The 60,948-nt window shown below is 41.4% G+C and overlaps 2 protein-coding genes and 1 long non-coding RNA gene across 4 annotated transcripts; 1 reads left to right on the top strand and 2 right to left on the bottom strand.

Annotated features, from left to right (window-relative positions):
• Nucleotides 1-1,169: 1,169 nt before the first annotated feature.
• On the bottom strand, nucleotides 1,170-4,360 carry LOC107280082 (uncharacterized). The gene is made up of 5 exons (XR_003240973.2): nucleotides 3,934-4,360; nucleotides 3,729-3,850; nucleotides 3,499-3,570; nucleotides 2,466-2,546; nucleotides 1,170-1,333 (listed from the first exon to the last, which is right to left on the bottom strand). It is a non-coding gene; the product is annotated as an uncharacterized lncRNA (long non-coding RNA).
• Nucleotides 4,361-23,089: 18,729 nt separating this feature from the next.
• On the bottom strand, nucleotides 23,090-25,093 carry LOC4329260 (uncharacterized protein At4g22758). 2 transcript variants are annotated; one of them, XM_015768100.3, is made up of 3 exons: nucleotides 24,587-25,093; nucleotides 24,316-24,511; nucleotides 23,090-23,652 (listed from the first exon to the last, which is right to left on the bottom strand). In XM_015768100.3, the coding sequence occupies exons 1-3, from the start codon at nucleotides 24,962-24,964 to the stop codon at nucleotides 23,390-23,392; spliced, it is 837 nt and encodes a 278-aa protein (XP_015623586.1). In that variant the 5' UTR covers nucleotides 24,965-25,093; the 3' UTR covers nucleotides 23,090-23,389. The 2 variants fall into 2 exon arrangements, with proteins under 2 accessions (XP_015623586.1, XP_015623584.1); XM_015768098.3 differs by having other exon boundaries at nucleotides 24,316-25,093.
• Nucleotides 25,094-44,740: 19,647 nt separating this feature from the next.
• LOC4329259 (synaptotagmin-2) lies at nucleotides 44,741-52,593 on the top strand. The gene is made up of 12 exons (XM_015772093.3): nucleotides 44,741-45,066; nucleotides 46,137-46,235; nucleotides 46,350-46,400; nucleotides 46,480-46,603; nucleotides 48,944-49,062; nucleotides 49,206-49,307; nucleotides 49,380-49,454; nucleotides 49,797-49,873; nucleotides 49,965-50,211; nucleotides 50,292-50,645; nucleotides 50,781-50,909; nucleotides 52,224-52,593. Exons 1-12 carry the CDS (start codon nucleotides 44,956-44,958, stop codon nucleotides 52,350-52,352), a joined length of 1,617 nt encoding a protein of 538 aa, XP_015627579.1. The 5' UTR covers nucleotides 44,741-44,955; the 3' UTR covers nucleotides 52,353-52,593.
• Nucleotides 52,594-60,948: the final 8,355 nt, after the last annotated feature.

Genomic DNA, 60,948 nt, shown 5'->3' with positions numbered 1-60,948 from the left:
TATTTATACCCGAGAATTACAAAATATGTCCATATCGGATACGATTCTTATCTCTAACAAACTCTAAGATACCATAAGTCTTTGCGGCATACTTTTGCCCAAACATATCTCTAAGAGAATTACATAAAATTAATAGATACAACTACCTTCTTAGGACTCTATCCATGCGTGGCAATCATCATGAAGCATATCAACCTAACCCGACAACATATGCAATGTTATATTATCGGATCCGGCTTGATCGGCTAACCCCGTCCGACTCGAATTCTGCCAATCTTAGTCGTAGCCGATTTGGACTCCAGCCGATCTTCACTCTGTTTCCGGGACGATCTCCATCTCGAACTCCATCTCGATTCCTTCTTCATCTCCGATTCTTGGATTACCAAATTTGGTCGTTAACACATGCCCCCCAAGTCCGGAATATTGGATAATGTTTCGAATTTGCCATACATCAATTCCGAGAGAATCTTGCGCTTGTCGTTTTCCAACCATTATTCAGCGCTTTAAATACTAACCGTTGTCCCCGAGAAATCTCACACCGTTTCCTCTGTTTTCACCGCCGAAGCAAACTCCGTCCTATCTCTCTCCGGTGATCCCCTCGGTGCACAAAGCGATTTCTAGGTGATCTCTTCTCCGGCCAAATTTCCGCCCGCGGCGATGTCGACCTCCACCAGCCCGTCTACCGCGCCATCAGCCGAATACGCTGAGGTATGTGCCCATCAGCAGATCCCTCTTTTCTGCACAGTAGATTGGTTTTCCTCATCTCATCTTGTTTTCTTCTCTATTCCTTCTGGATTCGTAGCACATTTCCAATCTAGTTGCAATTCCAAGTCTATCGCATGAGAGACATTATTTCCTTGGTCTGATCGGCAATCTCGACCCTACTGATTTCATCATTGGCGAAACCAATAGAATCCCTTTCAAATTGGCCAACCCTAATCTAGGTCATTGGAAGAGCACCTTCAAGTCTTGGCCATCTCTTGAAAAAACTTGTCTGTGAAAATCCTCCGAGCAGGGGCCGAGCTATCCACATTGGCACCCCCAGTCACTCCCCACCCCCAACCTAGAAACTTAGGGGTGATATTTGTCAAGCCCAGAAATTCACTAGTAATTCCCGAACTTATTTGTGCATAAAAGCCTCGTCCAGGAATCAGCCGAGGTACACAAACTGACAATTTAATATACAGATTCATCATAAAAATAACGTTACATACTTACAAAAGAAAAGAAAACTGCAGCGGAATTACGGTCTAGCGAAGCTCCGGCTCCACTCCCACAGGCAGCTCAACTGGGGTATAAGCCAAACGTCTTCTCCTTCGCAACTTGTCTTCAACTGAGGTTTGATTGATTATTGCAAGGTGAGCATATGACATACTCAGCAAACCACACAACAAATATGCAAGTGCACAAGGATACCAAAGAATGGCATAATATAGGGCTCATTTGCAAAAGCAGCATTTAGCAAACAGTTAAGAATTGTAAAACAGTAGAGTAATTAATCATCAATATTAATCAACACTGAACAACGCTGCACAGGCCCAACCATCCTGAACAACCATACCCGGCTGTACAGATCTATCTCCAAACCAGGAATGTACCATTCCAAACCAGGAGCTAATCAAATTATTACTAGTTATAGCATCATTCATTATGGTGAGAAGTGTGAGACTAATCACAAAAGACATTGTTAGACCCGCCCATAACCGCGGGCACAATTATTCGAATAGTTTTACTCTGGCCAGAGGTGTACCACTGTATCCACAAGACACGATTCCACACATGTTACCATGCCCTGAAGTACCACCACGGCACTGCAAAGGGGGAAATCGTGACTGTACCCTTCGCACAACACAACTCAAAGCAGTGCATCGTTCCTGGATCATAATCACCCCCTTATAAACAAGGCATAGACTCCCAGCGACCCCCATGGGCTTATCTCCGTCACTTCTCAGTCTGGTGCTCCGCAATGAACCATGCTATACAAAAAGTAAAGTCGTTGCCCACGCTGGCTTGTGGATGGCACGGTTAATGTTTCACAACCGATACTCGTGAACCGGTCCTTAATTGTCATTAGCACGACCATTAAAACCATGTGCTCACAACCCACCATTATCAGGTTTTAATTGGCAAATAATTAATTAACCAATCACGATTGACCATCGTGAGCTTCCATTAAATATCCATAAGTGATAGTGAAGCATGATTTATCCCATTAGTGAGTTATTGTTTCTAAGCATGGCTAAGCATCTATTATAAGCATCTAGCTGAACCAAACCAATATATAAGGTTCTAGCTAATCAAATTATAACCCATAGGAAAATAAAGTCATCTTTGGCCCTAATTAAATGGGAAAGGCTCACCACCCGGTGACATTCGAAAATAAATACACAGTTGAAATAAATAGAGAATTTAAATATAGGATCAACATGCTCAAAGGAATTGTGTTTGGGATCTGTGTGACTTGCCTTGCAATAATCGGTCTTCAATTAATCTTCTGGAATACTTCCGATGTACTCGCGAACCTTCGCAACGACGGAAACGACAAGCTAACACGCAAAACGAAGAAAAAGACTAATAAAAACCAAATAAACAGTACATATAAAGTAAACAAACATGTAGATCATGATTTTAGATGAATTTAGAGACTTGAACGGCCTCATTCAATATCATATAAATTAATTATGAATTTTACAAGATTTAATTCCAATTAATCCTATTAAAGAAAAGACTATTCAAAATTAATTAAACCGTTTACAAATGATTTATAACTGAGATAAAGATTAAAACAACCTCCAGAAAAGATTAGATTATATTTGGTAGATGACATATGATAAAAAGAACTAATATGCCATTGAAGAGAGGGAACGGATTTATATGGCTGAGATTAATCTTGACCGAGTCGACCAAGATCGGATTAGATTAATCTGGCAAGCAAGCCTCAAGAGATACCGACTCAACGAGTCAATTCTACGTGACACGGGATCACCCAAATGATCAACCGAAACCGGCGAACGGAACCGGCGGCTCTGAACGGCTCTAAACTAAAGGACGACTCAACATGGACGAACGAACGAAGCACGGGGAACACCTCTTTCGAACGAACGAGCGAACGACTTAACAACGACTGCGACTAAACCGGTGAGCTAGACACGATTCACGGTAAAGCCCGGGTACGGCAAACGATAGGCCGGTAGGAATTTAGGGATGCACCTACGGCTAGACAACTTGACTACCGAGCAACGGTTAAAGCGGCAGCTAGGTTAAAGCGGCACACAGCTGCGACACGGCGGCACTAGGGCGACTTGGCTTGGCTAGGCGGCGGCGACTCGGCGGAGGCACGCGGCTAGGGTTAGGGCAACGGCACAGCGACGACGACACACAACGACGACAGAGCACGAAAGCAAGGCGCAGCAGCTAAGCGTGGCACGGCGGCGGCTACTCGACGACACAAACGAGAGATTAAAAACTAAACCGAGGGAACACAGATAGACGTCTCACCGAACCAAAGCGATCGGAGAGGAAGGGTCGACGATGACGGTCCGGCGACAACACACGGAGACGATGACGACACTAGGGCCAAACAAGATTAGATTAGATTAGATGGGATTAAGACCCTAGGGATAAACTACACCAGTGAACGACATAGGAGCGGCGGTTGCCGGCGAACCATGGCCCAATAATGCAAACGGAGGGCACCGGGAGGTAGAGAAGGCGACGGCGATTCTTACCAACACTTACGCGACGATGGACAGCGACGGAAGATGGCCGGCGATGAGCTTCGAAGGGCGGCGAGGTACTGTCCACGGCGGCGATGATTTTCCGGCGACAACACATGAAGATGATGACGACACTAGGGCCAAATTAGATTAGATTGGATTAAGACCCTATGGATAAACTACACCGATGAACGACAAAGGAGAGAGGAAAGCTCACTGAGGGGCAGCGTGACGATGGATGATGACGGCAGACGGCCGGCAGCGAGGTAGAGGCGGCGACGGGGACGGGTCAGCGACGGCAGCGACGTTTCTGCAATCTTTGGCAAAGAAAAACCGGTGGCCGGGCTTCACCTTGCTCCTGCGAACCCAATGGAGTCGACGGCGACCGAAAGAGGCGGCTAAGGCGGCTGCTAGCTGCGGCTGGAGGCGCAGCAAAGGCCGAAACCTTCTGGTTCGCGTCGGCAAGCGGCTTCCGGCGGGATTTGGCACAAAGGAACCAATGGCCGGGGTGGAGCTCGACTTTGCGGAGCCGAGGGAGGTGGTCGCGCTGACCGGCGACGGTCGGGGCGATGGCGCACGGCGGCTGGAGCGGCGGCCGGAGGTGGAGAGAGAGGGAGCTCGCGGGGAGAGTGTTTCCGGCGACGGTGGAGATAGGGAGAGGTGGCGGCCGAAAGAGGAGAAGGAGCGGGCTCTATATATAGCCATGGGAGCCCAGGGATCGAGCCCACGTCGACGGGAAAAACTCGGGAAAGTTTAGGATCTTCGCCGGAAAAAGGAAAGATTGATCCGCGAAATTGGAAAGGATTTCCATAGAAACTTGTGGGATTTCTTGGGGAAAAGGAAGAGGAGATTGAGAGGATTCCATTCCCACAACTAATTTGGAAAAAGGGGCAACGAGGTGGCCGGATTAGTGGGAGGAGGCGGCACGGCTGCACAGGCTCGGGACGGCTCGGGCTCTGTCTGGAGGTTGAAGATAGAGTACTGTAGCGTCAGGGAGGTCAAACAGACTTCTCTGCGGGCTGAGAGGAGAGGAGGGAATGGGCTGAATTCGGCCCAAGACTAGGAAGGAAGATTTTATTGCTTTTCCAAATAAATTAACCAATAAGATGATCTTTCAATTGTTAAAAATACTTCCAATGCTCAAATAATTCCAAGAAAAATCTTGAACATACTTGGACACTCTAAGTATTTAACAAAATTGAAACCAGCTCATTTAATGATTAATTTAATATGTGAATAATTACTGAAATGTTCTTTGCATTATTAACATTAGGAATTGAGCTCTGAAAAAATTCGAGAAAATTCCAGAGAGTATAATTAATCATGGAGAATTTAATAAAAATTAAATCCAACCATTCTTTATATTTAGAAAATTTTATTTCCCACATTTAACTTCACTTGTAAATTAATGTACTTTTAATATAAATTCTAATAATAATTTATTAATTAATTTATAAATCCTGAAACGGAAATTCAGGCCGTGACAAAACTCCACCCGAGAAAAGCTAGATTACATGGTACAAGCGTGTATTGGCTAGCAAGCAAACTCATTGGGACGAGATTGGAATCGGCGAAGCACTTGCCCTCACCACAGCGAATTCAGCCAAAGATGAACACTTAATGGCCGCTGCCACATACTTCTGTCTAATACCATCAATGCCTTTTTGTTCAATCAAGGGCCGATGACACCAACCCTAATAGATATCACCATGATTACTGGTCTGGACGTGTCCTCGTCAGCTAATCCCATGAATCTGAACACCAAGAATCAGTACGACTTCAGGACCAAGAGTATAGGTGGTTGGTCTAGTTATGTGGCGGCATATATGGGCCAGGGATCCATTACTCCTCGAGAACATGTGGCCTTCTTGCTCATGTGACTAGAAAAGTTCCTTTTCTGTGGATCCAGTTGTGGTCCTGCAACCAACTGGCAGTTTGCAGCCGAGGCTCTGGAATCAAAAAGAGAATTTCCTTTAGGCAAGATCCTCCTCGGCTACTTATACCAAATGCTGAACAATGCATCGGCCAAGATAGATGTCGGCTCAGCGGTTGGAGCAGGTGGACCATGGTAGCTGCTAAAATCTTGGCTCAACCTGATGGTCATGAAAGTCGTCAATCGGCTATCTATGACAGAAGCTGTATTCCCTAGGCTAGAGCCGATTGTAGAAGATGATGAAGAAGAGCGCACCCATCGTAGATGCATGTCATATGGAGAATATGCATCCACACCAGCCGATGCTGGAGCAAAATTATTGGCTGAATTGCTCAAAGATTGGTTCTGTAGTTTTTATGAGGACTTTCAAAACGATGCTCGAGTTTGGTTTCCTTATGAAGATTCAATGCATCTTGACCTCCCATCAGACTTCAGATTTGAAGATATCAACCATGAAAAATTTCAAAAATCTAGAGAAGTCTTCTCAGCTGCAATTAGCCCATGCATTCTTCCTATCGGCATACATCAAGGGAGGAATATTCAGGTTTCTTATGAATTTTATCACCCGATGAGCTCTGCCAGACAACTTGGGATGGGTCAACTACCAATCGGCTTGTTCTTTGCTGATAAAATCCAATGCCGAGAGGAAATTTCATCAACCTTGATGATGGATCAGCTGCTCAATCTCCAAGGACCTCCTCTGGGCAGCATTGAAAATATAGAGCTGGCAAGATTTAGGAGCAGAAACTTTGACAGATGATGGGGTGAATGGAAGCTGCATCTGTTCCACCAACCGGCCTCAATGTATATGACAGATCTCTTTCTTGATGTTATACCTGAGGTAAACCTTAACCTCATTAATTTCATTTGAATAATTGTCAACCGATTCATAACTTGACTAATCTTTTCTTCTATTTTGCAGACAACAGAATCTTCCCCTCCACACCAAAGCAATAGCGGCAAAGATATCAAATATGCCCCAAGTCTAATTCCAAATGGAGGTGGACCATCTCCCCCTGTCATCGGCTATCATGCCCCCAAGACTTCAACTCTTCTCCAAGGGCTCATTAGAGAACTAGCCGATGCTGGCAAAAAGAGAAAAACCAGAGCATCATTTGTAGACACATCGACTCTGGCTCCAAAGAAGAAAACCAAGTCAAAGAAGACCAAGTCAACTGATGATCTGTCTGCCCTAGATCCATCCATTGAGCAAGCTTTGGATGAACGAGAGATCAAAGAGGATGTTGATGAAGCTGCAGCTGAGGTAAGTGATACAGAAAGAACTCCATCGGCTTCACCTAAACAAATTCCTCTGACTCCCTCTGCTCCAGCTCACTTCTCTAGGGTAAATATCTTTCCTTGATTCCCTTTTATAACTATTTTATCCTCAACCGATTATTTACTAATCTTGTCTTTGCAGAAAAAAAGAATTGCCGTGAAGAAGAAATCGGCAACAACAACTCTCAAACCGGCTCCACCAGTAAGATGTTCTTAATTTCTCATTAGCCGATCATAGCCAATCTTATCTTAACATTTATCTCTTTTTGCAGCCTCCTGCTCCTCCTTCTTCCCCTGTACAACAATCACCAAGTAACCAAACTCCATCGGCTACAGGGAGCCATTATGTTGAAGAAGAAGAACAACCAGCTGCCCCTGCTATCCAAGTAAGTTTCCCTTTGATACAAGAACTTAGATTGGCTATGTCTATTTAGCTCCTAACTCTCTTGAAATTGTTCTTGTAGGTTTTAGCCGATCTATTCTCTTTTGACATCAAGGACTACTTTGATGAGGTAGAAGAAGAAACCACAAGCAAGGCTCTAGCCCCCTTGGATGACATATCAAGAAAACACTTGAAGATATATCCCTTCGGCTAGAGTCTTCATTAGACAATCTGGTAGCCGACTGTGGTTCAATTCGGGCACGATTTGCAGAAATCCAAGCCCTGATCCCAGACGATTTGGCAAACACCATTACTCTAGCAGTATTCCTTGAGCAACACCAATTTGAGCTGGAAAAGGCTAAGCAACATATAGACGATCGGCGAGAGCGGATGAATATCGAAGTCACTATTCAATCCAATCGGCAGCTCATGCATGAAGAGAAAGCCAAGTTAGATCAACTCTCTGTTGGGCCGATTCAGTTGAATATAGATTGGCTTGAAGCTCGCAAAATTAATCTAATAGCTCAACTTGAGGAATGCAACGCTGAACTGGATCATGAAAAACAAAAGCTAGCCAATCTTCCAAGTGCCGTTGAAGAACAGAAGTCCAGACTGAGATCGGCTATCAAGAATGTGGCTGACACGACTAAATCTCTCAAGATCATCCCTGGAACCAACGCCCAAGACATCCAAGCCATCGAAGAAATAGATCAAATCAGGCAACGGGCTTTGTCGGCTATCCAGCGCTATCTGTCTCAATGACATTTTGTGTAATAGACTCTAGGAATTTTTGTAATCGGCTAAGAAACTCTGGCTCTTCATCTAACTCATCTTGATAATCTTTATGCCGATTCAATATAACTCCATAATTTTGCTCAAAAATTTGCAATTTTGCATATATGTGACCCCCTAATTTTACAATGTCAAAAGCATTGATAAAATTATAATTTGAACTAAGGGCGATATAACAATATCGGCCGTACATCGGCAAACCAAAACCGATTACAATAAAAAAAACGGAGGGCGATATAACAATATCGGCCATCTCAAGGCGATGTGAATACATTGGCTATCATGTTTTGGCAACACCAGCCGATCATGCATTAACCCAAACACTTGGGTAATATTTCTTCAAGTATTTGTCATTTAGCGCTCGTCCATAGACTTCTCCATCGAGTCCTTGCAACATGTAAGCTCCCTTTGACACAACCTTATAGATTTGAAATGGTCCTTCCCAATTCGGTGACCACTTGCCGAATTTGTTATCCCGAGTCCCAATCGGCAAAATCAATTTTCATACAAGTTCTCCTTCCGAAAAAGACTTGAGTACCACTTTCTTGTTATAATGTCGAGCAACTCGCTCCTTATCCTTGGTAACCTTGGCAAGGGTTCTTAATCTTGGCTGAACCAAGTCTTCTCTTTCATCGGCCATGAGATTATAATATTCATCAGCTGTCAAATCATTTTGCAACTCCGTTCTTCTTGAGCCGATTCTAACTTCCCATGGTAAAACGGCCTCATCTCCGTAGACAAGCTTATAAGGAGGGACTTGGATCGATCCATGACAAGCCATCCGATAAGACCACAACGCTTCGGCCAATCGAGTATGCCACTGCCGAGGATAATCAGAAATCTTTCTCTTAATCAATTTGATCAAACTCTTGTTAGATGCGTCGGCTTGCCCATTAGCTTGTGCATAATATGGTGAAGAATTCAACAATTTGATACCCATGCTATCGGCAAACTGAACAAACTCATCGGACATGAAGATTGAACCTTGATCGGTTGTAATAGTTTGAGGAATACCAAATCGATAGATTATATGCTCTTGAACAAATTGTATAGCATCCCCAGAATCAACCTTCTTCAAAGCAATCGACTCTACCCACTTGGTAAAATAATCGATTGCCACCAATATAAACTTATGCCCTTTACTCGATGGTGGATTAATCATACCGATCATATCAATTCCCCAACCTCTAAATGGCCATGGTTTAATGATAGGATTCATAGCTGATGCCGGTGCCCTCTGAATTGCTCCAAATTTTTGACAATCTTGACATCCCTTATAATATTTAAAACAATCCTCCAGCATTGTCAGCCAAAAATACCCTGCACGTCGAAGCAATCACTTCATCTTATGAGCCGATTGATGAGTGCCACAAATGCCTTCATGAAGCTCACCGACTGCAACCTTAGCTTGATCGGCACTCAAACACTTAAGTAACACCCCATCAATCGTCCGATAATAGAGTTCATCATCCAATAAAGTATACTTCAACGCTCTATATCGCGATTTCCGAGAAGCCGATTGAGATGGATTCTGTAAATATTAATGTACATCATATCTCCAATCATCGGCTGTTAATGCAGCAACCTCAATTTTGACATCTTTGATCATCGGCTTATATCCCGAAGTCCCTTGGGCCAAATCATTAACATCAATATTCTGCTCTCGAGATACATGCTTCAAAGTCACCAGCCGAAACTCTTTCATCAATTCTCGGCACTTCTCATTATAAACCATCAATGTATCATTTTTGCAGTTATACTCCCCTGCCAATTGACTGATCACTAGCAAAGAATCTCCCATAATCTCAATAGCATCGGCTTCAACTTCCTTGAGTAACTGCAACCCTTTGAGAACTACCTCATACTCAGTCTGATTGTTAGTTGCATAAGGTTTAATAGTATAAGCAAACTCAAAACTTGCCCCCCGAGCAGAAATTATAACCAAGCCGACACCACAACCATGAGTACATACTGATCCATCAAAGAACAAAGTCCATGGCACAACCTCAACTGAGCCGATTGAATCATCACGATGATCAACGATAAAATCGGCTATAGCTTGCCCCTTGACTGCCTTTAGTGACTCATACCGAAGATCAAACTCTGTTAAGGAAAATATCCACTTTCCAACCCTTCCTTTCAAAATTGGAGCCGATAACATGCACTTAACGACATCGGCTTTGCATATAACAGTGCATTCATTGGACAATAAATAATGCCTTAACCTTGTACAGGAAAAAATAAGCACAAACACAACTTCTCCATAGGGGAATATCTCGTTTCTGCATCCAAGAGCCGACGACTTAGATAGAGTACAACTCTTTCTTTTCCTTCCAGTTCTTGAATCAAGACTGAGCCGATTAACTTCTCACCGGCCGATAGGTATAACCTAAAGGGTATTCCCTTCTGTGCAGGAATTAAAACTAGAGGAGAGCTAAGATATTCCTTAATATTATCCAAAGCCTTCTGCTGCTCTGCCCCCCAAGTAAACTTTTGATCAGCTTTCAATCTTAATAATGGTGTAAAAGACTCTAATCTTCCAGAATATTTAGAGATAAATCTTCTAACAAAATTTATTTTACTGATCATCTCTTGCAATTCTATCTTGTTCTCTGGAGGCTGGATTTTCTTGATTGCATTAACACTCCTTTGAGTCACCTCAATCCCTCTCTCATGAACATGAAATCCCAAAAACTGGCCAGCAAATACACCGAAAGCACACTTTGTCGGGTTCATCTTCAAACCATATTTCCTAGTTCTCTCAAAAACCTTCCTCAAATCGGCTATGTGGTCCTCTATCTCTTTAGACTTATAACCACATCATCAATGTAGACTTCAACCAACCAGCCGATTAGATCATGATATATATAATTCATGGTTCTTTGATACGTAGCTCCAGCACTTTTCAAGCCAAAAGTCATTAAAACCCACTCAAACAAGCCGATTGCACCAGGACACCAAAAAGCCGTTTTATGGATATCCTCTTCGGCCATAAAAATCTGATTGTATCCTGCATTTCCATCCATAAAACTCAATATCTTGTGCCCTGAAGCAGCATCAACCAACTGATCGGCTACTGGCATTGGATACTTATCTTTTAGAGTAGCTTTGTTTAAATCCCTGACGTCAATGCACACCCTAACCTTGCCGTTTTTCTTGATAACAGGAACTATACTAGAAACTCACTCGGCATATCAGCAAGGACGAATAAAACCAACATCATATAAACGTTTAATCTCAGCCTTGACAGGTTCGAGCATATCGGCTTTGCATCTTCTCGGAGGCTGTTGATGTGGTCTAACTCCTGGTTTGATAGGTAGCCGATGTTCAACAATCGATCGGCTGAGTCCTGGCATCTCATAATACTCCCGAAAAAACCAATCTCTGAATTTCTTTAAGAGCTCTATCAACTTGGTTCTAAATTCTGGAGAAAAGTTCTTACTGATAAATGTCGGCCTTGGTCGATCGCCTGGACCTATATCAATTCCTTCCAAATCATCGGCCGACATGAAACCCTGTCTTTGCTTGTCATCGAGATCATCTACTGTGTCCTTAGTGCAGACGTTTGAACCCTCCACGACGCCCTCAAAATAATAGCTTGGGCTCTCCATCTTCAATTGGCTGTATATCACAATCGGACACTTTTAGAAAATCTCCATCCCAAACTTTTCTAGATAAGAAATCGAGACCATCCATCTCCCAAAGAGCTAAATTGGCATTGGCAACGTTGACTGACCTGTCGGCTGGCACGATTTCAATCTTGTCGCCTTGCCACTGAATCAAGCATTGATGCATGGTTGAAGGAATACAACAATTGGCATGAATCCAATCCCTTCCGAGCAACAAGCTGTAGGAACCCTTCCCATCAATGACAAAAAATGTTGTAGGGATAGTCTTGCTGCCGACTGTCAGCTCTACATTCAAAACTCCTTTGGTTTCTGATGGATTGCCACCAAAATCTTTGAGCACCATGTTTGTCTTGATGAGATCCTCAGCATTTTTGCCTAGCTTCCTAAATGTAGCATAAGGCATCAAATTTACTGCAGCCCCACCATCGACCATCATCTTAGACATCGGCTTCCCATTGACATAACCATTTACATACAATGGCTTAAGATGCCGATTCTCCGTCCCTTCTGGTTTCTCAAAGACTGCTTGTTCTGGTGATAAAATCAATTTAGCCGATTCTTCCTCAACTTCATCAACATCGACTTGCTTGATCCCAAATTCCGCAGGGAGTGTGAAAACCATGTTAACCGATGCAGTCACAACACTTTTTCCTTTAGCCAACCTCTTTGCTTCATCGACTGTGGCTTCATCAGCTGTAGGCACTTGATTCTTAACGCGCCACTCCTGCTTTGGCTTCGTCTTCTTCAGCCGATGGTTGATTTCTTGCTCAACCTCCTAAAAGCGTTCCCTGTTCCTCAACCTTTGAACCCTTCTCTTCTGATTCTTTGTAAAAATACCGGAAGGACACCATTGAGTCTTCCTGTCTTCATCACCCTCCTGGCCACGATCTTGGTTCACTGGGCCCAATCTTTGATGAACAGGAACTCTTGTTTGCCTTAGCCAATTGCCTCTATTATACGATCGGCTTGGACTTTCTGCAACATTACTGCACCCAGGACAGTCTTCAATAGATGGCAACCTCATACCTTCATTCCAGCAAAATCTAAAGAACTCACAACCCCAATGAGGATCAAAGCCGCCATCATCTTCTTCATAATGCCTCTCCTGCTGCTTGTCATATTTCTTCTGATATTTATTGATAATTTTAGCCGAATTCACCTGAAAACCTCTACCACATTGACAGGAAAAGGATTGCCATCAACCTTCATCGGCCTCTTGGAATCATCAAATTTGATCTTGCCTCCTTCAATAGCCGCCTGGATCTGCTGTCTGAAGACTTTGCAATCATTGGTAGAATGAGACCCAGAATTATGCCACTTGCAATACCTCCTCTTGCCTAACTCCTCAGCCGATGGGATTGTATGACCAGTAGGAAGTTGAATCTGTTTTTCCGAAAGTAGCAAATCAAAGATCTTATCGGCCTTGGTGATATCAAAGTCATACCTCTCTTCCTTTCCAGAACTCTTCACCCATTGGCATGGTATAACCTTCTTGCTTCTAACCCATTCGGCTGCTGCTATTTCGGAGTCATCATCATCATCATCCGATCCATATATGTAAGGACAGACATGATTAACCTTTTCAAAGTTCTTCCTGGCTTCTGCAAACCTCTGTTCATGCAAGGTTACCTTCTGTGCAAGATGTGACAAACTATCAAAGTATTGGGACGAGAACTTCTCCCTGATCGGAGCTATCATACCCTGAAAAGCCAAATCGGCTAACTGGGCATCAGTTAAACTCAAGCTGTAGCATTTATTCCTCATCTCCCTAAACCTTTGGATGTAATCTTGCACAGGTTCATCATGTCTTTGCTTAATCGCCGTTAAATCAGACAATTTCATCTCATGAACCCCACTATAGAAATAGCTATAAAAATGCTTCTCCAAATCGGCCCAACTGTTGATTGATCCACATGGCAAAGAAGAAAACCAAGTGAAAGCCGATCCAGACAAAGACAATGGAAATAACCTAACCCTCAAGGCATCCACAGCCGATGCTTCACCACACCGAGCTAAGAATCGGCTAACGTGTTCATATGTTGAAGCACTATCCCGCCCCGAGAATTTTGAAAAATCTGGAACCTTGAATCGGTTTGGCAATGGAACTCTCTCAAACCACTCAGGGTATGGATGCCGATACAGATTTCCAGCATCCTGAGGCTTAAGCCCAAACTGTTCTCTCATCACATCTGCAATCATATCGGCCCATGGTCGTTGCTGAGGCACCCCTGTGCTTGTTGTGGCACGGGCTCGAATTGATTGTATTGAGGAGTGAACTGAGACTGAGCCGATCCTCCTTGCTGATATTGAATTTGCGGCGATGGAGGCTAATACTGATAATTCAAATTGCCCCCCTGATAATTCTGAAAGTTTGGTTGTATATTGCGCACCAAATGTTCGGGAATAACTTGAGGTATCACCGTTTAATCTGGTTGCACATTATGAACCAAATGCTCTGGGACAACACTATTCACAGCGTGCTGCCTTAGCTGATTGTCAGGTGTTCCGAACCCAGCCGATGCATTCATCAAACCTTACTGCTGAATCGGCTGAACAACCTGTTGTCTCGGTGGCGTTTGCTGAATCGGCTACACAACCTACTGTCTTGGTGGTGTTTGTTGAATTGGCTGCACAACCTGCTGCCTTGGTGGCGTCTGTTGAATCGGCTGTTGTTGGATTGGGTCAACAATAGGCTGAGCTGGTAAGAACATAGCTGTGACTTGGTCTTGAGTTAGCCGATTCACATTTTGTCCACTATGTTGTGGCTGCTCTCTCACCAGCAACCGAGGATTAATTAGCTGACCTGGTGCCGATGATGGTGCAGTTGGTGCAGGAGCCGATACTGGTGCTGTCGGCTGAGCCGATGGTGCATTGGGAGGAATTGGCTGAACAGCTCGCTGATTATTAGTGATCAAGGGCCGATAGTTTGGGAAAACACCTCCTGGCAAATAAACCGGTCCTGTAGCCTGATATTCATCTATTGAGCCATCAACCATCGACTTCACCATGTTTGACAAAGTGTTGACTAACACCCCAGATTGATTAATCAAAGCATGTTGCACGGCATAGTCAATCCGATCTTGGAAGTAGTTAAACTATAGCTGTGCCGTGTTGCCATCTTGGTTAAGATTCTCACCTTGAAATCCCTGAGAACCATCACCTTAAACTCCTTGAGAACCATCACCCTGAACCCCTTGAGAACCATCTGCAGCACCTTTATCACCTGATTGAGTAGTACCATCTGGAACTTGCTGTACTTCTCCATCCTTGGAAGAGCTTGTCCCAGGAACATCAGCAACTAACTTCATCTTATACCTCAGAACAATTGTTCCTTGGCGAGTCTCCATGAATGAGTTCAAGAATTGGCTCTATGTTTGCTGCATCATTGCCTCAAGATCCTTCTTCTGTTCGGGCGTCAATTTGTCCAAAGTGATGGGCACTATGTTGCTCTCATTAACTTCAGATGCACCAAGCTTCGGGATCCTAGATTTGGAAGAACCATCTCTACCAGCCGAAGATGGTGATGCTGGTGGTTTCTCAACCATGAGAAAACGCTGTTGTGATTCTGACTTCTAATCGGTCCCACTGGGCGTGCCAAAAGCGTGTTGATGTAAAAACTTGAGGCCTAGGAGATCTGCTTAACTCCAGTGCAGGTCCAAAACTTGCCTTTGGGTATGCGAGCGTGCCAGTTGATTTGATCCTGCAATCAACAAGAAACAAAGACAAAGAAACCACGGTTAAATCCATAAACGATAGCCGATCGGCTAGATGCCGATGACATATCCTTTATCTTTGAGCCGATGTCATATATGCATCGATCGGCAGTCGTTAATAAGTAAGAAAGAACTACATCTACTTGATCGGCTGTAGATATTAACAGTATATAGTCCCTATATCGATATATACTTAAATCAAGCGATTGGGATAGATCGGTCACCATGCCGAGACAGTATAAATCACTTAGATCGAAATATATATTAATAATGAGACTATATATGTTCATAGCATAGCCGATCAGATAGATCTAGCATGTATCGGCTAATACTCCGATACTACCCTATATTAAGATATTAAAGCAAGTAGAATATATCAAACAAAGGCCTAATATACTTAAATCCAATAAGATCTTAACATAAAGGGCAGATTTAACATGTCAACAAAGCATATAAGGTAAATATAGTTAAATCAGGTAAGATTGGCTGAAAGTCCGATACTACCCTAGTTGGCAACCAAAGACAGGCTAGAGATTGAGATTCTAATCACGACTCATATGATCAAACTCAACTGATGTAGCTACAAGTATGAAAAGAAAGACAATATCTAGACAATCAAGCCGTTGGATGTGTCATAAAGTGGTGGATATCATATATAATCTAAGTCAACATCAGTATCTATCCTAATCGGCTGCCTTCTACTAACAGATGTTAGCCGATTGTAGGTTAGGTAACGATATTGCCGGAGATTATGTATGATATGTGATAACTCGACAATTACATAAACAAGATTTGAGTATCATAAAGATGGAAGCACTAATCCCGAGAACGCAAGCCGCCATAATAAGTTTTACCTCTTGTTGAAGATCAAAACCGATGCAGCTCAACCCAAAAGCAAGAACTCATCGAAACAAAACGAAAGTAAAAAGGGTGGCGATGCGCCGAGATTGTATTGACCGTGTGTTAGTTTGATTACATGGGGCTCGGGGTCTATTTATACCCGAGAATTACAAAATATGTCCATATCGGACACGACTCTTATCTCTAACACACTCTAAGATACCATAAGTCTTTGTGGCAGACTTTTGCCCAAACATATCTCTAAGAGAATTACATAAAATATCCTAATTAATAGATACAACTGCCTTCTCAGGACTCTATCCATGCGTGGCAATCATCATGAAGCATATCAACCTAACCCGACAACATATGCAATGTTATATTATCGGATCCGGCTTGATCGGCTAACCCTGTCCGACTCGAATTCTGCCGATCTTAGTCGTAGCCGATTCGGACTCCAGCCGATCTTCACTCTGTTTCCGGGACGATCTCCATCTCGAACTCCATCTCGATTCCTTCTTCATCTCCGATTCTTAGATTACCAAATTTGGTCGTTAACAACTATGGGTTGAATTTTAGTCCCAGTTGGTATTACCAACCAGGATTAAGGATCTAAATAATCTTTACTCCCGGTTGGTACAACCAACCGGTGTACCAACCGGGACTGAAGTGGTGATCTTTAGTCCCGGTTGGTACTAAGATCCTTGGCCCCCTGACAGGCCTCTAACAGTTGGTAATACCAACCGGGACTAAAGATCAAATTTTTTTTAATTGGGACTAAAAACAATTTTTGGTCCCGGTTCTTATTAGAACCGAGACTATTGTCGAAATCAGCCGACCTAGCAAAGATCACTTCTCCAGCAGTGGATGGAGCAATCTATGGGCCTCAACCTGGGGTGTGCTGGATGTTTTTCCTTTTTTTTCATGCTTAATCTCATTGATTCTACGGCGGAAAGGTGACATGATCTCTTTGATCCAATGGCTCAAAATTTGTGATGATGTGGCACACTAAGGTTTCAGCTTTAGAGTCTTAATTGCAGCTTGTGGACACTAAAGAAGGGATAAAGGCAGACCTAAATTGAAAAGGAAAAGATAATTTCTTATTTGCCATACGAAGTTAGTTGGATTCCCCCAAAAGGTCACTAATTGAAAATTTTGCTAAACATGGTCCCTATACAGCACCTGAGGGTTATGGGAAAAAAACGAGTTCCAGTAGAGCCCAAGCATCTTTAGCAATAGTACCCATTTTAAAGTCCCCATTAGTGAATTGGAGGTTTCCCCCATTTCTTCACAACCAGAAAATGTCTTCAACTTTAGCAACAACCCTTATTTCTTTTTCTTACATTTCAACTTATACTCTATATTTATGTCTAGTTTAACACCACAATAATATAAATATAAATATTTCGAACACAACTTAAAATTAAATTCAAAATTTCCAACATTGCAAAATTCATAACAAAATTCAATTTCCAAAAACACATGCATATAAGTTCACAAGCATTATATAATAAAAAAAAGCATATCGTACAAGCATGAATGGTTCAACAATGGGAATAACAAATTTAAAAACAATATATTTACTAGCAAATGACATATAGATCATTGTGGAACTTAACAAATAGAAACCCCAAAGACCAATTATGGAAGCGACATATCCTATTACCAAACGACACATGGATCATCCAATAAGATCAAACATATTCCATCGAGGAGCTCAAACTTCTTCATTACCACTACCAAATTCACCTCCAAAGACACTACTACCACTACCAAATTGGCCATTGAGGGCAGCCACCTTTGAAGCAACAATTTGTGTCCTCATGGCCAACACATATGTTCTCACATCTGTTCCAAGGTGGAGACATCACAGAACATGATTTTCTGTTCTTGCTCCCACACTATCTTATGCTTAGCGAATGAGAGCTTGCGCTCTTGAATCTCCTTAGGTTGTGTTCGGTTTTAGGGGATGGGAACTAATCCCTCCCGCACGGAAAATGGAGCGATCCATTAGCACGTGATTAATTAAGTATTAGCTTTTTTTTCAAAACTGGATTAATTTGATTTTTTTTAAGCAACTTTCATATAGAAACTTTTTTGCAAAAAAACGCATCGTTTAGCAGTTTGAAAAGCGTGCGTGCGGAAAACGAGGGAGAAGAGTTGGGAAAAGAGGGTGCCGAACACACCCTTGGTCTCCTTCCATCTCTCTTCTCTCAAATCCTTATTTCTCTTTGACATCAAGCAAATCTTTCATCGCCTCCTTGTATGGTCCAGCTTCTCCTCCATTCTTCAAATTCTCCTTTACTTGCTTTCTACATGTTGGTCTCTTTTTTATCATTCGGTTGTAATGAATTAGGAGTTGTACTCTTGCTACCATCATCTTCTTCATCAGCTCTCTAAGTTGGGGTCAAAGACTTCTGGGAACTTGGCCTCCTGAGGGACTCCAATGCTTGAAACTTTGGACAATTATTCAATTCCTCACCTTGAGCCAAGAATGATTAAACTGAAATGCCTTAATCTTTTTTTTTCCTTTGATGAGTACAACGCCTCTGCTTCAAGAACCTGCAGCAAAACTCAAGTGTTAGTTCACATACATAAAAAAATTAAGGTTGTGTTCGGTAAATGGGTTTGGGAACTAATCTTCCATGCATGGAAAACAGAACGATATATTAGAGCACTATTAATTAAGTATTAGCTAAAAAAACTTAAAAATAGATTAATATGATTTTTAAAACAACTTTTCTATAGAAATTTTTGCAAAGAATATACCGTTTAATAGTTTGGGAAACGTGCGCACGATAAACGAGAGAGGTGAAGTTGGGACAACTGGGTACCGAACATAGCCCAGTTCGTATAGGGATGGGGGAGTGAAGGCAACATTTCATACTACTGAATAGACGGACTTCCGTTTTTCTTTTCACGAAAGATGGGCTTAATTGACTACCCTCGCCTCTCACCTCTCCAAACATGTGGCCGGGTGGAGAGCTAGGAGTACATGGCGGTGACGATGGCCTAGAGGTGGGGGATGAGAGGGTGGGAGCGGTAGGGTATGTTGTCCAAGCTACTGAGGAGATTTGAGGAGACGGTGGCGGCGTAACGGCCAAGGAAGTGGGCTGGGAAGAAGCACAAGTGCGCCTCCACATCTGCTGCCGCCGAGACTGAGGTGGGAGAGAAATCAAAGAATGGGGAGAGAGATAAGGAAGAATACATTGTTTCACTGATATATGTGGGTCCCACAAGGGTCTTTTTTTTATTTTTGATTTTATTGCCACGCCAGCGCCACATCATCCAAAACTGCCTTTAATACCGCCTTAGGACCAAATGTAATCCGGTTTTGTAAGATAGGAATGCATTATACTCAGGTGATGATTTTGAAACTCGATGACAAGATGAGAGGCCTCAAGAGAACATTTTCCTTCTCTAAAACTAGACCAAAATTTCCACCGGGCTTTTGAGCTAGGAAAAAGTACGAATTACCCCGCTGAACTGTTATGGTCGACTAAATTACCTCCTGAACCCAAAAGCCAGATATTGCTCACCCTAAACTTTTAATACCAGACGAATTACCCCCCTCGACACTGTTCTAAGCGGTTTTGGTTTGAGCTTGCAGACGTGGCGCTAACGTGGCAATCCAGTCAGCAAAAAGACTCCTTGGGCCCACTTGTCAAATCTCTCCCTCCCCCTCTCTCTCTCTCCCTGGTCCCTTTCTCTCTCCTAAGCGCCCTCTCTCTCTGTTCGGTCCCTCTCTCTCTCAGAGAGCCAGCTGCGGACGAGCTCGGGCACACTGGTGTGGACGGGCAGTGGGCGGTGTCGCGTGGGGATGCGCGGTGGACGGCGACGCGGGGGAGGACGCGGCAGCGGCGGGCAGTGCCATCTCGAGCTCCGCGTCAACGGTGACGAGGCCTATGCAGGGGGCGGCGGCACAACGCAGGAGGACGCGGTGGCGGCGGGCGGTGCCCTCTCGAGCTCCATGTCAACGGCGTCGCGTCCATCCCCGACAACTACGGATGCGTCTGCACCACGGCGTGCACGTCAACGGCTCCTCGTCGTCGAACTCCATCCCCTCGAACGGGTCAACGCCATCGTAGATGAAAGTGCATTAATTCCCCCCAATGGGTTTTGGTGATTAATGACAAATGTGGTTAAGGGACTAATGAGTTCATTGAGTAACTTTCAGGTGCATTATTCCAAGGTGTGGAAGATGAATGCTTGGAGACCCCCCAAAAGTACAAAATCAAAGCGGACCGGAACTCGAGAAGTGCATAGGATAGTTTATCTATTGAAATCGAGTTTTTAGGGAATACCGTACTATTAAGAGGAGTTCTAGGTGATGCTCTGAGATATGTCAAGTGCTCTTAGTGTGAACCAAGTGTCAAGTTTCCCTAGGAGTCATTTTTGCAAATACTCCATCTGTCCAAAAGTGCAAGTCCGGAACTTCCTGTCTTCCAGGTCCGGAAGTTCTGGTCTTGTGAAAAAGATTTTCCTAAGTGTAGTCCAGAAGTTACTATCTTCCAGGTCCGGAACTTCCTGTCTAGTTTCCAGTTCAAAATTGTGAGTAATGGCTAGATGACGTCACCTAGCTGTTATACATAACCAACTCGTTCCTTGGCCATTCCACTTTCACTTTTCGAACCAAGAGCTGTTGCTAGTCTCTCCCAAGTGTTTCTTGCCTTCTCCACTCAATCTAGAGCCTAATTCTTGTGAGAAAGAGAGATTGAGAGGGAGAGAAGAAGATTTGGAGAGGTGTGAAGACTAGGATCTTGGGTGAGCACTTGGAATATCTCGTGAGCTGTCATCTCGGTGCTTATTACTCTTGGAGATGATCTCCTAGACGGTTAGGTGTCGCCCGCGAGAATCCGTTGCATATTGTGGATGTCCCGGGTAAGATTGTAAAGGATCTCCCCTCCTCCGAAAAGGAACTAGGTAAGTTAATGAAGTTCTTGTGCTGAGATTCTAGAGGTTTTCCAAGTAGAGCAACCTACACTTGTGACGAATTTCTAGAAGTAGGTTGAGTGGGATCTTGGTGGTCAATCAATTCTAGAAATTTGCCTAGGGGTGTTTGTCGTTGAAGGCTGTGGATTTCCTCTGGGGTTTTTGCACAAGTGAGGCAAGGGGTTAATTGAGACCCAGCTCTTTGGAGCTCCTCAAGGGAGAGTAGGATCGCAAGATCCGAACTTCGGGAAAAAAATCGCTCTTGTCTCTTTCTGTGATGTTTCTGTGGATGTTTCTGTGATCTATTCTCTGCTCAGAATACCTGTGCACCATCTTGTGAAGATTGGCTTAGTCTCCTGTTTCGAAATTTGAATTCCATCCTTTGTTTTGTTACCCGGAAGTTCCTGTCCTAGAACACCGGATGTTCCGAGCCTGGCAAACCGGATGTTCCGGTGTTCTTTACCAGGAAGTTCCGGGTTTGTTTGAATTTTACCGCTGCGATTTGCTTTTAAGTTTTCAGTGACAACCTATCCATCCCCCCTCTAGGCTTCACCAGCACGTTCAGTAGACGCCGGCCCGCGCCGCGTACGCCGCTGACCACACCGAGCCGTTTCTGGCGGCTTCAGCCTCCATCTCCGCGGCGTAGTCGACGCTGTCGGTGTCGTCGTCGCCCATTTCGCTCTCGGGCATCCCCTGCTCGCTCCCCACCACCCCTCCTCCTCCTCCTCCCCCTCCTCTCTCCTTACCCCCCGTCTCCCCAACCCAAACGCGCACCACTCCTCCGAGATCAACCCTCATCAATCAATACAGAGAGAGAGCCTACTCATTCCCAGCCACGATTACAAAGGGAAGCAACGAAAGGGCGATCGACGCGGGAGACTGCCGGGGAGATATTTCACCCGACAGCTGCGTCGTCGTCGGTGTCAGCGGCGGCGGCGGTGGTCCGACGAAGGGGTAGAGGTGGGGGCAGGGTAGGGGGTGAGGAAGAAGGGGAACGGAAGGGCGTGACCGGGTGGCGCGGCTGGGCGAGGCAGTTCCTCGGGTTGTCCCACGTGAAGGCCTCCCACCCGCCGCCGCTCGCCTAGCCGCGCCCGCAACCGGCACCACTCGCCCAACCACCGCCACTCGCACCGCCGTGCATTGCCTTGCTCGCCAAGAAGGCGAGAATGCTAGAGAGAGAGGAAGAGGAGAAAGAAGAGGGGAGAGAGTATATATGACAGGTGGGGCCCACTATTTAAAAAAAGAAAATGCTAACTGGAGTGCCACGCGTACACCACATCGGATAAAACCGCTCTGGATTGGGTCGAGGGGGGTAATTCGTCCGGTATTGAAAGTTTAGGGGGAGCAATGTTTTTGGGTTTAGGGGGGTAATTCGGTCAACCATGATAGTTCATGGGGTTAATTCGTACTTTTTCCTTTGCGCCACGTTAATAGGCTTGGATCCACCAGGAGTTGGCCTCCCAAAAAAGAATTCACGTTTACGTGAAGGCCTCGTTAACCGCATAATTTCACAGGAACAGAACACGTCGAGCATAATCCTGGGAAAACACCTGATTTCCAATCGGGGTCAGTTGTGAACCAACAAGCTGCAGGCGCAATGAACGAACTTCTCTGTCCAGTTTCAAACTACATGCAAACTGTTCTAAGTCTTACAAATTCAACAAATATTACGGATATGCAGGTGAGTTTTCAACAAAATTTTAGTGAGATCAATGATGTGCCGCTAGTTTTCATCTTTGAGTGCATGTTAGAGGGCACATTTACGGGAGTGTGAGTATGACGCAGTGTGTTGTGCGTGCACGTGCATCTGCCGTGTAATAAAAAAAAATTCAAAGCAAGCAATGTAGGAGTAAAACGAAAACTGATGCAAAGCCTTTGGTAACCCATTTTGTTTTCCTATTGCACTTCTTGTAATCCACAACACAGTCAGCTACGGATAAAAGGAGCTGACATCTTAGTAGGAAGGTGCTTGAAACCTCTAGTACTGTGTTTCACCTATCATCCTCTTCAAGGTTAATAATCTGAAGAAAGATGCTTGCAGCAGTGAGAGATTTTGGGCTAGGCCTAAGTATAATGGTACCACACCGGTTTACTGATGCTAAGATTTATACTCTACCCTATACTCTTAAGCTGCTACTTGGATGGATCCTTACCAAACCATCCACAGGGTCAGGTCATGTACAATTACAAGTTAGTAACCTCCAAATCCTTTTTGTCAGCCTGCCAATTTTATCTAGCTTCTTGATGAAAATGGCAAAGAACTGGTCGTGGTTTATAGCAACAATCTGTTGTCCTCCAAAGCTGTGTGCAATTTCACCACCAACCAAATTTGTACCAGATTCTTCACTTTGGAGGTAAATCCTGTTATTTCCATCGTTCTTGTGTAGGTAGAAATTTCTACCTCCCACGTCTCCAATCTTATCGTTTTTGTTCAAACCTGCCAGCAAAAGATTCAGCTTTTACTTCTATAATCAGATCACTCAACTATGTATTGGCAATCGACCAAGGTAACAAGATAATGTTGGAAATTTGACTTAATAGTGAGTAGTCACCTGGGCTCAACGAAAGCATTTCTAGTCACTTATGTTCATATCCTTTGTTCCGTAAAGAAAAACATGAACTTATTCATGTTTTAGTATGTAACAACTAGTAATTTATATGGTCCAACGTGGGAGATAATAGGACTCAGGTAAACAAAGAACTGTTGGATACCAGCATCATTACACTGGCATTAAAACCTGCAACCTCCATAATTAACTATGTTCCGTATAAACCCATCAGTATAATTTAACCAATTATGGGTTGTAAGTTGAAAGTTCATACTACACATCATTTTACTGTGTTCAGGAAGACCTGAATAAATTTTCACTAATAATAGTAGTAGCCAAACTATCATATATACCTGCAGTAATTTCATTTCACTCGAAATAATGCTACAATTCTTTTGAGTTTCGCATACCATTCTTCTAGTTCTATGTTCCCTTAAGGTGCGCAACAGCTTTTGGATGCGTTTCTTACTAGATTCACTTTACCCTTACTCACAAGTGCAATTCGACATATATTAAGCGACGAATGTGAAGGCTCGTGTTAAATGACTTACTCTGGAGGCAGAAGTGGGAGTGGTGGAGCTGGAAGGCCTCCGCGGCAGCTGGATCCAAACGTGGGCTTCTCCCCTCCTTCGCGTACCTCTCCACCACGGCTGCGATCGCCTCCCCAACACTCGCACCCAGCCGAACCATCGCCTTCACAGGCCCGACGCTCCCCTCGACTGTCACGCTCACCACCACCTTTGATTCCTGCACCAAACGAAGCCCAGCCAATTCACTCCCGCGAACCGCGCGGCTAACAACAACAACAGTCCACTTCTGTACCTCCCTGGGATTGCAGTTGGACAGGGAGGCGGCGGAGGCGGAGCGGCCGAAGGGGGAGTCCGGGGTGAAGACGTCGAAGCAGGTGTGCGGACGCTCCAGCGGCGGCGGAGGCGGGGACGGCGGGGAGAGCCCCCGCGGCTCGGGGTGGACGCGCCCGCCGCTCAACAAGAGCGCCGGCTCGGACGCGGAGCGCGCGAGGGCCCTGCTCCCCTCCCGCCGCGGCAGCGACCGCGACGCCGGCGCGGGGCGCACCGCCAGCCGAACCCTCCGCCCTCCGCTCCCGCTCCCACGCCGTCGCGACGGCGACGAGGAGAGCCCCGCCGGCGATCGACCTAGCCGGATGCTTGCGAACCGGGACCGGCTCTTCCTCTCCGGCATCCAGTTCAGATTCGAGACCGCTTGTTTGATCCTGTGCTCGCGCGTGGAGATCGCGGATGGACGCGATGCCGCGGAGCTCGATGTGTTTTTGGTCGGTCGGCGGACGGTGGTGTCGTCGGCGCAACGTTTACTTTCGCGTCGCCATTACGGCGAGCTTTTTTCTGTGCTTTACTCAACAAAGGGAGGAAGCTTCCCTTCATGGTGATCCTCTTCCCTGGAACTGGTCTTATGGACTGTACTCCATCCGTGGTACGCGTGGCCCCACGTTGTCAGTGAGAAAAACCGCGTAAACCGGGAGTAGGCGTGGAAGAGAGGGAGTTGTCTCGGCAAGAATTTGGGGTGGGGGTGCCGGCGTGTGGTGCGGAATTACGTCAATGGGCACCGTACCTCCATAAATAACGAATGTGCCACCGTGTGTTTGTAGCTTGTTTTTTTTCTTTTTAAGATCATGTGTTTTTAGGGATTTTTGGAGCTTAGACCTTAGAGGGTAGTATGGGGAGGTGTTACGTGCGTGCGAGCGGGATTCTTTTCCATGTCGCTACTCGCGAGAAGATTTGTTGTTTTCTTTTTTCGTTTTTTCGATGATACGAATGCGGAATTTCTATTTCTACGTCAGAAAATCCATTGGGCCGTCTAATATATTTAGAGATTCATGTTGAGAGATAGACCTATATACTTCTCATGGGCCGTCTGTATGGGCTATTTTTTTTGTGTACTAGACTATATGGGCCTAGTTCTTTGGGCTCTATAGGTGGTGGTGAGCGAGCCATTACTGTTCATTTTTTTAAAGTCCGCATCTACTTTTGCTCAGTTCTGACATCCCACACATGTAAGTGATTTACTCAAGATATAAGGATGAATGATAAAATTTAACCAAACTTACAACGGGTTGTAATTATTAGGTAGTATTTGTGTGAATTTTGCCAAGATTTAATGTTGTACCAATAATTTTTAGAAATTCATCTAGCCTATCTCTATATATGTGTTCCCACTTTAGAAATGGATCTAAGCATCTATAAAAATTATATTTAAACTCTTCTTGACCTAAGGTGATGTTGTTAGGTTTGATATTCAGTTCATGATGCACATGTCACAAGTTACTTGCTTAATGATTTGTATTTATATTTTGTATTATGTTAAGAGAATGTTTATAATTAAGATATAATATACTCTATGTGAGTTAATATGTTTATTAAGTCCTATGTTCATGATATATGTTCAGGTGAGTTTGTCAAGTTAGTTTGTATGAATTTGCCACTGATTAGACCAAAAAATTCAAAATATTAACAAGTATATAAAGATTAGAAGTAAAATCGGCTTGAAGGCCAATAGATATATTTACACAGAAATGTTTCAAGTGTTTTGAGCAAAAATTTTTTAAGATTTATATTATTACATCAACCCAAGAAATTTTGGATTGTCGATATCGCGTGTAGGCGGATGTGGTTTACTTCATCGATGATCTTTGCATCTTCGGCATCCGAACCTGGCACAAGCTTCATAGCTTTGGTTTGAGCAGGTAGATGTTTGGTCAATGCCTTCAACTTTGATCTTTGCTCTTCAATGGCCTTGGGAAGATCGGCTAAATTCTGTTTCTCCAAGCAATATATTCTTGTGAGTTTGTTCCAATTTTGCCAGGAGATCGGGTTCTTGCTGTTCAAGTTCATTAATGCGCTTTTGGGTTGATTCTGGGCCAGCAATTAGTTCATCAAGTTTGGTTTTGCTTTTGTTTACTTGCTGCCTGCTAGATTGGAGAGTCGATTCCATAGCCTTGAGTTCAAGGCGATCTGCTAATCTTTGTTGAGGTCGTTGAAACTAGAATCGACGCGATTCAAGATGAGCTGCCGGTGTGATGGCGTCAATTATATCATCGGGCAGCTGATCTTGGACTTCTTCAAGTCTCCCTTTGATCGGGCCACTGTCAGTCACTAAAGCATCCAATGAAGCACCCAGTCGATCAGCTATGTCTAACAGTCGTGCTCTCAAGTCATCAGAGATAGAAAATTTGGTCTTGCTTGTGATGTCTTCATCATCTTCGTCCAAAAATTGCCTTATGTAAGATGAAAACATATCGGCTAGCTTCTGCGAAGTATGGGTGAAAGATGAGAAAAAGCAAAGATGGCCAGGAATTTGTGATATGGGTATGCTTACTTGGATTGGGGGTACAACAGCAGCAGTTATTTCTTCTTCTCCCTGTTGGCTGCCGATCGCGGAAGTAGTACGTTCACTTGGTGCTCGTCGACGAGGAGAAGACGATGGAGCCTTGGGCTGAAAATGTTGGATGTCAGAATTGATAATATCAGCTGAAATGAAAGGATAGAAATAAAAAGAACTTGCCAATACATGAGTAGGAGCGCGAGGTCTAACAATGCTTGTATCGGCTGCTTCATTATCGGCTGAGTCTTTGTCATCTGCCTCTTTGTTTTCATTGGTAGGATCATCAACCACAGTAGCAGGAGCATCATCGACTTGTTCTTCTTCCACTTGTTCTGTCAAGAACTCTTCAACTTCTGGATCAATGGGAGAAAGATTATCATCGGCAGATGTTTTGGATTTAGAAGTCTTGGGTTTCTTGGATGTTTTCTTGGAAATTGCTTCTTTACGCTTTCCCAGTGTCTGGATTAGTGTTGATGGTCGTTATAGACCAGCTTCGACTGTCAATACAACTAAAATAAAAGAGAACTAGCTATACTTGCAATGCATATTTTGCTTTAGAGTAATATATTTTCACTTGTACTTGGGGTATTAATTGTTTGCAGAGATTTCTACATAAATGGAGAAGAATCAATATAAAAACTAACGAACAATCAATCGGACGCTGTCGAGAAACAGACTTATGGGTAAATGGGTCTACAAACCAGAGCAATAACCTCAAAAGGCCCAAGATTTCATGTCTCTGAAGTGACGCAGCAACAGGGAGAGCCTGCCAAAAACTGGGCTGGTTGGGCCAGCCCAGGGTTCAGCCGAACCCTCACAGGATCAACTCCCAATGATAGTTGGAGGGCGTTTCCGACCTTTCCAACTGTCATAGCTTTGCTATAAAAGAACCTCACTTCGTTCACTTCATCACACACTCAAGCAAGAAGCTTTGATCTCTCTCTCTCTCTCACTCTCAAGTTTAGTTTAGTGCTCTAGTGCTAAGTGGAGTAGAATAGAATAGTATCTCGGAGTCCTCGAGTCTACGGAAGATTTTGGTATGGCTCTAGTAGCTTCTCTTTCTTCTTTTGTAACACTTCCGGAATTAAAAGAATATTCTTCTTTATATACCTTCAGTACTTTACTTTGTCTGAGTAGTGGTTTTACTTTATATTTGTGCCAATATAGTTGTATGACTAGTTTATCAGAGAGGTGCAGTGGTGTGGGTTTAATGTTTATGCAAATGATTGCTCTATATTAATCTAGTGGATATAGAGTAATATTTTATAATGTAAGTATGGTGCTTAGATTTATTAGATATCATAAATTGGGCATATATGCTGTGAGACAGTAGAGGTGGGCCGCTAATGGTGACAGCTCAGTACGGGTATTCCTCCACGTTGGCATATATTCCTAAGACAGTTTCCTAGGCAGGGTACTCCTCCATATTTAGCCCCGGTTGGATAGCAATGACAAATTATCGTAAGAAACTTGGCAACCCGGGGTGGTCTCTCAAAGCACCAAGAGGGCACTGTTAGGGGGTATTGGTCAGCACAACTAGCAAATACAAACTAAAGTTGAGTGTATATTATAAGTATAGCAATGATTGCTTTTCTATTTCTTCTTTCACATTAGCCTAGAATTATTTAATGAGAGAATTTAAGTCCTTTGTTTTGTGTCACTCTACCCATATAATTATATATATAGCAAATCTATTCTACACCCCTCCCCTAGAATAACTATTCTACACCCCCCCTCCCATAGGCCAATCCCACCTCCCCCACCCTCCCTAGGGCCCAAATCCCCCCTCCCACCTCAGTCAAAGGCTAGTCAAAGCACCCTCCCACCGGTCAAACCCGAGTCAAACCCACCCGTTGACTCCCTCCCCCGCCCACCACTTTGTTGTTCACGTCTCGCAGGAATCTGTAGTAACATAACGGTCATCGTGCAGTAACAGGATAGCTTTCTCACAGTAACAACATCGAAAAATAGTCATGATGGATCTAGTTTTGTTAAGCACTTTTTTACGAACATCATAGTGCAAACGGATTAGAAAAATACTATATAACGTGAGAGATATTGCTCTCTAAAGATTGAGATTTACTTTTTTTTAGTTCTCATCTTGCTGAAACGGCGTAGTAATAGGACGTTCAATGTGCAGTAACAGGACTACTTTCCTTTCTGTAGTAACAACGTTATAAAATAGTCATGATGGATCAAGTTTCGTTAAGGATTTTTGTCTCAATGATCGTAGTGTAGTAACATGACTATTGTCTTGTTGTAACGTTGTTTTAAAGCATTATGGTGAAAACGGTTCTAAAAAATAATATGCGATGTGAGAGATATTGTTGTTTAAAGATTAGAATTCTAAAAGTTTACTTGTATTGAGCTTGCTAGATGTACTTTTAACACTTGTGTTAACTTGTGACCATGCACATGCACTTTTTTAACACTTGTACACAAGATTGAGATTTAAAAATTTAGCAATGTACAAGCAGTGATACTGTAGTAGTACCGTTACTACCATATGTTCTCTGTTACTGTATTTTCATCATGATGTTACTGCAAACAGTGCAGTAACGACCTATAAATTTCGCAGTAACGATCTATAAATTTCACAGTAACGTATCGTGTTACTGCACTTCTGCGATAATGTTACTACCGAATCATAGTAACAAGGTATGATTCCTATAGTAACCTAACGGGTTTGTGTTCACAAAATTTGAACAGATATACAAATAAAGCAAACAATGATCACGAATCATATAGTGTCATAGGGTGAATTGGTTAGTAGAGATTGTTATGAATCATGAGATCATGGGTTCTAATCTTGAATTCACCAATTTATTTATTTATAGTTTTTCTTAAAAAAAGAAGAAAATAGAAGGAAAAATGAGAGATGGGAGAGGAAAAAAACGAAGAAAAGAAAAAAAAATTAGAGGAGGGCGCCAGGAGGAGGAAAAGCGAAAAAAAGGCGCCGGGAGGGAGAGGAGGGGAAGGCGGGGGTCAGGCGGAGCGATCTGGAGGAGAGGGAGAGGAGCGAGGCCGGGCGGAGTGATCGGGAGGAGAGGGAGGAGGAAAAGCGAAAAAAAAGGCGCCCGGGAGGGAGAGAAGGGGAAGGCGGGGGTCTGGCGGAGCGATCCGGAGGAGAGGGAGAGGAGTGGGGCCGGGCGAAGCGATCGGGAGGAGAGGGGGAGGAGGGAGAGGGCGGGGACGCGCGTAGCGCCCGGGAGGGAGAGGGAGATGGGCCAATCAGAGTGAGGGATGGGCTGGTGGGAAGGAGGGGGTATAGAATAGTTATTCTAAGGGAGGGATGTATAATAATGCTATATATATATATATATATATATACATATATATACATATATATATATACATATATATATATACATATATATATATACATACATATACATATACATATACACATATACATATACACATATACATATATACACATATACATATACATATACATATACATATATATATATAAATATACATATACATATATATATATATATATACATATACATATACATATATATATATATACATATATATATATACATATACACATATACATATATATACATACATATACACATATACATATATATACATACATATATACATATATACATATATACATATATATATATATATATATATATATATATATATATATATATATATACATATAGTGTAAGACTAATCTACAACCCGGGTATAGAATAACCCTCCTCCCGCTTGCACCGTTCCACGCGGTCCCGGCGTCCCGCTCGCGCCCATCCCGCCCGTCCTCCTGTGAAACAGCGACAAAAAGAAAAAAAGATCGAGAAAAAAAAGAATCTCCCATCCCTCCCACTCCATTGCTGAAAAGAGGTGAGCCACACGGCTGGCGCCGACCTCGGCTACGGCGCGCCTGCCCGCGGCGCTCTCCCTCCCTTCCTCTATCCCCCTCCCCTCTCGGTCCCTCCCCCTCCTCAAGATCCATCTATTTCTCTCCTCTCCCTCCATGCCTGTTTTCCCTCCCCCTTCTCGTTCTTTCCTCTCTTTTTTTCTCCGTTGTTTTTTTTCTCTCTTTTCTCCTCTCCATTGTTTTTTCTTTTTTTCTTTCCCAATTGTTTTCTCTGCACCAATTTTTTTTTATCACGTACTTTTTTTTCTCCATTTTCTTTCCTATCTATTTCAGGTGCTCCAAAAATTGAATACTAAATTTACAAAATCCAAAGTTAAACTCAAGACGTTATGGTTTAAAGCAAGTTTTCTATTCAATTCATCTCTATAACATTTTGTGAGAAAGGGATAAGATGATCGATTCTTATTAAACTTAAATCACATTATCGGTCCCCTCTAACGTTTAGTATGTTGATCAAACCAAAATACATGGTACATGGTAGATTAAATTCTAGCGCAATGTAAGATACAAATTAATTCTATTGTAGTTTCATAGTAACATTATCACGGTATTGTAGTAACAAGCTCAGTTACTGTAAAACACATAAGTTGTTACTGCTCTCTAGCACTATATATTATTGCACAATTTTAACCACATGAATTTGCATCTGCTTAGGGGTTTGATCGACATTGGGTATGATTAATTCGCTTTGACTAGTTTTAAGCAAGGTAGGAGGTGAATTTTATATTCTCACACGTGCTAATCCATATAAATATTTGGCAACATGTAGTAACAACACTATGATGATTATTACTGCACACTCCAAACCGTTTTACTGCATTATCGCAAATCTTTTACTACACGGCTATAGTAACATCACCAAGAAAATTATAGATTACTATAGTAACATGAGACACACCATCATTAATTGTCATGAGTAGGAGTAACCACCATGCTATTGATTATTGTTCATACAACTGACCATTCCTAAACTATAGTTTTTACTCTCGCACGTTATCGCAAAATTGTACTGTGTTACTGCAAACATGTAGTAATATGTGAAATAAATATAGTAACAATGTACTAATGTGTAGTAACAGAGTAAATAATATCCCGGTCTCTCTCTCCCTCTACTCTCTCTCCTCTCCCGATCTCTCTCTATCTCTCTCTTCACTTCCACAGTAGAAGAAAAATAGATACGTTATTACAAAACTCACAAGTTACTTTGTTTCAGTAGTAACATTATCATATATGTACAGTAACACTATTCAAGAATTGCAGTAGGACGCTTTGTTACTGTAAAACTTATAAAATTAACCACACTTTCGTAGTAACGCCATGATGGGATTGTAGTAACGTATAATACATAGTAATAACACTTATGATATAGTATTACTATTTGTGGAGAGTTAAATTTCAAAAGACCAATCTTTGAAGGTTTTCTCTACCCTTGCCCCATGAGTAAACCGAGCCAATTCATCTCTCTCTCCATGTTACTGCACCTTTTTTCTTACTATACATATTCTTGCAATAACGTTATCAAGTAATCGCAGTAACACACTATGTTACTATGAAACTTATAATTGTTACTACACCTTGTAGTAACGGTATGATGTGATTGCAGTAACGCATAACAGATCAGCAGTAATATTTATGATATAGTATTACTGCTCGTGGAGAGCCAAATTTTTAAAAAACCAATCTTTGAAGGGTAATACCTCTCGCATCATGTACTACTTTTAAAACCCATTTGCACCATGATGTTAGAAAAAAAGTGCTTATCAAAAGTAGATCCGTCATGACTATATTATGACTATATTTCAATATTGTTACTACAAGTAAGACATGGTGTTACTGCACGATGAACATCACGTTACTACGTCGTTCTGAGACGAGAGATGAGAAGAGTGGAGGTGGTGGTGAAAGTGACGGGCGGGTTTGACCGAGGTGGGGGGTGGGTTTTGCCCCCCTTGGGGGGTGGGGTGGTGGGTTGGATGGAGGGGGGTATTGAATAGTTTTTCTATCTATCTATCTATCTATATATATATATATATATATATATATATATATATATATATATATATATATATATATATATATATATATATATATATATATATATAAATAAACTATTCTACACTCGGGGTATAGAAAAGGTATAGAATAGCTATTCTATACCCCCCTCCCTTCCAAGGGTCAAACCCCCCTCTCAACTCAGTTAAAGATCGGTCAAAGCACCCCCATGTCGGTCAAAGCCCGGTCAAACCACCTACCAATTCCCCACCACCCACCTCTTCTCAGGTATCTTCTCGCGGAACGGTGCAATAACGCGACAGCTATCGTGCAGTAATGTTGTGCCTTACGTGCAGTAACAACATTCAAATTTAGTTGAAATATAGTCAAGATGGATCTACTTTTGATAAGCACTTTTTTCTAACATAATGGTGCAAACGGTTTAAAAGAATCATACATCACATGAGAGATATTGTTCTTCGAAGCTTGGGTTTTTTGGATCACATGATAGCATTACTACTCGTTACTACTATCTGTTGTACGTTACTACAATGACATCGCGATGTTACTGTAAGTGTGCAGTAAAGACCATAACATTTGTAGTAACAATGCGTCTTACTGCAATTCTTGAATAGCGTTACTGCATAAACATATGTAGTAATACTTCCACTTTGTTCGGTAACAAGTATATTTAGCATGTGAGACTTTTAATCCTTTTTTTTATTTTTGGTTTACTACAATTTCACCACGATGTTACTGCCAAATATGCAGTAATGTTCTATATGTTCTACTGTAACAAAGTGTGTTACTGCAATTCTTGGATAGTGTTACTGCATAAACATGCAGTAATGTGTAACTGTCAGGTGGTAACGTGTATATGCCGTGCAGTAACAATTTTACTTTTGTGTAGTAACAAGTAAATAGTTAGCATATGAAACTTTGAACCCATATATTCCTGATTTGATTTACTGTCAAAAGTGTAGTAACGTCATATACATGCATGCAGTAACACTATATTAGAGGGAGAAGACCGGTTTTCTTAAGAAGAGGGAGGAAGAACGGTTTCTTAAGGAGGAGAGTATGTAGAAGTTGTGGGCACTGCTTGCTGGCAGATCTGGACAAAAAGGAATTATTTAATTTTCAACAACATCCAGCTTTCAATCCACTTGTGGAGGATTGGTTTCAAAGAGGATTTCACTCTTCTTATGCATAGAGTGAAGGAGGAAGACAAACAAAAATATCAATCATGGAAAGACTCAATTTTCTAGATCCCTTGTAAAGTATTTTTTTTCTTTTTTTTCTCTCTTTTGTAAATATCTTTATATATATATATATAATCTATTAACACAGTAGGAGCCTCTCCTACTGTTTCTCATCAAAAAAAGGAGAGTATGTAGATGCATTTTGAAGTTCTATCCTCCACATACAGTAACACTATAGCATCATTGTGAAAACGGTTTTAAAAAATAATACAAACCTTATGAGATTTTGCTTTTCAAATATTGGCATTTTGAACTTTAACACTCCATATGCAGTAACAGAATATGTAATTTGCAGTAACATGGGTATATATATGAAGTAACATAGTTTTATCAAATGTATAAAATTGTTCAAAACACTCCTACATCAATCAGACCTCACTCAAAGCCACCTACAGACTTTACCCATAGCACACCTATTCAATCTTCATCTTGTAAAACTGACATAGTAAAACTACGATTATCGTGTAGTAACATAACTACTTGGAAGTGGTAACATGCACCTATTATGTAGTAACACTTCTACTTTTGTGCAGTAACAAATATATAGTTAGCATGTAAGGCTTTAACCCATATATTTTTGTTTCGATTCCTGGTCTACTACAATTTTACTACGACGTTACTGCCAAAAGTGCAGTAACGTCCTATGTGTTCTACAGTAACGTCACGTGTTCCTATACTTTCACAACAATGTTACTACTGGAGCATAGTAATATGTTATGAGTTTCGGTAGTGAAAGATATTAGAATTGATAATCATATTACTTTCTCACAAAATTCTTAAAACAAATAGCATCATTAGATGAATTGGTTAGAAGAATGTGCTTTGAACTATGAGGTGATGGGTTCAAGTCTTGAATTTGGTAATTTATTTTTTATTTTTGTACTCCCTCTGTTTCACAATGTGAGTCATTCTAGCATTTCCCATATCCATATTGATGTTAATGAATCTAGATAGATTTATATGTCTAAATTCATTAACATCAATATGTCTAGATTCATTAACATCAATATGAATATGGAAAATACTAGAATGACTTACATTGTGAATCGGAGGAAGTAGAAAAGAGGAAAAAATGTTTCAGGAAGAAAAAACTACTCCCTCTGTTTCACAATGTAAGTCATTCTAGCATTTCCCATATTCATATTGATGTTAATGAATCTAGATAGATATATATGTCTAGGGATGGCAACGGGGCCATCCCCAACGGATAGTGCTACCCCGCCCCCGGACACTTCAAAAAGCCCCGCTCCCCCTCCCCAGCCTCGGGGCTGACTGCTCCCCGCCCCCGTCCCCGGCCTCAAGGCTGACTTTTCGCCGTCCCTATCCCCAACTGGGTTCTCGGGGCCCCATGGGGATACACACCTGCACGGCTGCACCATTGGCTAGAAGACATTGCGAGGAGCAAGATCCCCATTCATGTCTAGCAGGCATGCAACTGAAGCCAACGAAGCTAATGAAAATCAAACAGAAAGGTTATGCGGCTATGCACAGGCGCCAATGAATCAAATTAATGCATTCTATATAAAAAAATAAAGAAATACAAAGGAAAATCAAAGAAACGCATCAAGTGTTAACATCCATGGAACCAGTTGAAGTTATTCATGTTCAAATCTTCGACCGGGACTCGGTCGGTGGCATCCGCTTGCTAGCCCTCCGTTACAGTCGAGATGGCTCTGATACCAACTTGTCACGCCCGGAAATTCACTAGTAATTTCCGAACTTATTTGTGCATAAAATCCTCATCCAGGAATCAGCCGAGGTACACAAACTGACAATTTAATATACAGATTCATCAAATTAACTAAAACGATAAGTACTTACTTAAGAGGCACTTAGTCCTCACCATGAAGAAAACTGCAGCGGAAAATAAAATCTAGCGAAGCTCCGGCTCCACTCCCACAGGCAGCTCAACTGGGGTATAAGCCAAACGTCTTCTCCTTCTGGATCCTTATTCTTCAACTGAGGTTGATTGATTATTGCAAGGTGAGCATATGACATACTCAGCAAGCCACACAGCAAATATGCAAGTGCACAAGGATACCAAAGGATGGCATAATATAGGCTCATTTGCAAAAGCAGCACTTAGCAAAACATTTAAGAGATGTAAAACAGTGGAGTAATTAATCAGACATTTTAATCAACACTGAACAACACACCCATGCTGCACAGGCCCAACCATTCTGAACAACCATACCCGGCTGTACAGATCTAACTCCAAACCAGGAGCTAAGCAAATTATTACCAGGTATAACATCCATAATTATTGTGAGAGGTGTGAGACTAATCACGAAAAACATTGCTCAACCCGCCCATAACCGCGGGCACGGCTATTTGAATAGTTTTACTCTGGCCAGAGGTGTACCACTGTACCCACAAGACACAGCCTCAACATCATGTCTACCATGCGTCGCGATACTGGAAAGTACCCGAATAGAGGCTGTGACAATACCCTCTGCACAACACAACTCACCACATTGCACCATTCCCGGATCATAGTCACCCCCTTATAAACAAGGTATGGACTCCCCAGCGACCCCCGTGGGCTTATCTCCACCACTTCTCAACCTGGTGCTCTGCAATGAACCATGCTATACAAAAGGTAAAGCCGTTGCCCACGCTGGCTTGTGGTTGGCACGGTTAATGTTTCACAATAGTAGCTCGCGAACCGGTCCTTAATTGTCATGAGCACGACTCTCAAAACCATGTGCTCACAACCCACCATTATCAAGTTTTAGTTGGCAAGTAATTAATTAACCAATCACGATTGACCATCGTGAACTATCATTAAGCCATCATTAAATAATAGTAAGTCATAAGTTATCCCAATAGTGTGCTAATGTTTCTAAGCATGGCTAAGCAATCATATCTAATATCTAGCTGAACCAATATATAAAGCTCAACTAGTCAAGTTATAATATCCCAAGGTATCAAGGAATAGAGTAATCAATGCAAACAGGCCATAACAAAGGAATAGGTTCACACCACCCGGTGACATTCGAAAATAAATGCACAGTTGAAATAAATAGAGAATTTAAATATAGGATCAACATGCTCAAAGGATTGTGTTTAGGATCTGTGTGACTTGCCTTGCAATAATCGGTCTTCAATTAATCTTCTTGAATACTTCTGGCGCACTCGCGAACCTTCGCAACGACGGAAACGACAAGCTAACACGCAAAACGAGGAAAAAGACTAATAAAAACCAAATAAACAATACATAAAAAGTAAACAAACATGTAGATCATAATTTTAGATGAATTATGAGACTTGAACGGCCTCATTCTGACTTAATATGAATTTAATATGAATTTTACAAGATTAAATCTAATTAAAGCCCATTTAAAAAGAATTAAATAAATTTAATTCAATTTATGGACAATTTTAATATGTAGATCTTTATTTTATATAATTTTTGCAACTTGAACCACATTAAACTGAGTTCAAATGAATTAGTTATGAATTTTCAAAGATTAAATCGGATTAAAACACTTATATGGATTTTAATTGAATTATGACGCAATAATGAATTATTTTTGAAAAGGAAAAGGGAATTTATTGCGTCAGCGGCTAGGGTTTCGCGGTGGACCGGGCGCACGGCGGCGGTTCACGCGAACGGATGGCCGAGATCGATCCATCCAAAACGGACGGCCGAGATCGATCGGTCCACGACCGGCTCACGGGAGAGGGCGACGATGACGTCGGCGATGACGTCACCACCGGCGGCGGCGGCTCAGCGGCTCGGACGGCGCACGCTCGCCGGCGAACAACGGCGCGACGGCACGAACGGAGAGCACCAACGGGTAGAGCGCGACGCGGCGAACTCACCGGTGACCAAAGCAACGGCGGAGGAGCAACGGATGGCGCCGGTGACGAGGAAGAAACGGCGGCGGTTTTCGGGTCGACGGTGACGGCGGTGCTCCGGCGGTCTCCGGCGGCGACGAAGAGGCGGACGAGGACGGCGGCGACTTGGCGACCACGATGGCGACCTCCCCGAGCGACGACGACGACCGGAACGGCGGCGGCGCATGGCTGGAGCGGCGGCGACGACGGCGGCTCGAGGTTACACGGCGCTAGGGCGCTTCCGACGGCAAGAGACGAAGGCGAGGGTGGCGGCGGGTAGAGGAGACACCGGGGATCCTTTTAAAGGGGCTAGCGAGCTGCGACGGAGGCCCACGGCGACCGGAGACGGGAAGGAAAGGTTAGGGTTCGGAGGAAAGAAACCGATCCGATTCGACCTCGAATCCTCGAGTTTCCAAACCGAATTAGGCGATTATTCCATAAGAGAAAAGGAAGAGGAGATCGAGAAGATCATTTCCCCTCTATTGATTTCCCCGGATCGGGAAAGGATCGACCGGATTTGGAAGGAGACGACGGCGGCGCGACGCTAGGGTTCGAGCGGCGGCCGGCGCGAGGAGGAAGACAGGCCTGACAGGTGGGCCCCACCTGTCAGCGGCACCGAGAGAGAGAAGAGAGCAGCGGCTCGAGCTGGGCCGACTGGGCCGAGAAGAGAGAGAGAGGAGGTTTTGGGCCGGCTTTCGGCCCAAAGCCAAAAGAGACTTTTAAAAACCTTTTTCAATTTAAATTATTCATGAAATGCAATTCCATTTATTAAAAATACTTCCTTAGCTCAAATAAATCCCAGAAAAATCTAGGAATTATAGAATTAAGCAAAGTATTTAACAAAATTTTATCTAGCCCAATTTTATATTGAGATTTAACAGATTAAAATTAGATCTTCTCTTCTAGGCTTTTAAAATCATTTCTAATAATTCCTTTTAAACAACAATTTATAATTTAAGGATTTTAAACAAGAAAAGCTCTTAACAAATATAATTAGATCATTAAAATCAAATAATTACTGAACTGTTCTTTGTATCATTTAGGAATTGAGCTCCGAAAAATCCGAGAAAATTTCAGAGAGTTGACTTAATCATGGAGAATTTAATAAAAATTAAATCCATCCATGCTTTATATTAAGGAAATTTTATTTCCCACATTTAACTTCACTTGTAAATTAATGAACATTTAATATAACTTCTAATAATAATTTATTAAATAATTTATAAATCCTGAAACAAAAATCAGGATGTGACATATTTGGTCCCTCAGCTGCGGCGGTGAGCTTTGAGCAGGCGACGGCGGGGCTGCGAGCTTGGAAGCGGCGATGGGGTGACGCGGACGAGGCCACGCAGAACAAGGCGGCGTCTCGCGCCCTCGCCCTGTCGCCTGGTCGATTGGATCTGAGAGGAGGGGGATGGGAAGACTGAGAAGTGGAGACGGTAGACCAGGGTTTGCTCAGATTATATATGTGGACCTAATTGGGCCAGTCTAATTGGGTTGTGGGCTTAGGAAATATAGCGTGGCCTATCCACCTCGGGGACCCATGGGGATTCGGGGCCTGGGGACTGTTGAACGGCTCCGCCCCCGGCCCACCCGATGAGGGCTTTTCTTTTTTGCCGTTTTCAGCCCCATGGATGGTAGTTTTAGCCCATTTACATCCCCTAATAGAGTAATTCCCCACCGGGTGTGAGGTGTCGGGGCCCCATTGCCATCCCTACTTGCAGGAATTTGTACCAGCCAGCCAGGTTTATCGTCCAATTGACCACACGATCACAATCGAAACTTTGGAAGGTTAGTATACTACACCCAACTTAAGTGTCGATCAAATTTTATTGAATGATTCTTTAAGCCTCTTTAGCAATTCTACTAGTAATCTTACACGTGCAATGCACGTCTTGACCAATATGAATTAAGTCCAGTGTAATACAATTGTAAAAATATGTTATATCAAAAATCAAATTTACGGTGGTATATCGTCCAAAGCTAGGATGGGCATTTCAATAAGCCAATGTAAGTGTATACGTGGAATCCACATATGTAATAAAACAACCAATGTGTAATATTTGATAAATTATAAATGCAATGAGTTAAGAAACAAATAAACAACAAATGTACTATCTGCATTTTAAATATATGATATTGTTGGCTTTTGGACATTTGAATATTTGTCTAATTCAAAATTTTAGTATGAATACGCAAAGATATAAATATAAGTCATGCTTAGAAGGACTTTTAAGCATGACTTAAATTTACATAATTTTTAGATTAAACAAATGGTCAAACGTCACGTCCAAAAATCAACAACGTTATATATTTAAAAAGGAGGTGGTAATTTCATGCATCAAGGTGTGACATCAATTTTTTTTAATCTGCCCCATTTAGTATTACACCATTCAGAAAATCTTGGTGTAAATAAAAATTGTTCATGTTGCGTACATAATTTCTAATTGTTTCCTATGTGAAAAGAGGGGCAATAAAACTGAAGGAAATGCCATTTCTTAGAATTTTTCACTGTCTCCTATGTGGAAAGGGGCAAACAAAACTGAAGGGAATGCCTTGCTCTGGTTTTAAACTGCTTGGATTTTTTATAACTAATTTATTTGAAATTTGTAAACAGGATCCCCTTCTCTCACTTTATCCCAAATTTTGCGCAGAACAAAATTTAGTGCTCTGCTAGACTGCTACAAGGTACAGACCACTTCAACATTGGTAACACTTGATTAATTACAACAGCTGGAGTATTACAATGGTACAAAACACCAGATGAGAAAACAACATTAATTTAACATAAGACAATTTATTGTACAATTCATCTTCATCATGTATTCCCTTTCCTCCAACTAAATCATGCATTCTTCACTTCGTGAATTACTGCATTGATATCCTACATCACTCATGTCCTCGATGGTCAATGAAATCACCATGGGAAGTTGTTTCCATTTCATTTCTTTATAATGGATTTTCCTATGAAAACATGGTCACAGACTTAACTCTGCTGAAAAAGAATTTTCTCCCTGCCCTCACATTATTGCCTTTTGCTCTTGCAATCTGTAATGTTTTTAGTCTCGAACAATGGTCACAAATGGATCATCTTTTATTTCACAAAATTCATAGAAGTAACTATAGGTTGTTATCCCCGAAAAAAAAAACTATAGCTTGTTATGACAAGCCGTCCTTAGAGCTTGATAATGTCATGGCACTTTAATTAGCAAGATCATCAAGTGGAGCTCGTTCCTGTAGAGACATTGGTAGTTAAGACTTGAAAATAGCCTATAAAGAGTATAGATGGACACATAAATGTATAATTATATATACTGTAAATGATAATATTATGGTTCAGCATTTTCATAAAAAAAGATAGTATGGTTCTACAACTTGAAACAATGCATATTGTCAGGGTTACGGATAAGGTATACCCTCTACCCTTGGATGTATGTTGTACACTGATATGGTACACCTGCGCGTATACGGATGTTTCCTGTACACGTTAAGGAAATTCATCACGTAACAGAAACGGAGTCCACGGATGGAAGGAGTCCTACTCAGACAAGGACTGGGTCGTTACTATATTGTGTGAGGTCTGATATCTCCAAGTTCTACTTGGAGATCAACTGACCTGCGGTATAAAAGGGACCCCCCGGGAGGACCTAAGGCATAGAATCTCACCGCCGACACATCCACCACAACTTATGAAGTCGGAGCCTACAGGAGCCAAGTCGCCGGGAGATCTAGTCGAACCAACTCGACTACGGTCTCGTCGGTATCATCGAGTTCTGATATTCCCTTTGTAATCTGTGGTTTCAACCATATAATCCCATACCAACTGGATTAGGCTATTACCTATCAAGGGGCCTGAACCAGTATAATCCCTGTTTTCTGTTTGCTTGATGTCGTACTACGTAGATCCTCGTACCAACATACCCCAATACCATCTATATCCGGTCTACGGGTATCCCCCGTCGACACATATAATGGTATTTGAGCAATGGCAAACCCCTGAAATATGTGTTTTGCATGTCATTCACCGATAAAAAAAGATGCCAAATTAGTGTTAAAAAAGACATATATTGATGATCGGCCGTATATATGTTACTTGCAAGTATATTAGTTCATCTGTCAACTACCTAAAAAATGCAATCAAACTTTTGGGATATGTACACACAAAAGAATCAAATAGCATGAATAGTAACAGCACATGGGCACCCTTTGTGGAGAGTGACTCGCTAGGCGAGCAGCATGCCCATAGATGAATTCAGGAATATAGTTCGACTCAAAATGTGATGGGAAATATGGAAAAAGGAATTTCTTAAATTGATAGCTGCTGACCTGATGTTCCAAGAGGAATTGGATAAAAATCAAAGCAGTTTGGTAAACATATAATTTAGTTCAGCAATTATATATAACTAAACATTATTATACAGCTAAACCATTCAATTGCTATGTCAATAATCAGTAGGAATTTTGATGATTAGTACCATTATAACCCCAAATCAACGGATCTACCCTTCAATTTTCCTCACTGAACAACCTCGAAATATGCAACTCGCTAGCTCAAAACAGTTTTATGCCAACCCAACTAACTTGGTGACTCCAGTCCCAACCAGCTCAAAATAGCACGGTAGCACTTGCATGAGAATAAACAGGGAATCTAGAAGGATCCAATACCTGAGTGAGATGATCCCAGGCAAACCCAATGGCCTTCACCTTGAAGAAGTGCACAAATCACAAGTTCCCAAGAATCTTGAAGAAGGTTTGGCGGAACGATGGACAAACTTGGACGACGCGGGCACAAAAGCACCACGGCGCCATCGGGGAAAGTCCCGGGCAAGGCTCTAGCGGAAAGGGGATGCGTGCGGCGAGGAGTCACGGCAGCGGTGCGCTAGTCTAGCGGTGCATCGTTGCAGATCCGTCGCGAGGAGGAGGGAGGATGCTTGCAGAGCGAGGAGACGACGGAGATTCGGGGGGCGGAGTCATCGTGGCGGGGATTTATGCAGCGGAGTCGGTGGAATCACTGATGAATAGCATACAACGAGGAAGATAGCGGACGGATGAGATTAGATGAGATAGTGGATACACAGATGAGATGACAGGGGATGATTTCACGTGTAAGATTGCTAGGGACAACTTCTTTTTATATTAGTATATAGACTAGAAAAATTGCCCGTGCATTGCAATGGGTGAAGGCTATTTTAATTTTATTATTATTGTACGGTTTAGTTAAGGTGAAATTAATTGTGAGAATTCGCTTGGATATATATTTTTTTAGAAAATCATGAGCTGCAATTAGGAGTCTGATCATCTCAAGTTAGCATGTAAGTTTTTTTTAAAGCGACTTCTTATACAACTGCTTCTGCATTTTCAAAAGGGAACGAACTTAAAACCCGACTCAAATACAGATTTGTATTTCCAAAAGCGAACGAATTTAAAAACCAACTCATACATAGATGATGTACCAAAGTACGGACAAAAACATCTTTAATTTTTATAATAGTTTCACTGTGAGAATTCGCTTGTATATATGTTTTTTAGAAAATCATGAGCTGCAATTATGAGTCAGATCATCTCAAGTTAGCATACAAGTTTTTTAAAACATATTTTTTATATGACTCCTTCTGTATTTCCAAACGCGAACGGATTTAAAACCTCACTCAAATACAAATCTGTATTTCTAAAAGCGAACGAACTTAAAAACCGACTCATACACGGATGATGTACCAATGTACCGGTAAAAACATCTTCAATTTTTATAATAGTAGAGATATGCTCAATTGGTTCAGTTTAGTAAGTCTGAATTTCACATGAATTTTATCTGAATTCTATTTGAGTATAATAGTAGAGCTTATGATGTTTTCCATGCATGAGTAAATGAGTAATATGAAAGTTCTGCTGAATTTGTTTCTGTAAACCTAAAGAAAGAAACAATATCGACAATCTTGTACACGGAGGATCAACGGGAAAAGGATACACAGCTCGTGGACCTCACGGTGCTGTACCAGAAAGCGATCCAAAAAATAATCACAGAAAAGGCCCGTCGAGAGATACAGGACTCGCATCCTAGAAACGAAAACGATTTTGCTATATCTCACTCGAAAGATTTTTTCTTATCTCTCACTCGATTTTCTCACTTAAATTTTTACAGTGCATTTTTTTAAGTTACATTGTAATTTATGAAACTTATATTGTAATTTTGTAAGTTACAGTGTAATTTTTAAATCTTCGCATGTAAGTTTTAAAATTTATATTGGATTTGGTTTTTTTCTTGAAGATATGATAATTTAGTGTCCATTATGGTGTTTCTTAGTTGTTTTTTTTGCCTTTTACTGTATCTATCAAATTTTAATTGTGTGATACGACCATTAAAAATTTTTCGGAAGATATACAGGTACTCCCGAACGAAAAAATTAAAAAAAAAACCGTTTCCGAAATCTTGTGGGAGGAGCGTTGCCATCAGCGTGCGCCGACACCGCCAGCAGCGGCGACCTCGTCATCGATCTCGCCTCACCAATCACCATGAGCAATTCAGCAGCGTGTGGCCGATTGGGCAGATAATAATTAAGCCTAGTAACCCCATTTGCCGCACCATTATTAGGAAGATAATAATGGCCCTTCCCTACCACCACTAGCGAGCGAGGGATGCTGCTATCAATGCCATCCTGGCTGTTACTGTGCGCGCTGCAACGCATCCTCTCCTCTCCTAGATCCCATCCGCATCTTCTTCCTCGTTTGACATTGCCCCTGTTGCTTGCTTCACGTCTCCTCTTCATGTGATCTGAGGCGCTCGCTTTCGGATTCTTGCTCTTCTCGGCGGCTCGCGTTGGGGGAGCGGTGGTGGGGAGGAGATGGGGTTTTTCCGCACTGTGCTGGGTTTCTTCGGGTTTGGGGTGGGAGTTACCATGGGGCTTGTGATTGGGTACTACCTCTTCATCTACTTCCAGCCCACCGACGTCAAGGTACGATTCGCCACCCTTCTTTTCGTTGGATGCCTCGTTGTGGTTTGGCATCGGGGTGAATTAGTGGAGCTGGAAGCGAGAAACGGGATGGTTTTCGAGGCTTCTCTGTACGAGATGATACAGTGATATGCATTCCTGAAAACTCATCGTTTAGTTCTTTCCTTTGGTTTGGGCTTGCTGTATAGGGTAGCTGGAGTTAGCTTGCTTTCATCGTATAACAGTAGGATTGTGTTCTAATGGGATCCTTCGAATTAGCCCTGCATCTCTACTGTGGATGTGAAGAATAATCATCTGATTGGATGTGATTTATGAGAAGACGAATTTGCAATCTACGAATTTTCGTTATGCATGAGGTGAATTTCAAGGGCTTTATTTTGTACCAAAGCAAATCAGATGTTCGTTGCTAGTACTCCTGAATTTCAAGGACTTTATTTTGAATTTCAAGGTCTCTGTAAATGGAGGTGGCGGCTTTGTTTCCCTTTTGTAGCGACCTCAAAAGGTCTCTCTAGTACTCTTGTTTTTTATTTGCTTTGTATGGAAGCAGGGGTTCCGCTTTTGGTCTAAAAAAAGAGCTGGTCAGGGTGCTCTACTTTTCTTCCTGTTTCAGATTGAATATTGTTCGTCCTTTGCAATGGGTCAGAGGAATTGACTTGACCAACAGAAAACACCTAAGTACAAAAATCACAGTAATTCCTTCCTCCAGTGGTTCCAGGACAACCTATTCTTGGAGTGGTTCCAGGACAACCTGAATATCTGTTTTATGCTTGCACGGGCAAATGACGGCCATATTGTATTTTTGGAATTTACTAATTTGCACCGTTGAAATTGAACTTCTGTTAGAACATATGGAATAAAAGTGGACAGCTTGTACATACTATCTGGTAGAATGCATAAATTTATTAGCATTCAATAGATTGGTTAGTCTCTTAGATGTTCTAACCATGACTTGGTATACTGGCTTGAGATTTGATCGATCTGTATCTTCTATCACTGTCATTGTGATTGCATGATTCAGCCTTATATTGCCATTACATAACATACCACTTGCTGTTTGAATGTCAATTGCACAGGACCCTGTAATCAGGCCACTTGTTGAACTTGATACAAAATCTCTAGAAAGCATGCTTCCTGAGGTTCCTCATTGGGTGAAGAATCCAGACTTTGACCGGGTATGCTTACTCTTTGGGTGAACGTGAAGCTTATATTTTGTCATGCCATCTTAAGTTTCTATTTTAATAGGCCTATAGTCTAACGTTACTGATTTTAACTTTTTGTTTATGAAGATTGATTGGCTTAACAAGTTTGTCGAAAACATTTGGCCTTATCTTGACAAGGTTGGCTCATACAAGCTAGTGCAATATTATTTGTCCAAGTTTTTATTTGGCACTGTTTTGTAAATATTGTCTTTTACAGGCAATATGTAAAACTGCAAAGGAAATCGCTAAGCCAATTATTGCTGAGAACACTGCCAAGTATAAGATTGATTCGGTTGAATTTGAGACATTAACATTAGGTTCATTACCACCAACATTTCAAGGTTAGTTCTACTCTTATATCTTAGTTGCAGACATTTTGGATCAATTTAATTACACAGAAGTACTTTTTAGCCAAAAGTTGCTACATCGTAAAAAGACTTTTCATGCTAAGAATGCCTAACTAATTTGATCAAGTAACCATGGAAGATTCAGATCCACGGCTAATTGAAACAACTATATTTATGAACTTTATGTGAAATATCACATTTTTGTTGAAGAGTCAGTTATGAAACTACATAGTCCTTTGTCAGAATAGAAAGAGTATGGCCCAAAGGGCCAGTTACACTTAGTTTATATTATTTTTAAAGTTACTTTATTGAATTTATAGCTTATGTGCCAAATGTGAGTATACCTAGCAACAGCAAGTTGTTTAGGTGTACATTCCAGTCTTACAACTCTGTTAGCAACCGAGACTTCCAATCTCAATTCCACTCAAATATGCAAGCATCCAGTGCAATAGCAACCAAACTCCAGTAAATAGAGGTGGAGAGGAGGATGAACTAAGGGAATTCAACTGGTGGAAGATGCCAGAAACTTCTGGAAGGAAGAGGAAGAAGGAAGGTAGGGAGGAAGAAGATCGACAAGGTGCCAACCGGCCACCAGGTCGCCGCCACCGTTCGCCATTCGCCGATTGCTCGATCGATCTCCCCCTAGAAGTGCATACTCTGTTGTTTTGTAGTTCCTCTCCTCTCGGGCTAGGCTTTGGAAGCGACGGAGCCAGCCCAGCCCACTTATGTTCCTAACAAACTCATGTTATTGGCCCTACTCTTGCTCAAGCACTCAGGCTTCTATCTGGATTTGGATTATCAATAATCACTAATAAAATGAAACCAAAAATAAAGTAACTGCCTAGCTTAACTTAGGCATCCAATCCAGGTAAACCTATTTGAAGTTTGAACACTCATTTCCGCGTCAATGAGAAACGTGCAGGATTATGGTGCCAATTAAGCACTTTTGTGATAAAGCTCTCTTCGACCTAGCTTAAAAAGAAAAAATGTATGTTAGCGGAGTTATAGCATACTAGCATATTGCCTGTGCGTTGCAACGGAATTTTAATCAAAGAAAATTATCATTAACATGTTATTAATATCTCTTAATTGTTGAACATATTTGTTAATCACATGTGGACCTTTTTAGTCCCGCATAAATCCTTTTTCCTTCCCACGAAAAGTAGAGAGTTGGTGGGAGTAGTTGAGATGTGGCCCCTCTAGCCCCACATATCATTTTCTTTTCTTAAAAAAGTTGGGAGTTGGTAGTTGGGGTGGTGGAAGAACCACCACCACCACTACTCCCTTTTATAAGGAGTATAGATAAGCCAAGTAGATCCACTTATCGAATATACCACCCAAAATGTTATGTATACTTTCGTTGGACACTTGACTTGTAAGTTTTTGAACATGCAATTCTTCAAATCTACAATGTGGCTTAAGGTTCTATGCTGAAATGGGCTTTTAGCTTCTCATATAAATCTATAGCAAGATATGTTATCCACTTGATCCTACCATCAGCTTATATAAATCTGCTTATATAATTGCCCCTAAGATTATGTTAGGCCAAATTGGGTGACAATGATTTTGTAAATCTGCCAGGTAGACTCTTAAGTTGTACATTGGTCGTGTGATGATAGGAGTGCAAATGACACAGAGATTCCTGACCAATTGACGCTTGTTTTGATTTATACCGACCTAATCACCTGGAAATGGTAAATAGTATAACCAGCCATATACGAAGCCTGAAATGGTTTCACTGTTCTACCAACCGTTGCTTCAGTGTACTGTATTCATCTGGAATTCTGCTAGCCCCAAATGACCAGGCCCAATTTATCCCAGAGTTGTCGACCATGAACTCATGTGCCAGACCCCAACGCGAAATGTCCCAACGCTTCCCATGTGAGCAATCTAAACAAACGGTGCTAGCCGGGTAATCATGACCTCCTGCTCTCCTCCCTCGGATCAGATGCAAACCAACAAGCCATCTGACAGTTCATTTACCATTGTGAAACAAAATTTACGATAAGTACTAAGCTCTGTATGAATATATGCCATTGTGTTGTAGTATCTATATGAACTTATCTCATTACTACTCGCTAAGTCAAGCGCATGAACATATGGTGCTACATATGAATTCAAGGTTTACTATCTGTACCAGCATGTTTCCACTATGATAGTTCCGCATTACCTGAAATACACAATAATTTCAGAGTACATAACTCTGCTCTGCATTACCTAATTCTACCTAATTCTAAATATTTCTCTTAAGCACCTAGATGATGTTATTGTGTCTGACTGATGTGTTTTTGTATATGATGAGATGATATCGCATTTCCGTAACTTTCCATATAGGGATGAAGGTCTACACCACAGATGAGCAAGAACTTATAATGGAACCTTCCATCAAGTGGGCTGGAAATCCGAATATCACTGTTGTTGTCAAAGCATTTGGGCTAAAAGCAACTGCACAGGTACAACCATTTAAGAGAAAGTGTGAAAATTAAAGGAAATATATATTTTTTTGATTCCGTCCTGATGGGATTAGGCTAATTTGCAGACTTATAATTCTATTCAAAAGTTATATTGATCCAGTATTATATGTCTAATATTGTAGGTTATTGATTTGCATGTTTTTGCTCTACCACGCATAACGTTGAAGCCCTTGGTGCCTAGCTTTCCTTGTTTTGCTAAAATAGTTGTTTCACTTATGGAGAAGGTAAACACTCAAGCATATATTCATTCTGGTAATTACTGATGGAATCGTCAATGCTTGTATTCTTCTTTGCAGCCACATGTTGATTTTGGTCTGAAACTCTTAGGAGCAGATCTCATGGCAATTCCAGGTCTCTATGTATTTGTTCAGGTAACATAGTTTCCATATCATCAAATATTTAGGATATACTGATATATCCCATAGGGTTATATTTCATTTATCTCAATTGCATTTCTGGTGTTCATGAATTATAGAATAATGAATGATTTGACGTATCCCTTATAAGAGAAAGATTAAGTAGAACATAAACTCCACTAAACCACTCGCAGTTTTCTGCTTAAGTGCCTATTCATCCGGTTTTCTTTGATTATTCCACTACTACATTTTAGCCTAAATTTTCACCTGTCTACTCTAACTTAATCTGTGGCGTTTTTTCTTCACAAATGTTGATGGTGACATGTCGGCAACTGTTGACTTTTCCCTACCTTGCAGGAGATTATCAAGACTCAGGTAGCAAACATGTACTTGTGGCCAAAAGTACTTGAGGTGCCAATCATGGATCCAGCAAAGTAATGCATGCTATAATCTATCTACTATTTTGCAAGGCATGTCCTTCTGGTTGCTAATTTGGTATCTTCTTTTTATAACATTGAATTGAAGAGCACAAAAGAAGCCTGTTGGAATTTTGCATGTTAACATCGTACGGGCTGTCAAACTCACCAAAAAGGATTTTCTGGGAAAATCGGATCCATATGTGAAGTTAAAGCTAACAGAGGAAAAACTCCCATCAAAGAAAACGTCAGTGAAGCGAAGCAACTTGAACCCTGAATGGAATGAAGATTTCAAATTAGTTGTCAAAGACCCAGAATCTCAGGCTCTTGAGCTTACTGTTTACGATTGGGAGCAGGTAATGGTTAATAATTTTAAATATCCTCCTGAGCTGTTTAATCCAGATGCTTTCAATCCTACATAAAATTTTCTTATCAGGTTGGGAAGCACGACAAGATTGGAATGAGTGTTATCCCATTGAAAGAGCTTATTCCTGATGAGGCAAAGTCACTTACACTTGACTTACACAAGACTATGGATGCTAATGACCCAGCAAATGACAAGTTCCGGGGGCAGCTCACTGTTGATGTAACATATAAGCCTTTCAAGGAAGGTGATTCTGATGTTGATACAAGTGATGAATCTGGCACCATTGAAAAAGCCCCTGATGGCACACCGGAAGGTGGTGGTTTGCTGGTAGTTATCGTTCATGAAGCACAAGACGTTGAAGGAAAGCACCACACTAATCCATATGTAAGAATTGTGTTTAGAGGTGAAGAAAGGAAGACCAAGGTATGAAAAACAGGTTTAAATGTGTAATAAACTTTCACCAATAACATTTACTGTAGGAAATTTTGAAATCAATGGGTAGTTTTAGTCACTACATTATAAAATATAATGTTTGATCTTGTAATACTGTTTATGCAGCATATTAAGAAGAATCGTGATCCACGTTGGGAGCAAGAATTTCAGTTTGTCTGCGAGGAACCACCCATAAATGATAAAATGCAAATTGAAGTCATTAGCAGACCACCAAGCATCGGTATACATTCCAAGGTATCATTTCTGTGATCTGATTATCTCTATTTGTGTTGTGACATCAACTTTTAGTGTTTAAAGATTAATGGAGATTTGTACTTCCTAGTTGTGTAATCCTATTGAGAAAAACAGCTAAGCTATAACTAGTGAACACTATTGCTAGGCACACCAGTTCCCACTGCAGGACAGCAGCTGGTCAGGGAAAATAAAGTTCTATCTGACAATTCTAGCTGCAATTCTAATAACCAGTACGGGGAGAACCACTGGAAACTTGTTGATAACTGCAAAAGCAGTTTTCAGCATCTCATTTCGTTATTTTTTATATGAAGTTATTACTAAATTCAGCCTCCAAGTTTGAAGTTGTTTTTAGTAGAACATTTTTTTTTGCGGGGAAATAGAACAGATTATTAACATTAAGAGCCACAAGAAATATTTGAATATGCTAATTTAAGGAACAAATTTTCTGTCGTGGGAATGTATTTAAAATCACGGGATACATTCACTACTTTGCAGGGCATTTACCCCCCGTCCCAGAAAAAAAAACCGACTTTTAGTTACGAACCTGACATAAGCTATGTTTAGATTCGTAGCTAGAAGTTGTTTTGATTTTTTTTTTTGTTTTTTTTTGTTTTTTTTTTTTACGGAGGGAGAACTTCGTAGGAGTTTGTTTACAGTTGCCCCTGGGGGGGCCTAGAGTGCTAGTTAGCGCTTCTGATATTTACTCTTGATCCTAAGTATTCATCCAGAATAATCTTGGCCATTCGTAGTTTACATGCTGCAATAAAGGGCCTCATCTTTTCACTTATGCTTATGCTTATCAGTCAAAATTTGAATTTTCAACCTTACATTTGGAGCTGATTGAGTTTTTTTCATCGAAGTTTATTTTTCAGCCTTTGCTTTTAGATCGCTAAGAACACGTATATAAAAGTTTTATTCACAAATTATGTTTTGTTTACAAATATGCCGTCGATGGCTCCGAAAAAGAACTAAAGAAAGAACCACTACTAACACAACAATGTAGCATTTGAATCTAGGTGTGTTCAATCCCTATGCTGTTGTCATGCCTTGCCCTTCATTTCTTGTTAAAAAAATTCCAAACTAAATTTTCTGGTTAAAATATCAGTTTGGCTTGATTTGTTTCCCGGAGAGATAGTTTTTTTAAAAAAGTTTGTATTGTGAAAGTTCATATCCAATTGAAAGTTTTGAAATTTAGAGAATGTACTATAGCAGATATCTCCTTTAAAGCTTAAAATCTTGATAGTCACTGATTTAGTGCTTTATATTCACGTTCTTCTATTGATCCTTCTGGCCTTCTGTGCTGTTTCTTTTTAGGAAAATCTTGGCTATGTTGTCATAAGTCTTGCAGATGTTATAAACAATAAGAGGATCAATGAGAAATATCATCTAATTGACTCGAAAAATGGCCGCATCCAGTTGGAATTGCAGTGGAGAACATCTTAGAACTCACGGGCTGAAATCTTGTAAAGTTTCTTGTTTAGAATGCTTTCTACACTTGTATGTATCATTTGGCAGACATATCTTACCTTCTGAATTATTCCACTTTTAAAACTATGCTTTTCATTGTTTCCCCCAGATTCTCACTGGTTGGTATATATGATTATGAACAGAAACCAGGAAGCCTGAACTAATTATGGAATTGGTATTCTGTATGAGAATCGATGAATTTGTGTTATTTGTACTACAGCATAACACCGAGTTTTAACGGTGCTTGTCAGTGCCTATTAGAAATTGTAGGCTACTAGATATACCATTTGTGCACTACTGTTGCGTTTGTACTTTTCAAATAGTTACAATATAGCTTTAATTATTTTTAGAAAGCTAAAAATCAACAGTGATGTTATATTTTTGGGAAAACAGCTTATAGGGATCAATATTTTATTAACCACCAGTTTTCGAATATAAACCATGCTAGTTTTGTAAACTTTTTTACGACAAGCCTGCTTTTATTTTTGCATATTTGAGTATTTATTCGCAACTATTCTGTCTATCATATTTGGGGTGCTCACTTCTTATTGCCATTGATTGCTTTTAAATTTATAGGCGAAACGGCTTATTAACAACTTGAAAAATATTTTATGAATAAAAAACTTCTATGCAAGTGTCCATAGAAATTTAAATGTTAAAATAAACTTCAACAAAAAAAAAACCTAGAATAAACTAAGTTTTAAAATTCAAATTTTCACTTATAGCTAATGACTAAATGAATGTGTAAATATCTGATGAAAATAGCATATAATGACAAAATAGAGGAGTCATAATTATATACGTTTCAATGCTGTTTAGTTATTCCCTATTGTTACTTGTAAAAGGAATATAACCTAGCACTCCATCATATACACTATGTTGTATGAAACCTTAGAAACCCTACTTTTTTTAATGGTATTATTAATTCTCAGTCACCTGAAATTTCTATACATATAGTCACTTGATATTGAACAGTATTTGGTGAAGAGTTATAGTGGAAATGAGTATGCAATTTTGGATAGATCTCTGTTATCAAATGGATGTCATTTTATAATGGGTGCAGATAAACCTTGAAATTTAATCAAATCTGTCGGTATGCTTCATTATTAGACAACTTTTAACTGTCGATTCATATATAACTGGTGGTCATCACTGCCCTTTTTTAGACAATGGATCTCTCGCAACGAAACAAATATCATTACCGATTTTAGTTAGTTACAAACCGGTAGTGATAATCATTTTGAGAAAATAAAATAAAATGTACAAATACAATTGCTACGAATATGTCGATTTTAGATTGATCCGACAACAGAAAGCAGGAACACAATCTGTGATTTCATCGGCTGATCAACAACAGAACAAATCGCAACGATATACAGAACAATGTTAACAAACTTTGCATCGTGTGATCAACAAGAACAGAATAAATATTGTGCTTTCCAAAAATCAACAAGTTCAGCTTCTAAAAACAAGTCAACATGCCTAGCCTCTAAAAGTTGATCTGTGTTCCTCCTAAAACCGTAGTTAAAAAAGGTTTGACTTCTTCCAAACTTTCACGAGCTCTTGCAATTGGTACACTGGCTCAGTGGCTGGACTGAGTTTGGTCTTAGACAACAAAACATTTATTTAGAGCATCTGCAATGGAATTACTATCTCAATCTTCAAGTCAAAATTTGACAATCCGGGGGGAGGCTCCAACAGACTTACAAACCAGATGCCAGGCCATCTTGGCTTTGGCCAGCCAAAACCAGCTTGCTAACCATGGGGCCACCATTTTCATCGTCAGGGCCACCCATTACTTAAAAAAACAATTTTTGCTAGCAGCCAAAATAGGTTTTCGCTGGCGGCCAACTGTACCGCCAGCTATCAAAGGCCAATGAAAATAATGCATCATTTGTGCTGATGGGTAGCCGACCGCTAGTAAAAATCGATTTTCGCTGGTGGCCACGCTAAGACGTCCGCTATTGGTGGCAAAATTAAGTGGACCGCCAGCGAAAATAGACTTCTGCAGGCGGCAAGATTATGCCTACCGCCACTAAAAATGATTTTCCAGGAAAAAAAATAAATCCCCAAAATCCCTTTCTACCATCTCATCCAGGAAGTTACCAAAAAAAATTGAAAATGGATATGAACATCATTCAAGCATCAATCCAAATACAAAGCATCACAAATATCAACATTGGCATCATCAGCAGAACAGATTAACAATACATCATCATCACAAATATACACCGCCGCCTGCGCTAGCCACCTTAATGCCGCCATCCCTCCTCTTTGCTGCCGCTGCCGGTGGGGAGGGGGGAGGAGGTGCCGGATCCGCTCCCGCCCTCTCCCCCGTGCCGCTGAGCCGAGAGTTGACGCTGAGAGCCACCGCCCCCGCCGCCCGCATCCCCGCGCCGCTCCCGAGGCCTGGCGGCGGCGGATCCACCTCCCAAGGTCCGTCGATGCTGGATTTGCCTCTCTCGAGCACCGCTGCCGCATGCGCAAGCCGCCATCCCTCCTCTATGCCGTCGTCGCCAGAGGGAAGGAGGAGGAGGTGCCGGATCCACTCCCCGCCGCCCCTTTCCCTGCGTCGTTGACGCTGAGAGCTGGCGCCGCCGCCGCTGCCCCTGTCAGGGTTACGGATAAGGCATACCCTCTATCCTGCGACTTATGGAATATACCGATAAGGTATACCTTCGCGTATACGGTTGGTTCTCGTATATGCTGTTAGGAATTCGCCTCAAATTATGGAAAATATCCCTACGAGTTAAGGAATTGCTAAAGTCCTACTCGGAAATGGTAAAGTCTTTAGTATATCGTGTCGGTTTACATATCTCCAAGTCTTGCTTGGGGGTGAAGGTATTCCACGGTATAAAAGGGACCCCTAGGGAGGGGCAAAAGGCATCGCATCTCATCGCCAACACACCCACCAAAGTTTACGAAGCCGGAGTCCACGGAGCCAACTCGCCGGGAGATCTCGTCAAATCCCTCAACTATGATCTTGCCGGTATCGCCTGTTTCAGTTACTCTCTTTGTAACCTGTTCTCATCATCATCAATCCCATATAAACTGGACTAGGGCTATTACCTGATAAGGGGCCTGAACTAGTATAATCCTTGTCTTTTGTTTGTTTTGATGTCGTATTACGTAGACCCCTGCTCCAACGTACCCAATACTCTATTCATCCAGTCCGTGAGTATTACTCGTCGACAGCCCCCTTCCCCGTGCTGCTCCCGAGGAATGGCGACGGCGGATCCGCCCTCTCGAGGCCTGCCGGCGCCGGAGCCGCCCTCCTGAGGCCCTCTCCGTTGGCCGATGCGGCGGTGGTGGAGTGGCGACAGCAACCGTAGAAGGCAGGGAGAAGGAGAGATGCGAGGGAGAAGAGAGAGAGGCAGAGAGACCAAGGGAGAAGGGAAAGAGGCGGAGAGAGGGCGAGTTTGGTGGACGGTGGGGGCGCGCGGTGGATTTTATTCGCCTCTTTTTTTTTTGTCACGGTCCTCTTTACCTACCATTCGCTGGCTGACAATTAAGAGGTCTGCCTCAAAAAAATAGAGTTTTTTTATGGCGGACATCTTAGCGTGGCTGCCAACAAAAATTGGTTTTTGCTGGCGGTTTGTAGCCCCCACCGCTCGTTACGCTTTTGCTGGCGGTTTTAGTGTATGGTTGTTTTCGCATCAACAACAGTCGCAAGCAAAAATTATAGGGTGACGCCATGGAAAATCATTTTTGTATTAGTGACCGTCCATCATGACTCTCTAACAATGAATAAAAATGAATAAAAATAATGTGTAAGATAGCTAGACAACATAAGATTACTTATGTTAACATGATTCATGATAATTTAAATTTAAATAGTATATAGAATGATAATTCAAATGTAAAGGTAAGGTGATATGACTTTATAAAAGTAGAAAAATATTGAGATAGTTTGGACCATAGATTAATCATCTAAAGGCTAAAAATAATTGAGGTGATATGAATTAATGAGAAGAAAGGTAGAGAGATAATTTGAACCATAGATTAATCATTTAAGCACTAAAAATAATTGATGTGATATGACTTAATAAGAAAAGAGAGAAATATCATAAAAAAAATAATGAAGATATATATTGAAATATTATGTGAATTATGTGGGATCATGATTTAACATGCTTGCATTTTAAAAGCTCTAAAATTTAATAAATTATAAAATTATAGATATTATAGCATGTTTACATGATATTTAAATTTAATGATTATTAGTGGATGATGATGTGGCTTCTTTGCATATTAAGCTTTAGGAGTTAGTGGGTTATAACTTTATAGTAAGACAGGATAAGTGAAAGTGAAGTTCGTAAGTTGCATCAAAACCCTAGTGGTGTAAACCCACTCAGAGTGCTATCATTTTCACAAGGCATTCGATATAGCTTTTGATGAACCATTTCAAGTTTTCTCTGAAAGGCGATGAAACAGAAGATTTGCTTCACACCATCTAAGAAAGGGATAGGCAGAAAGGTGATTGATAAAGGATAACTAGGGAGTAGATCATACCATATATCACACTGGCAGATATATCCAATGAAAGAGTCACATCAAGGTTGGGGTATATGAAAGGATAAGGTGCATTCCGATAATTGAGACCCACAGAGAAGAGCAGACATTAATTTGTATGTTAAGATATTGAACCCGAGTTGTATCCATTTCAAGCTATGTTAAGTGTCTACTCCAAAGTAATCTACATGCGACAATATAGAGGAACTCCTTGCTACAGATCCAATGGTGAAGCATCAGGCCGACAAGATAAACAGATCACAACAACCACAAGCCAGTTGGCGGTAATCTTTAAGACAGGTGGTAAATATGCCAGACTAAATCAGCAAGAATAGTTATTCCCTTGAGGAGTATTTGTTTCCAAGATACATAGAACCTTCATCTTCAACATCAACTAATCTAAAAATATACCACATCACAAGGCCAGGAAACATTGAAATATAAGAAAGCCAATGCGAAGCTACAATAAGATCACATCGACATCAAGACATAAGAAAATATTGTTTTCAGTTAAAGATGTATGTACCAAAGTTAACAACCTCATAATGAAAGCGGCGTCTCTAAGTACCGGCAACTCAGATATAAGCTTAGCTTGGATAGATCAAGAAGACGTCAGAACTTTTCCAAAATTGTGAAGTCAACTTGGTGCTAGAGAAATGCCATGAAGAAAAATCTCACCAATCAAACAGTTCTCTTGGAAGATTTTATCAGATTGGTCAGATGAAAGGGAAAGCTACATAAGAAGTGAAGATGACACCCACACCTACCTTCTTGCTAGCACTTTCGAATCTCGGTGGTGAGATTCTTGTAAGGGATTGGATTTGCAACGTCCTGATAAAATCATATAATCACTTTCTAAAGGGAATAATATAAATAATTAAAAGCTTAAAAGAAATCTCAAACACTAAAATACAGGGAAGAAAAAAAATCGAATGTGGCTTGGATTATTTTTCTTAAATTTTTCATGCTCTAAATTGGTCCCTCGAGCACCCTAAATAGTATTAAAGCAACAAAAACCAATTTCAGAGATTATTAAAATAAAACAACCTACAAATAATCCTCTCCCTCTCTTTGGGCTAAATCTGGCCCGAAATCCTGTCGGGTCCCAAAACTAATGATTCGGTAACCGACATGTTTTAACTGTATCAATTCCTGGATTAGTAGATTGATACAGGTTCAACAATCTGGATCTTCATTGCATACATTTGAGCAAGGCTCCCAAGGAGATTTCCTTACATAAAATAATTGTAAAATCAAAGGTGTTTTTGATTATTATTCTGTGATGAACAATTGGGCATTGGAGACTATTGGTTTTGTTATTTGGAATTTATTCACGAAGTGGTTTTGGAGATGATTGGATTCACAGGTGATCGTAGGATTCTATCATTTTATGTGACCGGTCAGACCGAGTTGTGTATGCCAGTCAGACCGGCGGTGATCGAGCGGTCAGACCGGCCAGCCCACGGTCTGACCGGCCGACGCTGTGTCGGTTTCGGTTTCAGGTTGTTTGTTTGGATATCCGTGATTATTTCATGATTATGATTTCTAGATGGATCCTATACGTATGTAATACTGTTGTTTGCTACTAATGAGTCAAGTTGGAGATAGCTTGGTCTCAGAATATGGTTTCTTTGTTTATTTCATGTGTAGGTGACTCGATGTCTCGGGAGAGTATTTGCGGTGATGGACCGGGAGTCGGCTTGGGGATAAGATGACGTCCGTGGTGGTCAGAGATCATGCGGGATACTTAGGCTAGAGTTGATGCACGTGGTTGATGGACATTCCATATGGCATACGATGGAGGTATTGTGTGCGTATGGGATGCGGAGTCGAATTTGGAAGGAGTCCAAATTTGGTACGATTGGTTATGTAAAGTTTCTTTCTTGTACTAGAGGGTTTCCTAAGGTGTTTAGGACTCTTAGTATGAGTTTGGTTCGTGGCTTTAGGCTGCGTACCTCGGGTATAAATAGAGGGGGACCGTGAGGCTTCCCGGTATCGCTTTAGAGAGCAATTGAATTGAGTTTTGAGTTAGGGTTTCGAGTTTAGTCGAAATTTTTGTAAGGAGTACTGTTGGTGCACTTTGTAAACACATAGAGAATCAATAAAGTCGTCATCTACTTTAAGAGTTCTTCGATTTGTGTTTCACCGGGTTTCGGCGGTCTAACCGGCAACTCACCGGCGGTCAGACCGGCAGCATATGGGCGGTCAGACCGGCGGCGGCGACAAGCGCAGCAGGCGACTTCGGCGGTCAGACCGGAGATTCAACACCGGTCAGACCACGCGGCATCCACTCGGTCAGACCTGCAGATCAATCTCGGTCAGACCGACTTCCGTCGATTTCGAGGGTAACTTTTATTTCCGCTAAAAGTTTTCGGTTTTTGGGTATACCAACCATTCACCCCTCCTTTGGTTGGCTTAGTTCTTGTGATTCGATCCTACAAGTGGTATTAGAGCCTTATTTTCTTCTTTGGATTTTTATCGATCTAGAGTTTTTGCCATGGCTACTCCTGCTAGGTTTTCAACTAAGCCTCATGTTTTCGATGGAATGGATTTTTCTCATTGGTGTAGTAGGACGCAATCTTATATTATGGCTGAAGATTATGATATTTGGAGAAAAGTTTCTCATCCTTATGTGATTCCTGAAGAGATTAATACTGCTGCTTTAAAAAATGAATTTGAACAAAATTGCAAAGCTCGCAATATTCTTTTGAGTGGGATTTCTTGTTCGGATTATGATCGTGTTGCTCATCTTCGAACTGCTCATGAGATTTGGAATGCTTTGAGTAATTTTCATCAAGGAACTAATAACATTAAAGAACTTCGTCGAGACCTTTTCAAAAAGGAGTACATTAAATTTGAGATGAAACCTGGAGAAGCTTTGGATGACTATCTTTCTAGGTTTAATAAAATTTTGAGTGATCTTAGATCTGTTGATTCTTCTTATAATGCTAATTATCCACAATCTGAGATTTCTCATCACTTTTTGAATGGTCTTGACATGTCTATTTGGGAGATGAAAGCTACATCTATTCAGGAGTCTGTTAACATGTCTACTTTGAGTTTGGATTCGCTTTACACTAAATTGAAAACACATGAGATGAATGTTCTTTCTCGAAAAGTTGATTTTAAGTCGAGTGCTTTGGTTTCTTCCTCTTCTTCTTTGGATGTTGATGCTTCTTCATCTAAGTCTTCTTTTCTTGCTGTTTTTAATGCCACATCCGATGATCAACTCGAACAAATCGAGGAGGAGGATTTGGCTTTGGTTGCTAACAGAATTGCTCGAGCTATGAATAATGCCAGGAACAGGAAAAGAGGTGGTCCAAATCGTTGCTTTGAATGTGGTTCAATTGATCGTCTTCGTTCGCATTGTCCTAAGCTTGGGAGAGGCAAAAGAGAAGACAAAGATGGTGAGAAGACCAACAACAACAACAAGCTGAAGGGTTCATCCCAAGGGAGGAAGCTGGACAATCTCAGGAAGCCTTTTCAACAAGTTTGCGCCGCCTTCGAGCCACTAAGTGATGTAGATGGTGAAAGTGGAGATGATGATAAGGGAAAGAACATCTCCGATGTTTGCTTCATGGCGCGTGGTGAATCTGACACAGAGTATGAAGATAATGAGGTAAGTGCTTTTGAGGAAGCCATTAATATTTTGAGTGAAAAAAATAAGAAGTGTGAGAAGATGTATAGAAAACAGGAATTTATCATTGAATCTCTTAAATCTGAAATTGCTAGATTAAAATCTCTTATTCCTAATGATGATGATTGCTCAAATTGTGAGGTTTTAATGAATGAGATTTCAAAAATTAGAGATGTTAATGCTACACATGATTTGAAAAATAGATCTTCTCTTGCTTTTAGTTTTGCTTTGCACACACGCACTTTGGATGAGTTTTTTTTAACTAAAAAGTTGTTGCAAAAATATCAAATTGCTTTTCATGCTAGTTTGATGTTTAACATGAATTCTGCTAAAAAGTTAAAACAACCTCTTGATGTTTTGGATTGCTCAACATGTAATTTGAATAAGTTGAAATTGAAAGATGCTTTCGGTCGTGTTGAGTAT

Source organism: Oryza sativa, chromosome 2 (genome assembly GCF_034140825.1).
Source record: "Oryza sativa Japonica Group chromosome 2, ASM3414082v1".
NCBI classification, from domain to species: domain Eukaryota; kingdom Viridiplantae; phylum Streptophyta; class Magnoliopsida; order Poales; family Poaceae; genus Oryza; species Oryza sativa.
This window is presented reverse-complemented; position numbering and strand designations above follow the sequence as displayed.

Coding starts and splice junctions, on each gene's coding strand:
- LOC4329260 (XM_015768098.3), bottom strand. CDS start 24,964: ATGCCGGAGAGGAAGAGCCGGTCCCGGTTCGCAAGCATCCGGCTAGGT. Junction 23,653..24,315: donor CTCCCACTTCTGCCTCCAGA/GTAAGTCATTTA, acceptor TTTTGCTGGCAG/GTTTGAACAAAAACGATAAG.
- LOC4329259 (XM_015772093.3), top strand. CDS start 44,956: ATGGGGTTTTTCCGCACTGTGCTGGGTTTCTTCGGGTTTGGGGTGGGA. Junction 46,236..46,349: donor AGAATCCAGACTTTGACCGG/GTATGCTTACTC, acceptor TTGTTTATGAAG/ATTGATTGGCTTAACAAGTT. Junction 50,212..50,291: donor CTGTTTACGATTGGGAGCAG/GTAATGGTTAAT, acceptor TTTTCTTATCAG/GTTGGGAAGCACGACAAGAT.